Source organism: Pelophylax lessonae (genome assembly GCF_965119305.1).
Source record: "Pelophylax lessonae genome assembly, chromosome: 3".
Classification (NCBI taxonomy): domain Eukaryota; kingdom Metazoa; phylum Chordata; class Amphibia; order Anura; family Ranidae; genus Pelophylax; species Pelophylax lessonae.
Genome location: NC_138770.1, coordinates 162,705,927 through 162,778,015, shown reverse-complemented (window position 1 = coordinate 162,778,015; position 72,089 = coordinate 162,705,927). Strand labels below are relative to the sequence as shown.

At 44.6% G+C, this 72,089-nt stretch overlaps 1 protein-coding gene across 1 annotated transcript; it reads right to left on the bottom strand.

Moving 5' to 3' along the window:
- Window positions 1-32,103: 32,103 nt before the first annotated feature.
- Window positions 32,104-51,525, bottom strand: TMEM18 (transmembrane protein 18). The gene is made up of 5 exons (XM_082251396.1): window positions 51,391-51,525; window positions 48,639-48,759; window positions 41,864-41,918; window positions 37,510-37,603; window positions 32,104-32,460 (listed from the first exon to the last, which is right to left on the bottom strand). The coding sequence occupies exons 1-5, from the start codon at window positions 51,430-51,432 to the stop codon at window positions 32,365-32,367; spliced, it is 408 nt and encodes a 135-aa protein (XP_082107522.1). The 5' UTR covers window positions 51,433-51,525; the 3' UTR covers window positions 32,104-32,364.
- Between the last annotated feature and the right edge of the window lie 20,564 nt (window positions 51,526-72,089).

Below are 72,089 nucleotides of genomic sequence, written 5' to 3'. Positions count from 1 at the left end.
ACGTTTCAGGGCGGGTCGAGTCACCACCGGAACCGGAAACACGTGTTAAGCGAAGTGACTCTACAGCAGGTATTTTGCCGAAACTTCCGACTTGCCGACATCCTCACCTGACGTCTCTTCCGGTCGGAGATCTTCCGTCCGCACGTTGTCGCTAACTGCGCATGCGTGAACGTCAATGGTGAACTCCAAAGCCATGCATCAGAGCTGGAATTCTCTGCAAATAAAAGCCGTGCGCATTCCCCCTCCCTCCACAGTACTTGTACAATTGTGAGCCTCCCTATGTGCTTTGTGATTGGGCAGAGACACAGCCAGGAGTTACCAGAGCTGAGCCTGAAAGGGAATGCTGAGAGTTATAGTTCCTCAAAAAAGAGAAAAATTGTGAACAGCGCAGAGACACAGGATGGATGATGGGGGACACAACCTTTAAAAAAAAAAAAATATATATACATACACACACACATATTATATATATATATATATATATATATATATATATATATATATATATATACATACATACATACACACACACTGTTACTTGTATATATACACTGTACACATTACCTGTATATATACACTGTACACATTCCCTTTACATGTATATATACTGTACCCATTACCTATATATACACACACTCACACTGTACACATTACCTGAATATATATATATACTGTACAGGGTTCTTACTCCTATTCTCAGCCAATCGGAATCTTAGAGGCAGAGCTATCATCACTAATAATAGTTTGAACGGACGGTGCCATTTTGGTTGTGGGCATGAGAAATTCCTTAGGGCAGTATGTATGTATGTATGTATATATATATATATATATATATATATATATATATATACACACATACACACTGTACGTATATATATATATATATATATACACACACACACACACACACACACACACTGTACACATGTACACACTACCTGTATATACACACTGTACACATTACCTGTATATATATATATATATATATATATATATATATATACACACACACACTGTAAACATTACCTGTATATATATATATATATATATATATATATATATATATATATATATATATATCAGACATCCCAACCTGCAAAAACTAATTTCAGGGAGGTGGCAAAGTCATTTCAGGGAGGTGCCCCACACGCACGCCGCCGCCGCCGCACCCCCCCCCCCTTCCAATTTAACACAACCAGAAAATAATAAAATGAAATCAGTATACCTGGTCACTGGTGCTGGTACTGGTCACTGGTGCTGGTACTGTACTGGCCTGGTCACTGGTGCTGGTACTGTACTGGCCTAGTCACTGGTGCTGCCCAGGTAACTGGTGCTGGTACTGTACTGGCCTAGTCACTGGTGCTGCCCTGGTAACTGGTGCTAGTACTGGTCACTGGTGCTGGTACAGGCCTGGTCACTGGCCTAGTGACTGGTGCTGCACTGGTGGTGGCCTGGTCACTGGTGCTGGTACTGTACTGGCCTGGTCAGATATACTGTGACAGGCAGCCGCTCCTGGGCGAATCGCGCTTGCTCTCGGGAGTCTAGCGGGAGAGCGTGCGGCGGCTCGTCAGCGGGGAAGCCAATGCGTATGTCAGGCGGCTCCAATTGTGGCCTGACACCCGCGATCGTTCCCCGCTGGGAGAGAAGGACGGTCAGCTGTTCTAAACACAGCCGACCGTCCTTCTCTCTGGGATGATCAAAGAGCTCCTGTGATTCTGCTATATAGGATCACATGTCTCTATGGTCATCTAAGCCATGCCCCCCCCCCCCCACAGTTAGAATCACTCCCCTAGGGTCACATTTAACCCCTTGATCACTCACAGTATTAACCCCTTTCCTGCCAGTGTCATTATTAGAGTAACAGTGCATTTTTTTTTAGCACTGATTACTGTAGTAATGTCACTGGTACCCCCAAAAGTGTCAAAAATATCAGTCAGGGGTCCGATCTGTCTGCCGCAATGTCGCAGACCCCCCAAAAAAAAAAAAAAAAAAATCGCAGATCGTCGCCGTAACTAGTAAAAAAAAAAAAAATATATATAAAAATGACATAGATGTTTACTGTAGTTAGTAGAAGCGATAACTTTTGCGCAAACCAATCAAAATACGCTTATTGTGATTTTTTTTTACCAAAAATATGTAGCAGAAAACAAATTGGCCTAAAATGTAAAAAAAAAAATTTTGATTTTTAAAAAATTTTTGGCGAATGTTATATAGCAGAATGTGAAAAATATTGTTTTTTTCCCCCCCACAATTGTCGCTATTGCTATTGTTTATAGCGCAAAAACAAAAAATCGCACAGGTGATCAAATACCACCTAAAGAAAGCTCTATTTGTGGGTAAAAAAGGACGTAAATTTAGTTTGGGTACAGCGTCGCATGACCGCGCAATTGCCCGGTAAATTAACGCAGTGCCGAATCGCAAACTAGGGCCTGGTCAGGAAGGGGGTTAAATCTTCCGGGGTTGAAGTGGTTAATGGATGTAGGGGAAAGATGGCTGCAGATAAACAAGTACAATTGATGTAGAAGGATTTTTTTTTATCTCTCTGTTTCACCTGAGGCCAGTCACTTCTCTAGGTATACGTGAGGGTTTACAGCCACTTTAACCACTTCCCGCCCGCCCTATAACAGATTGACTGCGGGAATGTGGTTGTATTATCCTGACCGGACTTCATATGACGGGGGCGCGCAGAGCGGCGATCGGTGATGCAAGGTGTCAGCCTGACACCCTGCATCTCCGATCTTGGTAAAGAGACTACTGACGTAGCTCTTTACCATGTAACCAGCCGTGTCCAATCACGGCTGGTCATATAGTAAACAGGAACAGCCGTTGATCGGCTTTCCTTAGTTCGTGCCTGACAGGCACGAGTAAAGGAGCGCCGATCGGCGGCTCCCCTGACAGGGGGGGGGGGGGGTCGGAACTGGTAATCAGATCATTGATTACCAGTGCAGACCCTCGGGGGGGGGGGGGATGCCACTAGAACCACCAGGGATGCCCACTATGACCCCAGGGATGCCCACTATGACCCCAGGGACGCCCACTATGGCCACCAGGGATGGCAATCAGAGCCCCCCATTGCCCTCCCCATCAGTGCTGCCTGCCAGTGCCCTCCCTATCAGTGCGGCCCACAAGTGCACATCATTGCCATCTTTCAGTGTCGCCCCCCAGTGCCCATTATTGCCCACCAGTGCCGCCTATCAGTGCCCATTAGTGCCGCCCATCAGTGCCGCCCATCAGTGCCACTTAGTGCCCATCAGTGCCACCTATCAGTGCCACCTATCAGTGCCCATCAATGCCGCCTATCAGTGCCTACCAATGCTGCATATCTGTGCTACCTATCAGTGCCACATATCAGTGCCTCCTCATCAGTGCAGTCTCATCAGTGCTTATCAGTGCAGGAAAAAACATATTTATTTACAAAATTGTATAACAAACAAAAAAACTTTTTTTTTTTTTTTCAAACTTTTCGGTCTCTTTTTATTTGTTTAGCAAAAAGGAAAAAACCCAGAGGTGATCAAATACCACCAAAAGAAAGCTCTATTTGTGGGGGGAAAATGACATAAATTTGGTGTAGGTAAAGTGTTGCATGACCGCGCAATTGTCATTCAAAATGCAACAGCGCTAAAAGGGGAAAATTGGCCTGGGCAGGAAGGGAGGAAAGTGCCCTGTATTGAAGTGGTTAAAGGCTGTCAGCAGATCGGCCTCTACAAATTTGGCAGTGCCTGAAAATAGAGAGCAACTGAGCATGTGCAGAACAGGGAGAGAAAGTGTATTACTGGAATTTAAACAGTATAGACACTTATTTTACATGTTTTCCATAGCTATACCTGCAAAAGGGGCCTGCCTAAAGTTATCTAGCAAGACTTAATTTTCTGACTAAAGTTCAACTTTAACTTTTTATATTTTACAGACTCTTTTAATTGATTTATTAGGTTTCATATGATTGCAGGTTGGGTGCATAATACATTTTGCTGCGATTTTCAGCTACATTAAGTATTTAGTCTAGTTTACTGCCAGTGGTTACTAAATGTAGATGTTTGCATACATTTTCATCAACATTTGTACTGGTCCTTTAAAGATAAAAAAATACAATAAAATATGCTTTCCCTTTTATTTCTGAAAGAAACTATACAATCACACAAAGCAAAGCTCACATTCTTCAGTTAACCATTGCCATAAAGAGTGTTGCTGCCACCATGTGGACATGTGGAGTGTGTTGCAATAAACCGTTCTAAAAGTCTGATGTCCACTAGGATGTGATTGACTGGTTATTATTAAAAAGGGACCTTCAATGATATAAATACCACCCTATATTTGTTTTTGAAGGTGCAAACACAACTCAAACAAGCATGTGCATATAAAGTGTCCCAAGACTTCACTGACTGTAGGCTTGCTCCAGGTCAGGGATTCTCTAGCTTGTGAAACAAAATACAGGATGGCAGCCTTGGACCCCTGTTCACATTGACTGCAGCTATGAAATCATCATGTATGGATGTATATTCAAGTTGCACCCGAAATTGCCAAAAGTAGTGCATGTACTACTTTTTCAAATTGATGTGGCACCACAAAGTTGGCGTCGCACCAATTTGAACAGTGCAATTGACAATGTGAATGGGGGCTAAAGCCTGAACCTTAAAAGACATATCAGCAATAAGTGCTCCTATATTTCTAATAACAAATTTACAAAGGACATCTCTTGCTTTGTTGAAAAAAAAAAATCATATATACTGTATTTTCTACATAAAGCATTAAAAAATGTAATGATATTTAAAATTAATTTTTTTCCATTTTTATTTATTTCAATCTGTAGCAACCTATGATTTTCTGTAAATAAAATGTTTTTTTCTTCCCAAGCTGGTATGTGCCCACTCAGATACTTTGAGTACTTTGCCTTACAGTTCACAGATAAACAAGCCACAGTCTTGACTTTAGTCTTATTGAAATTATGTGATTATTAGCAGAACATTATGCATTTAAACACGTTTACTGCCAGTAAGGGAGGTCCCATCAAGAACTTTAAATTGGATTTAGATAAGCATTGAAATATTCAGCCTTAAATTACTCTAAGTCTGCAAATTTAGGTTTGTGAATGTTCCCATTTATCCAGGTCATAGAATATAGCAATGGTCACATGCAACCAGTTGCGGCTGGTGCTCAGAATTTTTGAGGGGTGTAAATAGAAAAATGTAATAGGCACTGCTTTGCGGCAAAAAACGCTGTAAATAATTGCGTGACTTTGAGGTCACAAAAGTGTGAAAGGGGCCTTCAGTAATTAAGGTATAGTGTGCCCCCTTTCAATGCACAGTGACCAGCGTGCCCCCTTTCAATGCACAGTGACCAGCGTGCCCCCTTTCAATGCACAGTGACCAGTGTACATGCCCCCTTTCAATGCACAGTGACCAGTGTACATGCCCCCTTCAATGCAGTGACCAGCGTACATGCCCCCTTCAATGCAGTGACCAGCGTACATGCCCCCAATGCAGAGACCAGCATACATGCCCCCTTCAATGCAGTGACCAGCATACCATTCCCCCCAATGCAGTGACCAGCGTACATGCCCCCAATGCAGTGACCAGCATACATGCCCCCAATACAGTGACCAGAATACATGCCCCCAATGCAGTGACCAGCATACATGCCCCCAATGTAGAGACCAGCATACAATCCTCCAATGTAGTGACCAGCATACATGCCCCCAATGTAGTGACCAGCATACATGCTCCCAATGCAGTGACCAGCATACATGCTCCCAATGCAGTGACCAGCATACATGCCCCCAATGTAGTGACCAGCATACATGCCCCCAATGCAGAGATCGGCGTGCGTGCCCCCAATGTAGTGACCAGCATACATGTTCCCAATGCAGAGATCAGCGTGCGTGCCCCCAATGTAGTGACCAGCATACATGCCCCCAATGCAGAGATCAGCGTGCGTGCCCCCAATGTAGTGACCAGCATACATGCCCCCAATGCAGAGATCAGCGTGCGTGCCCCCTCACTTACCTGGAGCAGCAGCGGCGGCGATCGGCTTCTCCTCAGTCCCCCGAGCGGCAGCTTCTCCTCGGTCCCGGCGGCGCGTCTCTTCCAGGCCTTCCGCTCCCGCCTCCTCCTCGGCCAATGGCATGGGGTTTGCCTTGCGGCCAATCAGGAAGCGCGTATCGGACGCGTTTCCTGATTGGCCAGGAGGAGGATCGGTGTGACAATAGCGAATTTTCGTTCGCTATTATCACACAATGGGTGGGCTCTGGCTCTGGCTCTAATCAGGTGATGCAAAAAAAAAAAAAAATCCCCATTGAACTCCATGCGTCCAGTGCCCCTGCATGCAGATTAGGGGGCCGGCCGTATGGAACCAGCCACCACTGCATGCAACTGAACTTGTACTTTGTTCCACAAGTACTTTATTTGAAGACAAAAAGGTGTGGATACATGGGCCCAGAGGCCTGAGAATGTATACAAGTGCAAGAACAATAGTCAATGGTAGTATCCATTTGTAAGAACAAAGTGCAGCAACATGAAGGCAAATCAAGTCCATTGGATATCAAAGATTTCAAGAAGAAAATGGAACCTTTATCTCTATGACCAGGGATCCGTAGGCCATCAAGGAAGTCAAAACCAAGTTATAACTAGGGATGCACCGAAATGAAATTCTTGGCCGAAGCCGAATAATAATGAAATGCTTGGCCGAATACCGAACGCGGTGTTTCGCATTTTTTCCATTTATTTTGCCAATTTTTAGGGGGCACGCTGATGGGCACATTTTATGTTAGGGGGCACTCTGATGGGCAAAACAAAACATTTAAATCAGCGTTGCTCTTAACATAAAATATGCCCATTAGCGTGCCCCTTAACATAAAATATGCTTATCAGCATGTCCCTTAGCATAAAATAAGGGGCACGCTGATGGCCACATTTTATGTCAAGGGAGCACTCTGTTGGGCACATTTTTTTTCTTTTTTTTTTTTAAGGGGCACTTTATAGGGCACTCTAATGAGCATGGCAACATATGGCAAAATATGCCAGTCTGCACACTAATGCTTGTGCAGCTACCGTATTCTCCCCCAAATGTGCTCCACATACCTGAACTGCAGGCAGGTTGGAGCTAAAATCCGCGAACAGGGGGGCGGGGTGTGCACATAGTGTCACGTCCTAGCTCGCTGGACCGAGTGTGAAGGAGCCGCAGTCAGGAGCAGGGGGCGGGACACGCGCGTGACGTCACACCCCCTACTCGCGGCTGGACAGGACACCGGCGGCGTGTGAGCAGGGAGCCGCAGTGAGGAAGGGGACTGAAGGACTCCTAGGTAGCGGGCTCGCGGTCCGGGCGGAAGCATCGCGCGGGCCGCCAATATACCGCGGGCCGCCATTTAGTGACCGCCGCTGTAGTGCCTCCGGCTAAGTTTACAGTGATGCTCGGGGATGGCGGGTCGCCGGTCGGGACATTGTTCGGCACAAATTTATTCGGCCTTTTTACTTATTCGGCCGAACACCGAAAGTGCTTTTTTTTGCTATTTTCGGCCGAATAATGTTCGGTTGCCGAACATTCGGTGCATCCCTAGTTATAACCATATAAAATGTGTGTTGAGCTGGAGTTTTGAAACAAGAGGGAGAGGACAGAAAAAAAGCCTAAAGGCTAGTGAAGGAATGATTTACAAAAGGGAAGAAGAATATTTATTTACGTATAGATGCGTCAAAGGCTACCAGTCCAGCTATTAGCCTTAGGTGGGACTTGTGTATTTCACTAGAGGGAGAAGGGGGGAAGAGTGCAGAAAAAAGGTGAAGATGAAAAGAAGAGAGGGAAGAACCTAGTCAGGGCGACACTCCTGTCACCCAACCATACCCCACCAACAGCTTCCCTCATGGATGTCAGGAAACCTTCATGTCAGATGTGGGAATGCAATAGTAGTGGGGACCATAGTCTACCCAAGTTAACCGGCATTGGTGCCTATGATACTGAACTTGTACTTTAAAAGCAGCAGAGCTCTACCCAAAAGGGGAAGTTCTGCTTTAAGTCCTCCTTCCCAGCTCCTGTTGGTGAAATGGAGCATTTGGGGGGAAGAGGTGGGGAGCGGGTATCCGATTTTGACAGATACCCACTCCCAATTTCACCACTTAGGCAATCGAAAGCGGAATTTCTCTCTCTCCCCCCCCCCCCCCTGCAGGCTTCTGGGACACGTCACAGGTCCCAGAAGACTGCTGAATCATTCACAGCGCCGCTCGCACATGTGCAGCGGGCCCCTGGCTGTTAACTTGCAAGCTGTAACAGCCGGGTGCCAATAGTAAAGATGCCGGTACTGGGGGGGGGAGAGAGCACAAGGTGAAAACGGCTGGGCCGTGCACAGCGCTGGATCATGGGACAGGTGAGTGGCTGTTTATTAAATGCTGCTGACTTTGAATTTTTACATAGGACCTCCTCTTTAAACTTTAAATATGTTTCATAGCTCCAAGTCACTTCTTCATTCCTAATGCTTGTCAATAGATATCCTCACAGCTAACACAACACCTTGATTCATTCACAATGGAAAGACAGATGTAATTGTCCAAGAACATCCTGTGTGCTACCTGTGTGGATTCAGGCCTCATGCACACTGGGCATAGAAAATACTACTTAGACCTTATTTACCTTCTAGAAATTGGATACTATTACACAGAACTTTCAGTCTAACTTAACAACTTATTTATTGCCAGGTGGAGGCGTTTTATGAAACACTTTTTCACTGGCGGAGCTTTCTTCTCACATTCAACCCTTTTGTTTTACTGACTGGTACCTTGAAGGCAGAACTTTCCAACTCCTTTGGAAAACCTAAAGCTGAGTTCCAGCCTCAAAATCAACTTTACTCCATCCGCTTGCTTAAATGTAGCTGAAAAAGAATTGGATAATTTCAAATTTTTTTTTTTTTATTTACTTACCTTGTTTTTAAAAGAATATATACTTAGCTTCCTTCCTCTTCCTCCCTCTGCGGCCGTGGCCGCGGTCCACGCCGCCACTTCCTGCTTGCATTGACTCCTAGGAGCCAAACTTCATCGATCCCAGGAGTCAATACGCCTGCACTGGCCCTGCTCGTCACTTCTGGTGCAGGCACGTTATTCCCTGCTGAACAGCTTCTGGGCATGCCCACAAGCTGTGCAGGGATGACGCGCCTGCACCGGAAGTGATGAGCAGGGCCGGTGCAGGGCATTCTGGGACTCCGACGTCACTGAAGAGGACACCAAAGAGGACGCTCCGGCTTCAGCTGCCCACACCTGAGATGGCAGTGCTGGACAAGACATTTTTATGATATTTCTTCTAAAAAGGTAAGTGTGACCTGGGACAGTTCAGAGGCTATCGTTGCTTAAATGCACTAGCCCTGACTGTCCCGGGGGTATTTTTAGCTAAAAAAATTTTTTGAGGGTGGAACTCTCCAATTAGTTTGCCTTCTCTAGTGGCCGATAATTTAGACAAGTAGCTAGGATTAATTTTGGGTATTTTGTTTCTCATTTTTGTCCGTAGCATTTCTATGTTCTTTCTACATTGTGCTTCCACTCCTAAGGGATAGGAGATAGCAATGTGACCGTTTCCTACACAATGTCTAACCTTTTGCATTATTATGGCTAGTCTTTTTGTTTTATTCTACATTTGTGATATTTTCTTTCTGCTTAGTGAAGGCTGGCATGCCTCTCTCGAGGCCTTCATGTGCTGTTTTATATTCCTTGCATATGTGTGAACCCAGGCTCAAGGTCAGACATCGCATGTTATTCACACCGCATTGCTGTGCAGATCACATACCATGTATGTGCAATGCAAATTCAGTCATAACATTGTATGGCTGAACTCTCACAGGATTTGCACACAAAAGGTGCAGGAACCTTTTTTCCCCCCCACACTGGAATCAGTGTACACACCCATGCGATCCAATTCCTGTCCGAATTCAGTTTGCACTGCGATCTGCGAACCGATCCTGGGGTGTCATTACCTTTGTATTGACACCCGCAGAGGTTAGCAGAGGGCAGTGTGAACTGCCTGTGGGGGAGATATGATGCGGGAACCCGCACAGGAATCACACTAGTTTCCACATCCCATATGTGTGAACCGAGGCTGGAAATTTAATAAACATTTACACACAGGAAAAAAATGCTGCTTTTTTTCCTTCAGCCTGTAGAATCAACTCTATGTTAGCTTTTATAAAAGCAAAGAGAAACAGGTGACTGAGTAAAGACTGTGGTTTTAATTGGCAAACAATAGTAAAAACTTACATCAAGGTAAGTGACAGTAGGCAAGGTAAGTCCTTCCGGTGTCCGTGTGGGGGCTTGGATTCACCGCTGAGGGTCTGTAGTCATCTCACTTCTTCCTGTTCCTGTCCGGCAGGAAATGGAGAGGTGTCCAAAACACTGAAACCATTAAAATCTTTAACCTATCCAAACACACACTCTCCCAGGCAGAAACATCCCTCCTAACTAGGGGCCTTAATTTTGCCCCTTGTAATAAACCAGATCCGTTTCTTCTCTTCAAGGACCTAAACAAGTGAGGAACTGGACTCTGAAAAGATTCTTCCAAATAAACCATACAAAACAGGGCTCGAGACCCAACCCCACACTGGATAACCTCTCCTGTCCAACACCTGTGTCACAAGAATTTGACTTTGAGACAGACATCATTGACACATTAGAACAGCTGTACAATGACTCCCCCCTCACTGACCTAGATTTGTTCACACAACATCTAGCAACCTCCCCCCAGTCCAACATTCCACACTATAACAGTCTTCTACCCATACCAACATAAAGGTCCACACCTCACTACTTTTTACAATATGGTTTATTCTGAGTTCCTTAAATTTTGCAAACAATCCTCCCATACACCCACCCAGTTAGGCGCCCTCACACCCCAGGAACAAAGAGTGCTCTCATCCCTGACCAATAACAACAATATTATTATCAAAAATGCTGATAAAGGAGGAGGTATTGTCCTTCTTGATCGAGATTTCTATATCCAAGCGGCTGAAAGACTCTTGGCTGATTCCAACACTTACAACCAACTCAATAAAGATCCTCTTCCAGAGTATAAATTGGACCTCAAAGTCATCATTGACCACGCCATCGAAACCAAAATTATAGGACTCTAATGAATCCTCCTTCCTCAACAGGATGTTCTACGGCACCCCGTATTTTTATCATATTCCCAAGATTCCAAAAAAACGTCACCCACCCCCCAGGCCGTCTAATTATCGAATCCATGGAGTATCACCTCTGGCCTCTCCCTTTACATAGACCATTATCTCCAACCCCTAGCCCAAAGCTTACCGTCCTACATTAGAGACGGAACCCACCTTTTGGAACTATTGTCTCCCTATATATGGGAACCTAGTTATACTTGGGTGTTTCTGGATGTCAACTCGCTGTATACATCCATCCCACACCATTTCGGTCTAACAGCCCTAGATCACTTTCTCCATCATGATCCTTGCATGAGTCCAAAACAAGCCTACTTCATCTTGGAATGTACAAAATTTTGCCACACCCACAACTATTTTAAATTTAACGACCAATTTTACCTACAAATCAATGGGACAGCCATTGGAGCGAATTTCGCACCATCTTACGCGAACTTAGCCATGGGTTTATGGGAATTCCAAAAAATATGGCACAACAACCCATATTCCAGACACCTTATCTTCTATGGCAGGTTCATAGACGATATCCTCATAATCTGGGACAGACCCTCTGATACCATCAACTTCACACAACATTGTAATCACAACCCCTACAGATTAACATTCACCCATGTCATCAATCCTGAACGACTTGCTTTTTTGGACCTTGAACTTTATCATATAGGACAGAGGTAATGAATTAAAATTAAAAAATTTTCTTTGGGCCGAGGTCCGAATCTGAAGTCTGTGTTATGACTCAGAAAGATGGGCAAAACAAAAACGTGTCCATCAGCGTTGCTCTTAACATAAAATATGCCCATTTGAGTGCCCCTCAACATAAAATGTGTCCATCAGCGAGACCCTTAACATAAAATAAGGGGCATGCTTGATGTGCACATTTTATGTTAGGAGGCACTCTGATGGGCACATTTTATGTTAGGGGGCACTCTGATGGGCACATTTTATGTTAGGGGGCACTCTGATGGGCACATTTTATGTTAGGGGGCACGCTGATGGGCAAAACAAAACATGTCAATCAGCGTTGCTCTTAACATAAAATATGCCCATCAGAGTGACCCCTAACATAAAATGTGTAAAATCTGCCCATCAGAGTGCCCCCTAACATAAAATGTGCCCATCAGCATGACCCTTAGCATAAAATTTGCCCATCAGCATGCCCCCTAACATAAAATGTGCCCATCAGAGTTCCCCCTAACATAAAATGTGCCCATCAGAGTGCCCCCCAACATAAAATGTGTCCATCAGCGTGACCCTTAGCATAAAATTTGCCCATCAGTGTGTCCCTTAACATAAAATATGCCCATCAACGTGACCCTTAACATGAAATAAGGGGAACGCTGATGGGCACATTTTATGTTAGGGGGCACTCTGATGGGCACATTTTATGTTAGGGGCATTCTGATGGGCAAAACAAAACGTGTCCATCAGCGTTGCTCTTAACATTAAATATGCCCATTAGAGTGACCCTTAGCATATAATTTACCCATCAGCATAACCCTTAGCATTAATTATGCCCATCAGAGTGACCCTTAGCATAAAATTTGCCCATCAGCGTGACCCTTAACATAAAATAAGGGGCACTCTGATGGGCACATTTTATGTTAGGGGGCATGCTGATGGGCAAATTTTATGCTAAGGGTCATGCTGATGGGCACATTTTTTTCAAGGCAGAAAGTGCACTAAAACATTGCGGCTTGAACCGTAGTTGGTGGCGGAGACATCACGTAAGTCATCCGGCATGCAGAGAATGATTAAATACAGCAGCGTGTGGACCATTTTTAGCCCAAGGCATCTCAGTCATCACCAGGCCTTTTTTAGTCAAATGCATCCCCCACTGTCAGTCCCTTCGGGATCCATGCCTCATTCATCTTAATAAACATGAGGTAATCAAGACTTTTTTGACCTAGGCGACTTCTCTTCTCAGTGACAATACCTCCTGCTGCGCTGAAGGTCCTTTCTGACAGCACACTTGAAGCGGGGCAGGCCAGAAGTTCAATGGCAAATTGGGATAGCTCAGGCCACAGGTCAAGCCTGCACACCCAGTAGTCAAGGGGTTCATCGCTCCTCAGAGTGTCGATATCTGCAGTTAAGACAAGGTAGTCTGCTAGTCAAAAATAAGGGAATAAGGGGAAGGGGTAGGGAAGGACCAAAAAGAATTCCCTGTAATTCCTCAATATATCGAGGGTATGGTGGGATGTGACTTCAATTTCAAACAATACCAAAATTACCAAACGGTGTGTAGCCGGTGAGCCAAGCAACTATATTGCATTGGGAAAAAAATGGAGAAAAAGGAGTTGCATATATGGCTCAAACGCTGGTAATTGGTTAAAAGAAATTTACTTTATTGAAGAAGATCAAGATAAAATTATACACAATACAAAATAACTTTCAAAAAAGAAAAAGTGACATAAATTAAAACACATACATGTATGTAAGAGGTCCGCCTTGATAGCACCAAGGTACCTCACTCAAACTCCACCCACCTACCGGAATTCCCTAGGTATTATTAAATATTTATAAATATAAACATTTAATGGCCGCCTTGTGCTTAGTTAATAAGTTAAATCACATATGATTAGCCTTGAATCTCAGTATATAGTGATATTCTGGTATTGTTGAGACCATGAATTAGCACAAGACGGGAAGGGGGAAGCAATTGGAGACAATGGGAGGTGAATAAAAATATTCAGAAAAATGTACTTCCATCTATGAGGTGATTGGCTGTGTTCCTCAATCGTGTCACCAGCTGGCTGTAGCAGATATCATGGTGTATTCCAGATTGAACGATCAAAGAAAAGTATGGAAAATATATCAGCAGATTATATCAAGGAATTATTTTCATCATGTAGTAAGCTGATTCGTAGCATGTTTGTAGTAACATATAATTCTCATATTGTATATGCACTTTAACAGTGGACTCGGTGTTCTTTCAAAATAGATGAGGACAGTTCATTGGGAGGAATTATTCCACCAACCTATATCAGTGCGGACCCTCCGTAAATGGATTGTTCATGAAAAGTTCACCAGAGTTAAAGTGCAGCAATTAACAGATGATACGTAGGACAAACTGACAGCATGAAAGCAGCAGCACATGAAGCACATATAGTTAGCCGATAGCTATTCAAACTTTGTGTTGCCTTACTGCTCTCGCATTTTGAAAATAATTTGTAGAGAGGTATTATTCCACTGACATTTTTTGAAATCTGTGGACCCTCAGTATAGTTTTTTGCCACGGAGATCAGGCTGCACAAATGTTTGATGGATGTATCAGAAGCAGTCTAGTATAGCAGACAAATTTTGCAAGCAGTTGACAGGACTAGTTGGTTGGATATATATATATATATATATCCTGAACTCACGTGTCTGGATTGGACGGGTATGTGCTGAATCCCTCCAGATGTCTCTGTCTCCTATGCGTAGTAGTCCGAAAATCCTTGATATATGTGCTTAGTTATTAGGTAGACGTCTTTGGCCAGGTGGACGAGAGATAGCCGATCTACTTCCCATAGTTGGATAAAGCATATAGCGTATGTTTGCTATGTGGTTAAGAGGTAAATTTTATCTCCCTCGCTCGTGGATTGTAACGGCGTTCCTTCGGGGTATGGTGGGTGGAGCTGTCCTCGTGAGGTCTTTGGTGCGTCTGACGTCAACGCGTTTCGCGTGACGCAGCACGCTTCTTCAGGACGTTAAAGTGCATATACAATATGAGAATTATATGTTACTACAAACATGCTACGAATCAGCTTACTACATGATGAAAATAATTCCTTGATATAATCTGCTGATATATTTTCCATACTTTTCTTTGATCGTTCAATCTGGAATACACCATGATATCTGCTACAGCCAGCTGGTGACACGATTGAGGAACACAGCCAATCACCTCATAGATGGAAGTAAATTTTTCTGAATATTTTTATTCACCTCCCATTGTCTCCAATTGCTTCCCCCTTCCCATCCTGTCTTGTGCTAATTCATGGTCTCAACAATACCAGAATATCACTATATACTGAGATTCAAGGCTAATCATATGTGATTTAACTTATTAACTAAGCACAAGGCGGCCATTAAATGTTAAGATGGGCACCATCAATATTTAATAATACCTAGGGAATTCCGGTAGGTGGGTGGAGTTTGAGTGAGGTACCTTGGTGCTATCAAGGCGGACCTCTTACATACATGTATGTGTTTTAATTTATGTCACTTTTTCTTTTTTGAAAGTTATTTTGTATTGTGTATAATTTTATCTTGATCTTCTTCAATAAAGTAAATTTCTTTTAACCAATTACCAGCGTTTGAGCCATATATGCAACTCCTTTTTCTCCATTTTTTTCCCAAGGTAGTCTGCTACCTGTCAGTCGAGTCGTTCTCTGAGGGTGGACCCCGAAGGGCTGTGGCGATGCGTAGGACTAAAAAAGCTCCGCATGTCCTCCATCAACAAGACGTCTGTAAAGCGTCCTGTCCTTGCCGGCGTGGTTGTGGTAGGAGGAGGATTACTTTCACCTCTTCCCCTGTTGGATTCCCGTTGTGCTGTGACATCACCCTTATATGCTGTGTAAAGCATACTTTTCAACTTATTTTGTAGCTGCTGCATCCTTTGCGACTGCCGGTAATTGGGTAACATATCAGAGACTTTCTGCTTATACCGGGGGTCTAGTAGCATGGCCACCCAGTACAGGTCGTTCTCCTTCAGCATTTTTATACGAGGGTCCCTCAACAGGCATGACAGCATGAAAGACCCCATTTGCAGAAGGTTGAATGCCGAGCTACTCATGTCCAATTCCTCGTCCTCACTGATGTCATTGAAGGTGTGTTCTTCCCCCCAGCCACGTACAACACCACGGGTACCAGATAGGTGACAACGAGCACCCTGGGATGCCTGCTGTGGTTGGTGTTCCTCCTCCTCAATGCCACATTCCTCCTCTGACTCCTCTTCCTCAGACTCCTCTTCCAGTGTTGCCGCAGGTCCAGCAAGCGATGGTAAGGCTGTTTCTGGTGGTGGTGATGGTGACCACAACTCTTCCTCTTCACGCTCATCTACGGCCTGATCCAGCACTCTTCGCAGGTGTCATGGTCTTACCTTCTTGCTGTTCTCCTTCGTTTGACATGTGCTGGCGGCCATCTTGGTTTCTGGGTTTCTTGTAGCCTCCCACCCTGCAGCTCCTCCTTCCCACTGGGAGGAGCTGGATGCCTAGCTCATATATATAGGAGGTCTGTGGCTTCAGTTCCCTGCTTGGTCCTCCTGTGTTCACATGCTACTAAGACTGCTGCTACTTCTGGTTCCTGTTCCTGGCTTCGTCTGACTACCCTGCTGGTTCCTGATCCTGGCTTCGTCTGACTACCCTGCTGGTTCCTGATCCTGGCTTCGTCTGACTACCCTGCTGGTTCCTGACCCCTGGCTTTGCAAAGACTCTGCATCGGTTTCGCCATCCGTTTGGACTTTTGCTTTATAGCTTGTTTTTCAATAAAGCTTTCTTATTTTCACTTATCTGTTGTTGTACGTCTGGTTCATGGTTCCGTGACGTTAGGACCAAGCCATGAATTCTGACGGTACAGGGCCATCCTCGCTACCCACGCTGGTTGCCAGACTTGATCAGCAGGATCACCTGTTGGGTCGGTTCGCCGTGGCGTTGCAAACCCTGCTTGAACGCACGGTACCACAGGCCACGAATTCTGACGGTACAGGGCCATCCTCACTACCCACGCTGGTTGCCAGACTTGATCAGCAGGATCACCTGTTGGGTCGGTTCGCCGTGGCGTTGCAAACCCTGCTTGAACGCACGGTTCATTTCGCTCCCATTGCCGATGGGTCGGTTGTCGCTCCTGGGTCCGCTCCTACTGCCGCTCCGGTTGTTGCGCCAGAGTCTACCCCGACACCTGTTGTTGCGCCTGCGGTGTTTCGGGGTATGTCCGGTTCTGCCCCCCTTCCACAGCGCTTTGGGGGAGAGCCAACTCAGTGCCGAGGTTTCCTTAACCAGGTGGGCATTTATTTCGAGTTGCTGCCACATGCCTTTCCTACTGAGAGATCAAAGGTGGGCTTCTTAATCTCGCTGCTCTCGGACAAGGCCTTGGCCTGGGCCAGCCCTTTATGGGAGAACAACAATCCGGTGGTTGCCGAGTTTTCCGGTTTTGTTGCTTCTCTTCGGAAGGTATTCGATGTGCCGGTGTTCCGTGAGAATTACCTACCCGTGAGAAAAACCTACCCCTCGTCACTTCCGGTTCACGGCACTTTATGGAATGCAGCTGTTACATTAAAACAACCGTGCTGCAATACGAATCATCTCCGCTCCTGTGCCTCTCACTTCCCTGCTCTCGGCAAGTAAATATAAAAGCGGCGGCGGCTGTATGAAAAGATAAATCACGGAGACGCCAGCCGCTTTTATATTTACTTGCCGAGAGCAGGGAAGTGACAGCCACAGGAGCGGAGATGATTCGTATTGCAACCCCGCTGTTTTATTTAACCGCCGCGTGGGTAGGTTTTTTCCACGGTACACCGTGCTATTTCCATACTAGTGCGCATGCGCACTAGTCTGCTCCTCTGTCGTCCCTTTAGGTATCCGGCCCTGTGAGCATGCGCACTGCTGCGCTGCTCAGCTGTTCCTGGCCGGAAGTGACGAGGGGTAGGTAATTCTCACGGGGTAGGTAATTCTCACGCTACACCGGCTCGTGCTGCCTCTGCTGCGAAGCTCCTTATGTCCATCAGACAGGGTTCACGATCCGTAGCTGAATACGCCATTGAGTTTCGTACCCTGGCAGCAGAGGTGGGCTGGAATAATGAGGCTCTGGTCGCTGCTTTCTCTCATGGTCTCTCGGATGCCTTGAAGGACGAGGTTGCAGCTAAGGACCTACCAGTGGAGCTTGAGTCTCTTATTTCTTTCCTGATTTTGATTGACACCAGACTCAGGGAGAGACCTTCCTTTAAGGAGAGTCTGCGGAGGTCTCCTAACAGATTGGCGCCTACCTTTGTTGTCCCACCCGTGCCTCCCTCTCCTCCCACGCCTCCTGGGGATGACTTGTCTGGGGGTGAACCCATGCAGCTGGGGTTTGCTCGCCTGTCCGAGGGGGAGAGGGTACTCCGGAGACGCGAGGGCCGATGCATGTACTGTGGTCTCGGTGGGCATTTTCGGTTGGCATGTCCGAACCGTCCAGGGAAACGCTCGCACCTGAGATCCTGTCGGGGGCAGATCTTGGGTGGAGTCTCCTCGTCCCCGGTTTCCCGTGTTGACAAACCACTGATCACTGTTGTCCTTTCCTGGGTCGGGGGCTCGGTGACGACCCAGGCGTTGGTGGACTCTGGTGCTGGTGGTTTGTTCATTGATAGTGTGTTCGCTGCCGCCAATTCCATTCCTCTGCAGGCTCGAGGTTCTCCTCTGGCTCTTGAGGCGATAGACGGCAGACCCCTTCTGCCGCCACACGTGACTCATGAGACCCTTCCGGTGGGGTTAGCCATTGGTGCCGTCCACAGAGAGTCGGTCTGCTTCCAGGTTATTTCGTCTCCACACTACTCGGTGGTCTTGGGGTACCCCTGGCTCCAGAAGCATAATCCGATTTTCGATTGGAGATCGGCCGAGATCCTCTCGTGGTCACCGCAGTGTGGGGCTAGTTGCATCCATGGGCCTGTCAAGTTGCTGTGTACTTCCTCGGACTCTCTGTTGCCCCCTGAATACGAGGAGTACCGGGATGTATTCGATAAGGTGCGCGCGGTTGCCCTACCTCCGCACCGCCCATACGATTGTGCCATCGAGTTACAATCTGGTGCCGTTCCTCCTCGTGGCAAAGTCTATCCACTGTCGGTAGCGGAGAATGAGGCCATGGAGGAGTACGTGAGGGAGGCGCTTTCACGTGGACACATTCGCAAATCCTCGTCCCCGGCAGGGGCTGGATTTTTCTTTGTGAAAAAGAAGGGCGGTGAGTTGAGGCCTTGCATCGATTACAGGGGTCTCAATCGCATCACGATCAAGAACGCTTACCCGATACCCTTGATTTCCGAGCTGTTCGATCGCCTTAAAGGGGCCACGGTCTTTACCAAACTCGACCTGAGGGCGGCATATAACCTCGTAAGGATCAAGGCGGGCGATGAGTGGAAGACCGCGTTTAACACCAGGACCGGTCATTATGAATCCTTGGTTATGCCCTTTGGGCTGTGCAATGCGCCCGCAGTCTTTCAGGAATTCATCAACGATGTTTTCCGTGACCTGTTGCAGCAGTGTGTGGTGGTCTACCTGGATGACATCTTGGTATATTCTGAGTCCATGGAGACCCACATTCTGGATGTCAAACGAGTGTTGCAACGGTTACGAGAGAACAAGCTGTTCGGTAAGCTTGAGAAATGCGAATTTCACCGATCCCAGGTAACCTTCTTAGGTTACATCATTTCCGCTGAGGGGTTCTCCATGGATCCTGAGAAGGTTTCGGCTGTCTTACAGTGGCCCCAGCCCAGTGGTCTTCGCTCCCTGCAGCGCTTTTTGGGCTTCGCCAATTATTATCGGAAGTTCATCAGGGACTTTTTCCATGCTAGCCAAGCCTCTCACGGATCTGACCAGGAAGGGCAGTAATTCCCAGGTCTGGCCGCCCGAGGCCATCCGAGCTTTTGAGGCTCTAAAGTCCGCCTTTGTGTCGGCTCCGATTCTGTCGCATCCCAACCCTGGGTTGCCCTTTGTCCTCGAGGTGGACGCGTCTGAGACGGGAGTAGGCGCCCTTCTGTCTCAGCGTAGAACACCAGAGGGTCCTCTGCTTCCTTGTGGGTTTTACTCCCGGAAACTGTCTTCCGCGGAGTGCAACTACCAGATTGGTGACAGGGAGTTATTGGCCATCGTGCAGGCTCTTAAAGAATGGAGGCACTTGCTCGAGGGTTCGGTGGTTCCGGTCCTCATCCTGACGGACCACAAGAATCTGACCTACCTCTCTGAGGCCAAGAGATTGACACCACGTCAGGCCAGATGGGCTCTGTTCTTGTCACGTTTTAATTACGTGGTCTCCTACCTACCCGGTTCCAAGAACATCAGGGCTGATGCCTTATCACGGCAGTACTCCGACCTGTCCAGGGAGGAGTCGATTCCGACTTCGGTCATACCTCCGAATCAGATCCTGGCTGCCATTCGCACCAGCCTGACCTCTCCCCTGGGTGAGCAGATTTTGGCGGCTCAATCTGGTGCTCCCTCTGGGAGACCCAACGGCAGATGTTTTGTGCCTGAGGAGTTGCGCACTCGGTTGTTGCGAACCTACCATAACTCCAAGACCGCGGGGCATCCTGGAAAGAATCAGCTGTCCTGGGCTGTTTCACGTCTGTTCTGGTGGCCTTCCCTACGTTCCGACATCGCCGCATATGTAGCGGCATGCTCCGTTTGTGCCCAGAGTAAGTCCCCCTCGGCACCTTCCGTTGGGCCTTCTGCAACCCTTAGCCACCGGGGAGCGCCCATGGTCACACCTGGGGATGGATTTCATTGTGGACCTCCCTGCATCCCGAGGCCATACGGTCATTCTCATGATTGTGGATCGGTTTTCCAAAATGTGTCACTGTGTTCCTCTCAAGAAGTTACCCTCTGCACAGGAGTTGGCCACGATTTTTGCCAGGGAGGTCTTCCGGTTGCACGGTTTGCCCAAGGAGATTGTGTCGGATCGGGGGAGTCAGTTTGTGTCCAGGTTCTGGCGCGCCTTTTGCTCCCAGTTGGGGATTCATCTCTCCTTCTCCTCGGCCTACCACCCTCAGTCCAATGGGGCCGCAGAACGATCCAATCAGGCCTTGGAGCAATTCCTCCGCAGATGTCCATGCTCCTGCCTTGCTCCGAGCCTTCCACGCACGCTTCCCTCAGAAACCGTTCTTTACTCCGCGGAGGAGGGGCCCTTGAGGGGGAGGTACTGTCATGGTCTTACCTTCTTGCTGTTCTCCTTCATTTGACATGTGCTGGCGGCCATCTTGGTTTCTGGGTTTCTTGTAGCCTCCCACCCTGCAGCTCCTCCTTCCCACTGGGAGGAGCTGGATGCCTAGCTCATATATATAGGAGGTCTGTGGCTTCAGTTCCCTGCTTGGTCCTCCTGTGTTCACATGCTACTAAGACTGCTGCTACTTCTGGTTCCTGTTCCTGGCTTCGTCTGACTACCCTGCTGGTTCCTGATCCTGGCTTCGTCTGACTACCCTGCTGGTTCCTGATCCTGGCTTCGTCTGACTACCCTGCTGGTTCCTGACCCCTGGCTTCGCAAAGACTCTGCATCGGTTTCGCCATCCGTTTGGACTTTTGCTTTATAGCTTGTTTTTCAATAAATCTTTCTTATTTTCACTTATCTGTTGTTGTACGTCTGGTTCATGGTTCCGTGACAGCAGGGCACGCTCCAGGAAGAAAACATATGGGATGATGTCGCTGATGGTGCCTTCGGTGCGACTGACTAGGTTTGTCACCTCCTCAAAAGGACGCATGAGCCTACAGGCATTGCGCATGAGCGTCCAGTAACGTGACAAAAAAATACCCAGCTTCGCAGAGGCTGTCCTAGCACCCCGGTCATACAAATACTCGTTGACCGCTTTTTCTTGTTGGAGCAGGCGGTCGAACATTAGCAGTGTTGAATTCCAACGTGTCGGGCTGTCGCAAATCAAGCGCCTCACTGGCATGTTGTTTCGCCGCTGAATATCTGCAAAGTGCGCCATGGCCGTGTAGGAACGCCTGAAATGGCCACACACCTTCCTGGCCTGCTTGAGGACATCCTGTAAGCCTGGGTACTTCTGCACAAAGCGTTGCACAATCAGATTCAACACATGTGCCATGCACGGCACATGTGTCAACTTGCCCAAATTCAATGCCGCCAACAAATTGCTTCCGTTGTCACACACCACTTTGCCGATCTCCAGTTGGTGCGGGGTCAGCCACTGATCCACCTGCGTTCAGGGCGGACAGTAGTGCTGGTCCAGTGTGACTCTCTGCTTTCAGGCAAGTCAACCCCAAGACAGCGTGACACTGTCGTATCCGGCATGTGGAATAGCCCCTGGGGAGCTGGGGGGGTGCAGTTGGTGTGGAGCAAGACGCAACAGCAGAAGAGGACTCAGCCGAGGAGGTTAGCAAAGAGGATGGAGTAGGAGGAGTAGAGGAAGTGGCAGCAGGCCTGCCTGCAAGTCGTGGCGGTGTCACCAACTCCTCTGCAGCAGAGCCACGCATTCCATGCTTGGCAGCCGCCAGCAGGTTTACCCAATGCGCAGTGTAAGTGATATACCTGCCCTGACCGTGCTTTGCAGACCAGCTATCAGTGGTCAGATGGACCCTTGCCCCAACACTGTGTGCCAGACGTGACATGATTTCCTTTTCCACAATAGAGTACAGGTTGGGGATTGCCTTTTGTGAAAAATAATTTCGGCCGGGTACCTTCCACTGCGGTGTCCCAATAGCGACAAATTTTTTGAAGGCCTCAGACTCCACCAGCTTTTATGGTAAAAGCTGGCGGGCTAAGAGTTCCGACAAGCCAGCTGTCAGACGCCGGGCAAGGGGGTGACTCTGTGAGATTGGCTTCTTACGCTCAAACATTTCCTTGACAGACACCTGACTGTGGGCAGATGAGCAGGAACTGCTGAAGGTGAGAGGCGGAGGGGCGGGTTGTTGATAGGGGGCATGGAGGACAGCAGTGGTTGACGTAGCTGAAGATGCTGGACCAGGAGGAGGATGGTGGCTTTCAGTTTGTGTGCTGCTTTTACTCATGTGTTGATCCCATAGGCGTTTGTGATGTGAGATCATGTGCCTTCGCAAAGCAGTTGTACCTAGGTGGGTGTTGGACTTCCCACGACTCAGTTTCTTTTGGCAAAGGTTACAAATGGCATTGCTGATATCAGAGGCAGACACACAAAAAAAATGCCACACTGCTGAGCTTTGCAAGGACGGCATTCTGGTGGTGGCAACAGCTTGCGTTGATTGGCGTGCTGTCTGGCTGACCCCGGGTGCCGAATCTACATGCTGTCTGACTGCGCCACTAGCTCCTTGCGATGACCTCCTCCCCCTGCTTCCAACTCGTCTCCTCCTCCTCTCTGTCTCCCCATCTGAACTTTCCCCCTCTTCTTCTGCTCTTCGAGCAGGCACCCAGGTGACATCCACAGACACATCGTCATCATCAGCCGCTTCACTTGACAACTCAGCAAAGGCAGCAGCAGCAGGTACAACATCATCATCATCATCACAATGTACGTCCATGTGTATAATGCTGCCTGACTGAGACATATCCCCGTTATCTACATCCTCTGGCACTAATAGTTGCGCATCACTTATTTCTTCCAACTGATGTGAAAATAACTCCTCTGACGCATCAAGTGAAGCGGCTGTGGTGCTAGTGTTGGTGGTGGTGCCGGCGGGCTGGCGAGTGGTAAATTGAGAGGTGCCCGAAGCTGAGCTGGAGGAGGATGGTGCATTAAGGTTCCGAGCGGAAGCTGTAGACGATTGGGTGTCCTGTGTAAGCCAGTCAACTATGTCCTCAGAATTTTTTGAGTTCAGGGTCTGTGGTGGCCTCTGAACACTGGGAATTATTCTAGGGCCTAAGGAAATCACAGCACCACGACCACGACGGCCCTTGCGGGGTGGCCTGCCTCTGCCTGTCATTTTTTTTTTTAATGTGTTGTACTATGAGTGCAAGGTGCTGTGCCACCCTATAGGAGTGTTGGGCAGTGGGTACAGTACACTCTGTGGGCCTGACAGTCACTGGCAGCCAGGCAACTGCAATTATAAAAAAATATATATATATATTTTTTTACTTTGCAAGCTGCTGTGCCACCTTATATATCAGTGGTGGGTGGGCAGTGGCACAGTACACTCTCTGTGGACCTGACAGTCACTGGCACCCAGGCAACTGCAATTCTAAAAAAAATATATATTTTTTTACTTTGCAAGCTGCTGTGCCACCTTATATATCAGTGGTGGGTGGGCAGTGGCACAGTACACGCTCTGTGGACCTGACAGTCACTGGCACCCAGGCAACTGCAATTATAAAAAAATATATATATTTTTTTACTTTGCAAGCTGCTGTGCCACCTTATATATCAGTGGTGGGTGGGCAGTGGCACAGTACACTCTCTGTGGACCTGACAGTCACTGGCACCCAGGCAACTGCAATTATAAAAAAAATATATATTTTTTTACTTTGCAAGCTGCTGTGCCACTGTATATATCAGTGGTGGGTGGGCACGCAGTGGCACTGCAGTGGGCACAGTACACTCTGTGGACCTGACAGTCACTGGCAGCCCAGGCAACTGCAATAATAAAAAATATATTTTTTTTCAATTTGCAACAAGATGCTGTGCCACCGTATATATATCAGTGGTGGGCAGTGCACTGCAGTAGGTACAGTGCACTCTGTGGACCTGACACAGCACTCACTGCAATTAGGACAGAGGAAAAAAAAAAAATATTTTTTAAAATGCAAGGTACTGTGCCACCCGAAATGAGTGTGGTGTGCACACAGTACAGTCTGTGGTGGGTCTGTGGCCTCTCACACACAGCGGGCAGGCAACTGCAGTGTACAATATATATATATATATATATATATATATATATATATATATATATATATATATATATATATATATATATATATATATATATATATATATATAAAGAAAAAACTCAATTACCAGCCCTTAAAAGGGCTTTTGGGGACACTAGATAGAGATATATATATATATAAAAAAAAATTACACAAATACCAGCCCTTAGAAGGGCTTTTTGGGGTGCTGTCAGGATGCTGTCCTTACAGCAGTAGTGGACCAAGAACACTGACTAGCAAGACCAGGAACACTGACTAACAACTGTCCCTAGCTTAGCAGCAGCAGCAGCTCTCCCTGCTCTCACTAACACACACTGCTTCAGAATGATCTAAGATGGATGCTGCCCTTGCTTATTTATAGGAGGTGGGAGGGTGTGGGAGGGAGGTATGCTGATTGGCTGGAAATGTGCCTGCTGACTGTGAAGTTCAGGGTCAAAGTTTGCCTCAATGATGTATTATAGGGGGCGGACCGAACATCGCATATGTTCGCCCGCAGCGGCGAACGCGAACATGCTAAGTTCGCCGGGAACTGTCCGCCGGCGAACAGTTCGGTACACCTCTAATGCCCATCAGTCTGCATTTTATAAAAATAAACAACCCCCTAAAAAAATGTGCCCCACATACCTTTGGGAGCAGAAAATGTCAGAGCCAGGAGCCGTGAACATCAGGGGGGCGGGGCGTGCATGTGATGTCACGCCCCAGCTCGCAGCTAGGCTGAGTGTGAGGCAGGAGCCGCAGTTAGGAGCAGGGGGGTGGGGCGCGCACATGACGTCACGCCCCAACTCACGGCCGACTGGCAGGAAGGCGAAGAATGAAGCAGGGGGTGGGGCGCACACACGGAAGCATCGTGCGGGCCGCTCCTGGACCGCGGGCCGCCATTTAATGACGGCTGATATAGGAGATCAAATTCATGCTAAGAACTACACCAAACCTACTGCAGGCAACTCCTTACTGCATTTTAAGAGCTGCCACTACAACAAATAGACAAATAACATTCCCAAAGGACAATTTTGTCGTTTAAGGCGCAATTGTACCAGACACAATGACTATGTAGCTCCCCTCAAAGCCCTGTAGTCCTCCCCTCAAAGCCAAATTATTGGATAAAGGCTACCCTGCTCCCCTGGTAGATCAAGCATATCACATGTACCTCACAGACCCTCCTCCTGTCAAATCCCAGGACACATTCGACCAATCCATCCGTTTCACCACTAAATTCCATTATAAAACACAAAAAAATGGAACAGATCCTCCGAAAACATTGGCCTATACTTTTGGAGGACCCCCATCTCAAATCAGTCCTTCCGAGCACACCCAGAGTCACATATAGAAAGGCCCCTAACCTTAAAAATAAAATTGCACCCAGCAAGCTTAAAACCATTAGGGACGTCATCCCCAGGACGTGCCTTATACCCTTAAAAAGGTATGTATCGGTGTAACAAGTCATTGTGCAAAACCTGTGCATATGTTAAAACATGGTTAAACAATTCCACACTCGCAACAAAACATATAACCTTGATGATTTCTATAATTGTTCGTCCAATTTTGTAGTCTATTGCCTCAGTTGTCCTTGTAACCTCCTCTACGTAGGACTTTACTCAGAGGCGCCTGTTTCTCTCTTTGCTTTTGTTTCATGTCTGGAGATCGCTTCCGCTCCCTAATAGGCTGGCCCTGAGCATATAGACTGTTCCCTGATTTTATCCAAGACTTTTATAATAGCCCTAAGGGCTACTATATGACCTACCTTTTAATGTAGTGCTATCAGCTTTGCGCCACTTGTTATATTTTTTTTCCCACGCTAGCTTTTATGCCCATGCTCATTTGGGCACTTACAAGCTGAAAAAAAAAAAAAAAAACACATTGCAAGGGCTTTTTTGAGAGGACGTTTTGCGCAGAAAAAACACTTGACACGACTAAAAACGTAGCTACATTGTTTTCTAGCGTTTTGGGGAAAAACGCTTATAAAACATAAAACGTGCCTAAATGTGTGTACAATATGCTCCATATGAGCGTTTTTTTTTTTATGCAGCTTTTTTCTGCCAGCAGCTCTGGCATTTTTTCTGCTGCCTTGTGTGCATGGACCCTTAAGTGCTGGGATATTTTCCCGACACTCCTCGAACGGAAGAAGTCACTTGGATATGCTATGAAACATCTTCAACATTATGGAACACTAGTCCAGATGACTAACTACTACTAGATATGCAAGTTTATAAAATGATAGATTTCATATTTGTCACCCTATTTGGCTAGGTAATGGGAATGTGTAGGAAGTTGGAAGGGCAGGCAAGCATCACCCCCATCAAGAAGTGCTGAAGGCTTGCCTGTCAGAACAACCTATCATTTGGCCATGATTGAAAACATTAGGAGGCTGCTGCAGGTACCTATAGATAACTCTACACCCCACCCCCATCCCCAAATGTCTGATCTCATGCTAACAACATACACTGACAGGTCTGGAGTATGCATAACAGCATTGACAGTACCTAGGAAGGTAAATAAGGTAGGCAAAGAAACATCTTTTATAAGTATGCCCACACAATTTAAATATTTAAAGCAGAAGTAAACCGATTGATTTAACCAGTTTTAAAAAACAGTTGCATTCCCAGCACATGCCAGGAATGTAACTGTCAAATTGATTGTGTCCTCAACCAAACTGTCAAACCATCCAATTACGGATGTCCTAACTGTTTACATTTGCAGCATCATGGCAGTTGATTAAACAGAGGCCAAGATGGCAACTTCCTTGGCTGAAAACGATCGGAGGGTTTACTTCCACTTTGAGCCCCGGTTCACACTACAGTGATGTCAGACATCACATGTGATTCGGAGCGCATTACTCTGAAAATTATATGTGATGTCTGTGTGATGCAAATTCAGCCATACAAATTGTATGGTTGAACTCGCATCCGATTCGCACTGAACATACACAGGACCCTTTTTTGGGTCCGCAGCAGAATCGGATCGCATGGTGGTTCACACCAATGTGAGCCGATTCATGTCTGAACTGTCAGCACTGTGATATGCAAACTGATCTAGGGATGTCGTTAACCTTGTATTGACACCGCCAGCAATTTGCATATGGCAATGTGAACTTCCTGCGATTTGAATGTGAGATGGGAACCCGCAGTGGATTCGCAGGGTTCCCGCATCGCATATGTGTGAACTGAGCCTAACACTGAATATTCCGATTCTGCCATGAGCAGAACTATGACTAATTTGGAATGAATTACTTTGCCTACAAATGAGATAATGGATAACTTCAGTTAAAACTTTTCCTTCAGCAATCCACTTTGAAAATGTAATTTACTTGCAATTATCATTTATGGAATGACCACATCTTGCTACTGAGGACAAATATGTTTTCAGCCACCCATTTTATATCTCGAATATGAAACTTCATATTTTTAAAAATTGCCTTGTTCAGGCCTCTGCACTAAGCTTATGGTCGAATGCCAAGTAGCCCAAATATTCAATCTCCAGAAATGTCTTTTGCACTAGATGCTTAATTTTAATTTTAATCATAAACATGCATGTTTAAAGAGATAAAAGAAGTGCAACATATTAAACCCTGAGACTAAGCATGTGATTACAAAGTGTCAGACTGATCCTTCCAGAGGAGCCTCTGCTTGCTGCTGTAAAAATAGAACAGAAAAAGTAAAAAACCTTCTGAATAGGATTATAGAAAGTGTTTTCTTAAATTGCGTATAATATTTGAAATTTTCAGTAACATTTCAGGTTCACAGGCAAAAAACCCAAAACAATATAGGCCCATAGTAGGGCTGGGCGATAAATCGATTTAATCGATTTATCGATTTTTTAGTTGGAAACGATTTTTTTTTTTTTAAACTCGAGTTTTTTTTACAATATTTTTTTCCTTGTGCAGCCACCTTACTCCCCAGTAACGGACCTGCGGGGCGGGCGGTGCGTCTGTACAGGCCGGGGCTGCGGCGCGCTGTAATAGATAAAGTCTCCCCGGCCTGGATGTGACGTCAGCTGCCGGGAGAGGAAGCGGGCGGTGCGTCTGTACAGGCCAGGGGCTGTGATAGGATAGGTGCCTATCCTATCACAGCCCCTGGCCTGTACAGACGCACCGCCCGCGTCCTCTCCCGGCAGCTGACATCACATCCAGGCCGGGGAGAATTTACCTATCACATGATGGGAGTCTCAAGTGCGCATGCGCACAAGACATTATCTTGGTTTGGTAAACTTATAACACATAGCGGGCAGTTGAATGAGAGGAGGCGGGGCTGAGGTTGGACGGAAGACACCGCCGCGTCATCTGCAGAGCTGAATAGAGGAGGCGGGACGGAGGTGCGGCCGTGTAATAAATGCAGGACTTTAGCGACTCCTTGTTTTATTATCTTTAGCAATTATCGTATTATTTATCCTTAGGATTTCATAACATTTAGTATTTATATAATACAAAATAAGAAATACTAAATGTAATGAAATCCTAAGGATAAATAATACGATAAGTACTAAAGATAATAAAAACAGAAGGAGTCGCTTAAGCCCTGCATTTATTACACGGCCGCACCTCCATCCCGCCTCCTCCGCCAGCTCTGCATATGTGCCTCCGTCCCTAATGTCTCGATGACGCGGCGGTGTCCTCCGTCGCACCTCAGCCCCGCCTCCTCTCAATCAGCTGTCCGCTCTCTGTTATAATTTTTCCAAACCTCAAAAAATGTCTTCTGCGCATGCGCACGGACGACTCCTATCAGCTGTTTTGTGATGCTCTGTCACCGGAAGTGACGAGGTCCGATTTTTTTTTCACGGGTCCGACAAAATTTTACAACACCGACCTGTACAGACACACCGCCCGCCCCGCAGCTGACGTCACATCCAGGCAGGGGAGACTGTACCCATCACAGCGCGCCGCAGCCCCGGCCTGTACAGACGCACCGCCCGCCCCGCAGCTGACGTCACATCCAGGCCGGGGAGACTGTACCTATCACAGCGCGCCGCAGCCCCGGCCTGTACAGTCGCACCGCCCGCCCCGCAGCTGACGTCACATCCAGGCCGGGGAGACTGTACCTATCACAGCGCGCCGCAGCCTCCGGCCTGTACAGACGCACCGCCCGCCCCGCAGCTGACGTCACATCCAGGCGCGGCGGTGGTCCGTTACTGGGGAGTTCGGTGGCTGCACAAGGCAGAAAAAAGTATTGTAGAAAAAAACTCGAGTTTGAAAAAAAAAAAGTTTAAAAGTCAAACTAAAAAAGGTGGCCGGTTACTGTGGACTCGTTCTCTGGACTGTACCTATCACAGCACAGCCCCTGTACAGACGCACCGCCCGCACATACACACATACAGCGCTTCTTCTCCTCAGTCCTCCCTCCAGACTCTGCAGAAACTCAAATTTTTCTTTAAAAATCGAAGATTTTTTTTTTTAGGCAAAATCGCCCAGCCCTTGCCCATAGTAGTTAGCATTTCTGCCTTGCAGCTCTGGGGTCATTGGTTCAAATTTCTTCCAGGAAACTATCTGCACAAAGTTTGCATGTTCTCCCAGTGCTTGTTTGGGTTTCCTTCCACAGTCCAAAAGACAGGCGGGTAAGTCAATTGGCTCTAGTGTATACGACAGTAACTATAGGTTAAAAGCTCTCACAATGAGTGGCTGATATGGGCGGGCATAACGTGCCTCATCCCTTTAAAAGATACAAGTACAAAAAAAACAAAAATTGCCAAGGGAGTTTGTGAGACACATTTAAGATAATAAAATTTAAAAATAAATAAAAATAAATATTGCATTTTATTCAAAATAGACATCTTAAAACCTCACAATGGGTATAAAAGTCATTCTTAGATAAAACAAGCAAAAAGCAATAATGTACTTATAGAACGTTACATGAATTTTCAGCCTTGCAGAAAAGTTCTTAGCAAACAGGCTCATGCACAAATCTCTTGACGCGTTTTGTAAGTTAACACTCGCTTCATTAGCAGATGTGAAAACTCATAGATGTCTACAAAAGGAAAGACCAGGTCATTATAAAGATAAAAACCCCACACACAATATACTTACAGATCCACTAAAGTAACAAAAGCAAAACAAAAAAAACTTGGCGTTGGTCCTAGTACATAAAATGAGTGTGGCAATGATATGCTAACTGATCCACACCATCCTGGCCAGGGGTTGTGAGGAAGAATAAGAAGAAGATCACAAAACTTACATGGAAAGGGGCAGCAAAGCCGCCAGGGCGGGGGCAAAAGAAATATACAACCCATGATGGAAGACACAAAGTAAAAAAGAAAAAAAAAAATAGTAAATTAGAAGAAAGGTTATAGGTTGAAAGCTCATCGAGGACAGGGACTGATGTTAATGTACTCTTTGTAAATGTTCTGCGGAAATAGTCAGTAGTATATAAAATGACTGCAATAAATAAAATTGAGGATATTTGATATTATGTTTTGCTCACTGGTGTTCTCTTTAAAGCAGGGATCCTCAAACTACATGGGGCATTGTAAAACTCTGACATTCACAGACATGACTAGGCATGAGGAGAATTGTCGTTCCTGAACAACTGGAGGGCCACAGTTTGAAGACCCCTGCTTTAAAGAATAGAATGCTTACACCTTTATGCGACAATTATATCCCATACCATCCACTGCTATCTTCTCCCTGAGCTACGTACTTTCGGGAGCTAGATTTTCAGCCTCTTGATTAGCCTGTTGGGAAGGACATAATTTCATGTGCACGAGAGTCAATCATTCCATTACAGTCAGAGTGTGCCAGGAATGCATGCTGAGTGTACATGCAATAGAAGACTGCAAGAATTCAGGTACGGGTGTCATGGCATGAATGCCTCTTCTGCTAAAAGATTGCTGCCTGCTCACTGTTTTTTACAGTTCCACTTAAATAAATACTAATTGAAGGGCAGTTTATAAAGGTGCAGATCTGCTATTGGTATTTAGTCTTCTACAAATATATATATATTAACAAATGCCAACAAGCTTTTCCTTTTCTTAAAAAAAAAAAAAAAAAAACACCTTTTTATTTGTAAAATATAATGAAGACAAATCATGAGAGGAATGTGGAAAAAAAATTATATTATATATATATATATATATATATATATATATATATATATATATATATATATATAATAAACAATCATTCACATGGGCACATAGGCCCAGATGGTTGCTTTTATGCACCCGGGGAATGACGGCTGCATCAGAACACCTTGGGCAGCACTCTAAGTTATTGCATGGAACCAGGGAATCATGGGCGTTTTCTGCAGCCAGCCTGTAAAAATCAATGACAAGCTGAGAGATAGAGCACCAGTATGGCTCTCCTCACACATGCTAGAGTTTACATCCATACAGGGGTAGACACACAGCTCTGGAAGTAGATGTCACAAAAATTAATGAAGTATAGTAACCTACTGCAACCAAGCAGAGATTAGCCTTTTTTAGACTGACTTCTCCAAGTCTGATTTCTGATTGGTTACTATAAATTCCAGCTTAACTTATGGGAGAAAGGACCAACCAATGCTGATGCAAACACTATCCACTTTGTCAGAAAAATCTGTCCAATCAGCTTAATTTTTAGCAGATAGACGGTATGTCTATGGTCGTTGATATTCTTGAAAACTGCTCACACATAGGTAGTCCAGGATTTACAAATTGTCTTGGCCTTGGTCCTCTGTACCTATTTCCAGGACTACAAAGTGGTATCTTACATGCTTTAACGTTCAGTTCCAAAGCAGAAAGTTTCACCAAGTTCAATTTTCCTTCTTTTTCTCCTTGGCACTTTTCCTCTTCTTCTGCAACGTTTTAAGTTCTGTCATCACAGACAATGTTTTATAAACCCAATGGACCTGTTAGAAATGAGAAGAGAAAAATACCAACCTAATAATGTATGGGTGCAAATATTTATGCTTCAGACGATGTATTAGTCAGTTTACTACATCAGGGTATATAAACAAGACAAATAGTAACACAGGAAAACCCGTGTAACATACTGAGCTCACGCCCAGAAGAGTGTCTCCTGTTGATTAATAAGATGCAATATGCCCAGTGAGAAACTCAACTGGAAGACTAAGAATAAAAGCCTATTTGGGGTTGTGAGTTTGAAAAAAAAGTCCTGAAATTAGGCTAAAAAAAAGGTGCAATGTGCATGTAGCGAAAGGTTAAAAGCATACACACAATAGAAAATAATAAACACAAATTATGTTTATTAAAATATCTATAAGCTACCGGGTAGCCCAAGTAAAAAAAAAAAAAAAAAAAAAATTCAGTAATTCAATTCAAAAAGTGAAAACACACACACACACACACACACACACACACACTAATATATATATATATATATATATATATATATATATATATATTCATTCATTACATACGGAGTAATATATTTCAAGCATTTCTTTATTTCAATGTTGATGATTATGGCTTACAGCTAGTGATAGCACAAAATTCAGGATCTCAGAAAATTAGAATATATTACATAAGACCAATAAAAAAATCCAAGTTAGACTTAACAGTAACTTGTTTAACAGTAACTTATTTTCCAGGAGTCTTTCAGTACAGCACCTAAAAGAGTGGCTCCTCCCACTTGCCAACAGGAAACACCACTTCCACCAAACTTTAAATAGGAGGAGGATTCTTCCCACAGCTTATCAGTTGTAGTAAAGTACCCCCAGCACAGGCTGGAACACAATCAGAATATGGTTAATAACAGCAAAAAAAATAAATAAAAAAGGGCAGGGGGCTGCTGTCCTGAAAGACTCCTGGAAAACAAGTTACCAGTAAGTCTAACTTGGATTTTCCCTTAACGTCTTTCAGGACAGCACCTGAGAGGATAAACGAGACTTACCAACTAAGGAGGTAAAACAGCCTCAAAACCCAAATTCATAATCGCCTACTGACAGAAGGTTCAGTCAGTAATGACAGACAAACGTTAAATAACTTGACCATGTAGCCGCCTTACAAATTTGATCTGCGATAGCACCAGCTTTTCTGCCCATGTAGTGGCAAGAGCTCTAGTAGAATGTGCTCGGATTCTCAGCAGGGGGGGGGGGGGGGGGGTAGAGGACAATTCCATCTGGAAGTAAGCCTCCAAAACAGCTGATTTAAGCCACCTAGCAGTTGACCCTTTAGATGCTTGGTGGCCCTTTTTGATGCCCGAAAAAAGAACAAAACAATGAGTCCGAAGACCTAAAGTTCCTTGTTACCTCTAGGTAACGTAATAAAATTCTTCTTACATCTAGATTGTGAAACAGTCTCTACCTATCCCCTGAAGGGTTAGAACAAAAAGGTGGCAGGATAATATCCAGAGACCGGTTTTGAACTGATGCTACCTTTGGCAAAAACCCTGGATCTATTTTAAAGCGGAGTTCCGGGCACAGATGTCATTTTTCAATAAGCATACCCCCGGGACAGTCAGGGCTAGCACATTCCACAATGGCTAGCCTCTGATCTGTCCCGGTTCGCACTTACCTTTAAGAAGAAATACTTACTTATAAAATTTCTTCCACAGTGTTTCCATCTCTCTTGTGGGCAGCTGAAGCCGGCGCGGTCCTCTTCTGCGTCTTCTTCCGCGTCTTCTTCTCCCAGAATGCGCCGCACCGGCCCCTCTCGTCACTTCAGGTGCGGCGCCGCATTCCTAAACAGCTTCTGGGCATGCCTTCAGTAATGACCTTTTGTGACTTACCCTCCTTGTGAAGGGTGTCTTCTAGACAACTCAAGACAGCAGTCCTCCCCATGATTGTGTAACCTACCAAATCAGACTGAGAGACTATTTAAAGGCTCAGGAATAGTGTTTCGAGTTTATTAGCTGATTAGAGTGTGATACCATGAGTCTACAACATAGAACATTTTCACAAAATTCAAATTTTCGAAAATACAGAATTTTGGGTTTTCACTAGCTGTAAGCCAAATAATAAAAATTAAAAGCAAGAAATGCTTGAAATATATCACTAGGTGTGTAATGAATTTATATAATATAGGAGTTTCACTTTTTATTAAATTGGATTACTGAAATAAATTAACTTTTTGATGATAGTCTAATTTTTTGAGATGCACCTGTAAATGAACAGTGGACACGATCTCTCCATGTATGAGAGCAGCATGGAAGGAATGTGTGACTGAGCAACTACATCCATCAAAAGTAGACAATGTAACAAACCAACACATATCCATACAACAAAGTAAAACAAAATGGATACATGGTAAACAACAGCAAGATTGTGTAATGTGAACCTACCTTGCATGGGGATATTACTACTAGTGATAATATACAGAAAATATGATGTTAAATGTTGTATGGACTGCAAACCACGGACATATATTTTTTTTATATACCAGTTGAAAAATAAAAAATAACACATAATACATAGATACACATGAAAAAGTGTGCATACACATTTGCACGCACACATATAAAACCATGTATATCATCAGTAGTGAAAAAATGACAGTATTGTTGGGATAAAGGAACTAGCCAATTGGAAAAAGAGATTGAGTCACAATTGGGTCTATAACCCACAGACCTGGTCGACCGGGTAGCGACTCGAAAATGCTGGGTTTTTGTCATGATGGAACAAACAATACCTGGGGCTACTGAATTTTGGCAAACCTTTCTCAACACCTTTACGGTTCTCGCCAAAGCGGTCCCAAAGTGATTTTATAGTTCGCCCCACAAGAGCAGTTGATACAAGACTCTACAAAAGTAGTGGAGCAGGTGTAGAAGCCATTTTACTGGATGACAACGACTTTCATCAGTGATAATACAATTATGGGTTAGTTACATTGTCTACTTTTGCTAGATGCATTTAGAGCCGGTTCACACTACCGCGACCAGAAAGTGGCCCCATGAAGGAGCGACTTTTTAGCGCAACTTTAGCGCGACTTGTGCACTACTTTGAAGAGACTTAAATGATAGGCGACTTTGTCTGTGGGGGAATGCCTGGGTAATCTTTTTCTTCTTCCTGGAAAGTCTGATCACAGTAGCTTGAAAATAGATAAGAATCCGACTTAGAGGCAACTCCCATTGAAGTCAATGTGCACAAGTCGGATAGAGGTCGCCTTGAAGTAATACAGGAACCTTTTCTGAAGTCGGAGCGACTTCAGTAGTGCATATTAAGATGGCTCTTATTCATTTACATTGAATTTGTAATGACAAGCGACTTGAGGTCGCACAAGTCACGTCCCAAGTCGGAGTAGTGTGAACCGGGTCTTACTCAGTTACACATTCCTTCCATGCTGCTCTCATGCATGGAGAGATCTTGTCCACTGTTCATTTATATGTGGCTATTTATTTTATTTCATTCAATCATCTCTACACATTTACAATACACAATGTAAACTGGTCCCTAATTATCTAGGTTCACACAATTAATCTTTGATGTGAATACAATCCATATATAAACAATAATCGTATTAATTACTCCTTTGGTATTGTCAGGTCTGTTTAAATATAAATGTCACTAACTCAATTAATTATTTTTTTTTATATGACAATCATAACAATTACATATAAAAATATACATTATGTCGATTCTCATTGTGAATGTGGATGACACAGCGGTTACAGCAAAAGGCTCTTGGCACTAGACTCCAGTCCTTGCAGCGGCTCCATCCATTCCTCCTGGTAGTGTCATCCAACATCACCCCACTTGTTCCCCGGCTACTGGCCAAGGCGGGGATCTGGGCATACTCACGCACAGTGAATTTCACTGGTATAAGCAACCATTTTTACTGAATGAAACTGATTCATTCAGTGTGTTTTGCTGTGATTAGCCACAGCTAATCACATGCTACAGTTGGGCTGTGATTGGCCCTTTCTGTACTATGTGATCACTGTGACCAATCACAGCTAGCAACACAATTGTATCAAATAGATGGCATGAATGGAAGCCATCCATTGTTTACAATGGTATGCCGTTCTCCTCATAGTTATTTGTACATTGCATTATCAATCTTTCTTTCACCATATTGTTTTCTATGCATTGTTGTACTGCTGCCATCTGCTGGCCAGAATTTACATGCCGCACGCCTCTGTTTTTGTTAGGAAAGTTTTTTGTATTATGGGCGTGTTTTCAGGCTGTGTGTCTTTATCACATCCAGCAGCCATTTTCAGTTCTTTATGGCTGTGTGACTGGAAACTCCACATTTTTGGACTTGTGAAGGCATCAGTTTTTGACCAGCAGTTAGCCTCAGGATAGACGACAACAGGACAGTATTGATACCACTACTACAGAACAGTATTGCATCACCCGTCTATTGCTGTATCTGGATTGAATAAACCCATGTTTGATTTCATCCTCATGCCCAAGTCTGGATCCATCTTCCCTGAGCATCTGCCGGTCCGGTCTGCCCCACTGCTTGGATACGAAGGTAGGAAGTCACACAGCTATTATCAGTTATACCTTCATTAGCCTTCATGTGGGGACAGAACAAATGGTCATGCGATTGTGATCTACTGGGATTGGTCACAGCGATCATGATACCGGCAGCGGGTCACTCCACTGATCAGTCATCAGCTGTGTCTGGTGGACACAGCCGGTGATAGATCGCGCTTGAGCGTTCCGGGAGGACATCATGACGTCCACCTGGAATGACGAATGTGCTGCCCAGCCATCATTTGACAATTGACTGGGCAGGAAGTGATTGATTTATTACAGCTGGGAGCGGAGCTTTCCAGTTCAGATTTTGTGCAACGCTACCATTTCAGCTAAAATGTTGACTACAATGGGCGGAATCTCACAAGGACTATTTTCAAACTGTCAGCAGCATTTGGATCCCAGTCTTCTTCACACTGGTTTCCTCAGCACTCTAGGTAAAGTGAAATGTTCCACGGTATAAAATCATTAGACTATGAAATCAATAGAAATGATTTAAGAACTGAAGGCTCTACTCACCACAATTATTATAGTATTGAACAGTAATGGAGCTGAAAAAGCTAATGAAATGAACATCCCAGAAGAATCGAAGTATTGTTGCTTTGAATACTTTCTGGATGATAGAAAACAAAAATAAAACCATGAATATAAAGAAAACAATACTTTGAAGACTAGGAATATAAACAGCAAAAATTCCCTCGTACTACACACATAAAGAAGCAACACACAACATTTTTAATAAAACAAACACTTAATCTTCTATATTTGCAGTTTACCAGAAAGTTGTGTTCTCTGGAATACAAAACTGCATATACTTGTTATTAAATCTTTACAGCAGAACCTTAAGGGCTCATTACACTATGGTGTTGAAGAAATGCATGGTTTACTGCAATGCAAAAAAACTTTACATGCTTTGGTTAGAATGCAGTGGCAATCATTCTGAATGGCAACTCAATGCTTCTTTATGACAGATGTGCGTTTGCGGTGCGATGCCACAATGCATGCAAAACATTCCATCAGCAAGATGCATTTGGGTGCCATTTAAAATGAGAGGCACTGGCATTGCACCAACTCATGTGTTGGCGTGCGTTGCAGTAAAGCATGCAACATAGCATGCATTACTGCAATGCAAGGATACTGGTGTAAATGGGTCCTGAAGTACATCTGAAGCCAACACTTTGTTTTTTAGTTTTTGATTTAGGCCTCGTACACACGATGAGAATATCAGAAGAATGACTGTTTGTTTGGTTTTTTTTGCATGCTAGTCTCATTTCAAAAATGAAGAAGTTATGAAAATTCTTTTATGACAGAATACAACTTCGGAAGTGATGTATTGTAATGTATTCTTTAGCTTCTGAGCATGCAAGGTCTTGGTCACTAGATTTCTTCGGATGAATACTGTACTGATTAAACTAAAATCGTTCGTTCTGGTATCATAGTAGAAACAGTTTTGCGTTTGTCGCTTCGGATAATTTAGCATGAACGGTCATGATCAGCTCAAAAGCTGTGTACTAACGATCAGATTATCAGGCCAATTACCCCAAAAACTGTATTTTTCGTCCAAATTTCTCATTGTGTGTACTAGGCATTACACTTGTTGGAACGGAGGTAACTCAATTAAGCCAAACAGGATATGTCCCAACAATGCAGATGACGGTACTTTAATGGTTATATTTAATATTCATCTAATTAATAGCTGATATAAAATAAACAGGTACTTTTTTACTATTTGAAGTTAGAATGGGCCTTTTAACCACTTGCCTACTGGGCACTTTTATCCCCTTCCTGCCAAGGTCAATTTTTAGCTTTCAGTGCTCACACTTTGAATGACAAATTGCACGGTCATGCAACACTGTACCCATATGAAATTATATTTTTTTCAAAATAACAGAGCTTTCTTTTGGTGGTATTTTATCACCACTGGGTTTTTTAATTTTTGCTAAATAAATAAAAAAAGGACTTCAAATTTTGAAAAAACTAAAAAAAGTGTTTTAAAGTTTGTTATAAAATTTTGCAAACAGATCATTTTTCTCCTTCAATTATGTGCGCTGATGAGGCTGCACTGATGGGCGCTAATGAGGCAGCACTGGTGGGTACGGATAAACGGCACTGATGGACACTAATAGGTGACACTAATGAGGAGGCACTGATTGGCAGCACTGGTGGGCACTGTTGAGACTAAACTGATAATCAGAGGCCTGATTATCATTCGAGGTTTCTTTTACACAAGCTAGGTATCTGCTCTCCTCTCCTCATGCTGTCAACGTGTGGAAAGGAATGCTGATAACTGGCTTGTGTTTACAACGTGATCAGATGTGAGTGGACACAGCTGATCACAGATCAGGGTAAAGAGCAAATTAGAGGACACAGCGATCACAAAGCGCGCTAAGTGGGCATGATCATGGGAGGACGTCATATGACGCCCTCCCAGAACTAGCTGGCTGCGCTGTAGCCATCATTTGGCTATAGCGCGGTCGGCAAGTGGTTAAAGCCCTACTCCAGGTTGATTGAAGATTATATAGTTTGGACCAAGCTGATCCAAACAAACTATTTCCTTCACTTATACATGCACACACTGGAAGCTCAGCCATTTACAGGATGCCATGTATTTTTATAGATGAATACAAGGCTTCCTCTGATTGGCTGAGGTTGAGAGGCGGATGGATGACATCATAATCTCCATCCCAGCTACCCCACCCTAGTAAATAAAAGCTCAAGCTTGAAGATAGGCACCAACCTGTCACTGTCAGACCCTAGAACAGGGATCCTCAAACTACGACCCTCAAGCTGTTGCGGAACTACACCTCCCATGAGGCATTGTAAAACTCTGATATTCACAGACATGACTAGGCATGATGGGAATTGTAGTTCCTAAACAACGGGAGGGTCACAGTTTGAAGACCCCTGCCCTAGAACATATGTCTATTCCTACACATCCAGTTTATTCTTAAAGCAGAGCTCAAAGCAGTGAAAACCATAAGCAAACATTTATTCTATTGCAGCTCACCAATACTTAATGTGATGGCTACATTTGCTTTTTGTTTAGGCTTTCTTTCTTCCGTTTTTATCTGGTGATCCAGCCGCTAAGTCTGTTTTTCAAAAGAACAAGCTCTTTTGAAGTTCTAGGGATGAGACGGACCATTTAACACTGGCACAGGTACAATGATCAGCTTTTATTTTTTAAAAACCTTTATCCAAAAAGGAAAAAAAAACATATTTGCTGTAACTGCTTATAAAATTTAGCTGGAGTTTGGCTTTAAACTGTTAGTGTATTTAAATCTGCTAATACATGCAACACTCCCCTCCCCCAAGATTGACAATGCTGTTTTCCAAATGTGCCCCCTGTGCTCCTTTATCCAGAAAGGGGGCACTCTAATACAGGAGGTGTGTTACTGACTAGATCACCAGGTGAAAACAGATGGAAAAAAAGCCAAAAAAAAGAGCACTAATGCAGCCACCGCATCTAATGATTAGCAAGCTGCAATATATTATATATTACATTTTTGGTTTTGGATTGAACACCGCTTCAAGTCTCTAATTAAAAAGTTGCAAGCAGGCAGGCTCCTGTATTCAATGTCTCTTCTGCAATTAAATAAACCTACCTACCTGCTCGCAGTCTTATCTTGAGTGTATACTGAGCTGCGCATGCGTAGCTCAGTTTACATTCCAGTATAGATCCTGTGTGCCAAGGTGTCTGAACTCCTGTGCAAATGCAGGAGTGACGTTATAATGCGCCAACCAATGAAGGTAAGTATTGCAGACTTTAGGTCCGCTTTAACCACTTGCCGACCGCCGCACGACTATCTACGTCGGCGGTCAGCCCCTCACAGGCAAACTAACGTAGGGCTACGTTGCTTGCTTGTGAGGGTCTAGGGAGCGAGCGCGCGCTCCCGCGTGGTCACGGACCCCCCCCCGCGCGTGTGACCAGCGGACCCGATGTCCGCCGGTCACTCGGCGATCGGCGGGGGAGAGGGAGAATGTCAGGCAGCTTGTTTACACAAGCTGCCTGTCATTCTCCTCGCTGCAAAGACACTGATCACATGGATCTACTATGTAGATCCGTTGATCAGTGTCCTTACAGCTGAAGCCACAGCCAATCACAGTAGAAAGCACGCCCCTAGGGACACACACAGCCCCTCCCTCCCAAATAAAGTTAACCCCTTCACTACCAGTGTATTTTTACAGTAACAGTGCATATATATAGCACTGATTACTGTAGAAATGTCACTGGTAACCCCAAAAGTGTCAAAAATGTCAGTCAAGGGTCCGATTTGTCCGCCGCAATGTCGCAGTACTGCAAAAAAAAAAAAACGCAGATCGCCGCCATTATGCGTTAAAAAAAAAAGAACAAAAATGACAAAAATCTTTCCCTTTGTTAGTAAACGCAATAACTTTTGCGCAAACCAATCAAAATACGCTTTTTGCAATTTTTTTTACCAAACATAGGTAGCATAAAACAAATTGGCCGAAAATGTTAAAAAATTTTGATTTTTACATTTTTTTTTTGTTGGGGGAATTTCATATAAAAAAATGTGAAAAATATTGTTATTTTTGCAAAATTGACGCTCTTTTTTTGTTTATAGCGCGTGATCAAAAAAAAAAAAAAAAAAAAAAAAAAAAAAAGTCGCACAGGTGATCAAATACCACCAAAAGAAAGCTCTGTTTGTGGGAAAAAAAAGGACGCCAAATTCGTTTAGGCACAGCGTCGCAGGACCGCGCAATTGTCCGTTAAAGTCACGCAGTGCCGAATCGCAAAATACCCCCTGGTCGGAATGGGGGTAAAATCTTCCGGGGCTTAAGTGGTTAAGACAAGAAGGATGTTTTTTTACTGAAATGTATAAAAGAAAAAAAAAAAACGGGTAGTTTTACTTACGTCCAGTTCAAAGCAGCATATTCATTGATATATTCAGCACTGCTCACCAAGGCAACTGCAAAAATAACATGAGAGACACCATCAATACATTATCCAGCAACTATATATTGATCAATGCAAATTTCAAACAAACCTAAAGCCAAACTCTGGGCACAATTATTTCATTAGATTATCATATACAAGTCATTTTTTACCTTTCTTGTGCAGAAATATAGATTTGGCTGGCCAAGCCTTTTGTGAATGGCCATGTGGAGAGGAATGTGGGGACACAAGACCATTGCACTGTCTAATGGAACTTTAGCACTGATATCTGCAGCAAGCCAGAAGAGGAGCGGGGAGCTTTACTATATAGGAGGGCTGATTGCTAGAGGAAAGCCAAATGTCACTCACTGCAATGCTAAAGTCATGGGTTACTTACATATTATACTCCAGAGAAATTATCTGCCTGGGGCTGATTTTTAAGACTCTCTGGGGGTAATTAATAAGGCGTTTTTGACACATTCCTGGTAATGTGGATGTCGTTGGAAGCCTTGCACCAAATTCATGAAACTGTAACTCATTCTCAGTACTGAAGTATACAGAAGGAGGGTTTTTTTTTTTTTTTTTTTTTTTTTTTAACTTTCACACACACATGGATATCATTGTTTACATGTATTATATTGTAGCTTATGGATTCTTTAGACCCCTTTCACACTGGCAGGCCAGATTTTAAGTATTACCTTGGGGAGATGCAGACTAGAATACTGCAATCACTGAGCAGCAAATGAGATCACCTGTGATGTAATTTAGTTATCTTGCAAACCTGGCCTGTTAGTGGGCCCCGAGGATCGGAGTTGAGGACCACTGCTCTAGTGGATCCGCCTGATCAGGTCCACTCTGCTGATGCAAAACAGACACAGACACAGCCTGCTGTTCTCTGTGGGGCGATCGCCTGTTGATTTCTGAATAGAAAAAAATGAAAGTGAGTGCTGGTACAAGTGTAGCAGCAATAAGTAAACAATTAGTGCTTATAAATAGTGCTCATATAGTGCTATGATTAAATCACAGTGGAGTGCACAAATGTGGTATAACATAAGACACAAAAAAATGCAGTGCTCAGGTGTTCCTGAATAGGGAACAAATAATGTGAAAATATGTGACTAAGTAATAAAATAATCAATAGTATAAATAGTGCAATGCAGTGATTCCAAGTGTTAACAAAAGTCTGTGTGATATTTCCAAACGGAAATGTGCCAATGGAGCAAAAACCCACCTCGTGAGCAGTGTTCAGAATATATGCCAGGGTTCATACACATTTTTACCAATAAAATTCCATGACTTTACGTAAATATTCATGACCTAAAGTTTCATTGAATGTCTATGTATACATGTTAAAGAAGAAAAAATTCATGTCACACCCAGCATATTTTTACTAAAACAAATGACAATCTTTGTAGTGTACAGTACCTCTGCAGTTAGAGTTTCATTTCTGGATACAGCGCGACTCAAATGGTCTCTTGTTTTACAGTGGATGAGATGGAAGCACCGCTGCCACAGCTAGTGTCACTTCAGGCGCACGGGTGAAAAAGCTGAGAACTCTGATGTAGAGGGGACTCTAGAGGTGACCAGAGACCACTTTCCACAGAGTGAATGCACTAAGGAGGGGGGGGGGGGTCCTGATATTAGGAGAAACATTTATAACAGTGCCCCCTTACATCAGTGACCCCCCCCCCCCCTCAGACTGGCCGGGCAGCACTGTCACTGACCTCCTCTTAGGTGCACCATGCTCTGGTTTTATCCTGTAGTCTCCTCTCCCCAGTCCACACATGTCTTGACTTCTCCTGTGATCCCCATCCCGACAGCACTCCCACTTTTGACTCCTCTCCAGACCCCCTCAGAGACTGCAGACATGATAAAAGACAAGAGATGGTCAGAGATTACAGACATGATAGAAGAGATAGAGGCTGTGGACATGGTACAGGAGGTGGTCAGTGGCTGTGGACATGGTACAGGAGATTTTCAAAGGCTGTGGACATGATACAGGAGGTGGTCAGAGGATGCGGACATGGTACAGGAGATTTTCAAAGGCTGTGGACATGGCACAGGAGGTGGTTAGAGGCTGCGGACATGGTACAGGAGATTTTCAAAGGCTGTGGACATGGTAGAAGAGATGGTCAGAGACTGCGGACATTGTAGAAGAGATGGTCAGATACTGCGGACATTGTAGAAGAGATGGTCAGATACTGCGGACATGACACAAGAGATGGTCAGATACTGCGGACATGACACAAGAGATGGTCAGATACTGCGGACATGACACAAGAGAAGGTCAGAGACTGCGGACATGACACAAGAGAAGGTCAGAGACTGCGGACATGATAGAAGAGCACTAGGGGGGGGCCGGAGAGCACAGGGGAAGCAGAGAGCACTGGAGGAGCTGAAGGGCATGGGGGGGGGAGAATAGAGAGAATTAAGGGGGGGGGGGTTTGGAAAGCATTGCAGGGGGGTTGGAAGGCACAGGGGGGTGGAGAGCACTGGGGGGGGTGGAGGCAGGCAGGGAAAACCAGGGGGATGGAGAGCACTGTCTGGGGGGAACTGGAAATCACTGAGGGGGGAGCCAGGGAGCACAGGGGGGTGGAGAGCACTGGGGGAGCCAGACGAAGATCACGGGGGGAGGTAAAGAGCGCTGGGAAGGCTGAAGAGCACTGGGGGGGGGGTTAATAGCACTGAGGGGGGCCAGCAAAGGAAGTTGTATAGGAGGGGGTGGGGCAGCTGCATATAGATGAATTGAACTTTCCGTATTCCTAGTGCAGCTTCTGAGAGAAGGAGTAACAAGCATTCAGCAACATGAGGCATGAGGAATATGGAAAGTTCAATTCATCTCTATGCAGCTGTCCCATCCCATCCCCCTCCTATCCAGCACACGAGACTCCTCAGGCACTCTCACTGACCTTCTTTCTGCTGCTGCAGCTGCCTTCTTCACACGGAGATGCGGGCGGCCCGACGGACACCGGCCTGAAACCTCCCCCCCCAGTGCGGAGATGCGGGCGGCCTGGCAGGCACCGGCATGACACCCCCCCCCCAGTGCACGCCCCCCCGCTGCTACGCCCCTGAGAGCGGGACAGTAAGTGCACCATTTCTCAGTTTCATGTTTCAGCGGATCAATCCGCCGCAGAGTTCCCAGCTTGTCACGGTCTATTCATATTGAAGAGACCAGTGACCAGGCTTTAGCTGTACAGTGCGCTGCGGCAGATTAATCCGCCTAAACCCAAAACAGAGAAAATAGTCCACTTACTGTCCCCCGCTCCCACGGAATACAGGGGGCCCGGAGACATATTTTCTAAATTAAATAGTTGCACAACAAAATTCCATGACTTTTCAAAAACTTAGTGGGTTTACTCATTTTCCAGGACTTCTCCAGGCCTGGAAAGTGTCATGTCAAAATCCCATGACTTTTCCAGGATTTTCATGACCGTACAAACCCTGAATTATGCTCACCAGAAATGAGCAGATCACACAGACCTATACCGCTCTATCAGCCTCCAAATCAGTACGAAGGACACTTCACTCCTCCTGAGATGGTCCACTGGATCACTCATTTACATATAGTATAAATGGGAAACACAAGAAGCCATCAGTAGTGTAATCCTGATACTTGGAGCAAAAGAAGGTAAAATGGGTGCCTACATATATAGTGCCCACCTGGCACAGGAAGAAACGCCAAAATTGCTAGGTAGGAACCGCCAGCTGTGCAGAATATTGCTCCCTCTGTTGATTTATTAGATAGGGACCGCCAGCAGTGCAGAGTATTGCTCCCTCTGATAGTGTAGTAGCGTGGCAGCGGTCGGCAAGTGTTTCACCGCTGATGAGGAAGTGTAGGAATCTGCACTACTGGAGGTCCCTATCTAGTAGATCAACAGAGGGAGCAATACTCTACACAGCTGGCGGTTCCTACCTAGCAATTTTGGCGTTTCTTCCTGTGCCAGGTGGGCACTATATATGCAAGCACCTATTTTACCTTCTTTTGCTCCAACTATCAGGATTACACTATTGGTGGCTTCTTGCGTTTCCCATTTATACTATATGTAAAGGAGTGATCCAGTGGATCATCTTAGGAGGAGAGAGGAGGAGTGAAGTTCTTTCTACTGATTTGGAGGCGGTATAGGTCTGTGTGATCTGCTCATTTCTGGTGAGCATATATTCTGAACACTGCTCACGAGGTGGATTTTTGCTCCATTGGCACATTTCTGTTTGGAAATATCAAACGGACTTTTGTTAACACTTGGAATCACTGCATTGCACTATTTATACTATTGATTATTTTATTATTTAGTCACATATTTTCACATTATTTGTTCCCTATTTGTGAACACCTGAGCACTGCATTTTTTGTGTCTTATGTTATACCACATTTGTGCACTCCACTGTGATTTAATCATAGCACTATTTATAAGCAGTGATTGTTTACTTGTTACTGCTACACTTGTACCAGCGCTCACTTTCATTTTTGTCTATTCAGTTACGTAAATGGTCACACACATTTGAAGGGGCAGCAGGTCAATCTTTAGTGTACACCATACCTAAAAAACAGGCGCCTTCACACTATCACGCCTGTCCATTTCTATCTGACTGTCGCTCTGATCCAATCCTCCTGACAGAAGAGGAACAGATCCCCATCCGTCTGTTTTTAGCGAATCTGATGTCGGCCTGAAAAACTGACAGGCAGACCATATCAGTCAGTCCATGTGAAAGGAGCCTTAAAGTGATACTAAAGCTTACATTTTTTAAATTAAAATAACAAACAGGTTATACTTACATGCTCTGTTTAATGGTTTTGCACAAAGCAGCCCTGATCCTCCTCTTCTGGGGTCCCCTGCTGACACTCCTGGATCCTCCTTTTTAGCAAGTTCCCCAATAGCATGCCACTTTCTATGGGGGACACGCATCCGGCTCACTCCGAACTGCCCTGTCTGCAACTATAGATCTACACAGGGCGAGAGCCGCTGCTCTTGTGCACAGTGTTGGATCGAGATCAGGCTCAGTTAAGTTTAAGGGGGCTGACACAGAAGGTTAAGAATGCATTAAAGTAGAAGTTCAAGCAAAAACTAACTAACTAAATCTACTGGCAGCCACATTCTATAACTAACCTATCTAACCTTGAAAAGCAAAAAATAAAAAAAATATTGCTATACATATCTTTATTTCAGGCGCTCCAGTCTGGTCCCAAGCTTAGCTGTCGGTGGCGGCCTCTAAGTGAAGGCAGTTTCAGGAGAGAGTCGATAAGGGAAGCCCTATAATAACTCTATGGGTGACACCACTTCCCAGGCCATTCACAGTCGTTGTCGGCTGTCTCCTGCACACAACATCCACCACTGGAGACTGGACCGGACTTTACATCAAAAGACTTTAAGCCTTTACAACTACTTTATTGTGCTTTCTTAGGCTTTTTTCCTTTAATCAGCGGGAGGAAAAAAAAACAAAAAAACACATGCCTCAACGGCCAGATAAAGGCAAACAAAGAGCCGCAGTTTGGAGACCACCGCTGTAAAGGATTGGAAGGTTTAGTTACGCTTAAAGCACATGAAGACATTTTTATAAAGACTGTCCAATCCCTTTAACTCTTCCCTGCTCGTCTGGGCAGCCCCTAAAATAGTATGATACGCCCAGGGGCAGGAAGGATTGGCGACTATGTGACCACTGTCACAGTGACATGATCAGAAGCTGGTCTCACCAGCTACCAATCTTTAGCTTTGACCAAGAGCTGTCTGCGACAGCTCAGTCTTTGTGCAGTAAGCGTGTTCTCAGCACATAATGACCGCAAAGCTTTGTATATGTGCAGCATGTGGGCGTTAAAGTGATAGTAAACTCTGTAACAAGAATCCCCAGAAAGCATAAAACCACTCTCTATTGCATTTCTACACATAAATATATACTGGAGCATTATCGAAGCTTTCTCTACTCTGTTTTGGCTGAAGCCGGCGCCATCTTTGCCGCTACCTTCCAATTTCTTCTGCATCTGCACTTCTGCTCTTTCCAATATCTCACTATCAGAATAAGCAAAACAAGTAAACCAAGCCTTGTTTTGGTGACTTAGCCCCGCATAATTTCAATAAAATTGCCATGAAATAATGCAAATAGAGATAAGGGCAAGTGAATGCATAGATAAAGGCCTCTTTTACACAGGCTTTCCCATCCGGTCCGCCTGTCAGTTTTTCAGGTGGACCTGATCGGATGGTCCATGCAACTCTATGGAGCAGCGGATGTCAGCTGTGACATCTCCGCTAACACCCGTTGCTATCTGATCCGATCCTGTCCGTGAAATCCGGACAGATAGAAACCCTTTTTTCCATCAGTCTAGAGGAGTGGATCGGATGAAAACAGACAGTTGGTCCGTTTTCATTCGATCTCCCATAGAGGAGAGCGGGGCGCTGACAGCTCCATCTCTGCACAGTGAGCGGAGACGGAGCTTTCATCCGCCTGCTCAGCGGGAATCGGCAGATCAATCCCCGCTGAGCAAAATGGAGTCCATCGGGCGCACCACCCATGTGAAAGGGGCCAAAGAAGGCGACAGTGACATCCTTAAAAGAAACAGTGGGCAATATTTCGTAAACTGCAAAAGTTAAAATACTTTTAAAGCCAACAACTTTGAAGTCATTTTATACTTCTTCATATGGTGCAAAGTCGTCCAGGTGAGTTTACTACAACTTTAAAGCCCACCCTTTTGCTGCTGCACAGACGTGTCAGGTGTTTGTAAAGAGGTTAAAGATGCAAAAAATGCCATTTTGCTATTCCTTACCCATTATCAGAAAGTGGACAATCTGGAATTTGTAGAATTTGTAGGAGATTATGGTTATTACAAAGCAGAGCACATGGAACACCAATAGTCCAATCACAAATGGTTCTGTCCAATCGACTGGCTGAAAACAAACACACAAGAAAAGTTGAATTAAAATGAGAATAATAATTTTTTATATGTTGCTAGATCAAAACTATCAGCCCACATCTCCTCCTCCTTTATTCCCAGATGCAACCAGGAATACCAGGCAGAGCAATCCTCATTACAGCGTGCTTGTCCAAGAGTGTGGGGATCACTCTGGGTTCATCTTTTAGGTCAATATTGTTTATTATAAGAAGAATAATTTAAAGTATGTGTCACCCAAAAAATATTTTCCTCTAGTTTTAGATAGAGTGGGGGAATGATTAGAACTCCTGTCAGATTATTACTGTTATCTGTTCAAAAAAAATGTACCCTCACATCCAGGGGCGATCATCTGTAGGTAATCTCTGTGCCTATTACATGCGAATGGCCATGAATGGCTGCGGGCGCTGTCAGCCTCCTGTTGCTTTAACCACTTGCCGACCGCCAGCAGTACATATACAAAAACACTGCACAGAGCAGATAAGTTTCACAAGTTGTCTTTTTTTTTTTTTTTTGTTTATAAATAATAAGCTTTAGTGCCCGTTCACATACGAGCGACGCTACTTCGCACCGCGACCTCCGAGGTCGCGGTGCGCGCAGCGCGCCGCAACCTCGGAGCGGCCGCCATGGACTTCATAACATTGAAGTCTATGGCGGTCGCCTCCTGGTCGCCCCAAAGAAGCTCCGGACCCTTTTTCTAAGTCGGAGCGACTTGTGTCGCTCCTATTAGAACGGGTCCGCAGCTTCCCTATGGGAGGCGACCTACAGCGACCTGTGAGGCGACCAGGTCGCCTCACAGGTCGCCTCAGTGTGAACCGGGACTAAGTATCACTATGTAAACCCTCAGTCCCCGTTCACAGGGAAGCTGTGGACCCATTCTTTGGGGCGACCCGGCACGACCGTCATAGACTTCAATGGTATGAAGTCCGTGGCGGCCGCTCCGAGGTCGCCCCCCCAAGTCGGATCGCCCCTGTGTGAACGGGGCCTCACATATACTCACATATACTCAGGAAAAGGAACTAGCCTCAGATGATACACAGAGATTAAAGCGGAGTTCCACCCATTTTTAATAGGTTGGAATACATAGCTGTATGTAATCCCCTTTAAAACGGCTTTTACCAATGGAAACTTTTTTTTTTTTTTGCTAGTAAGTACCTTAATTTCGGCATTATTGCTCCTCTCCTCACTTGCTGGTCCGATCGGCGATGACGTCATTCGGCGATCCGCAGTGTCTGCTGGGATGTATTCAATTCCAGAAATCTCGGAGTAGCTGTATCTGTACTGAGCCGTGCCTGCCCCGCCTCCGCCCCCTCTCATTGAGTTGCATTGTATGAATGTATTAAGGCCGTTCTCTGCCCCGCCTCCTCTTACAAATCAATGAGAGGAGGCGGGGCAGAGGCGGGGGAGAGAACAGCCTTAATACAGTCATACAATGCAACTCAATGAGAGGAGGCGGGGCGGAGGCGGGGCAGAGAACAGCCTTAATACATTCATACAATGCAACTCAATTAGAGGAGGCGAGGCGGAGGCGGGGCAGAGAACGGCCTTAATACATTCATACAATGCAACTCAATTAGAGGAGGCGAGGCGGAGGCGGGGCGGAGGCGGGGCAGGCACGGCTCAGTACAGATACAGCTACTGCGAGATTTCTGGAATAGAATACATCCCAGCAGACACTGCGGATCGCCGAATGACGTCATCGCCGATCGGACCAGGAAGTGAGGAGAGGAGGAATAAAGCCGAAATTAAGGTATTTACTAGCAAAAAAAAAAAAAAGTTTCCATTGGTAAAAGCCATTTTAAAGGGGATTACATAGATCTAAAGTTCCAAAAATGGGTGGAACTCCACTTTAAACAAATCTCCCTACATAAGTTGTACCTGTTTCTCTGCATACAGCCTTCTCTTCTCTACAACCATACAAAGTTCTGAATTTATAGCTTGTCTATGAGCTCAGAAAAAAACAAAAAGGGGGTCAGAGAGCTGAGGTTATGCACTGCAGAGCTCAGTAATGAGAGTTCTGAAAGCTGATTGGAGGAAAAGTCATAGATCGCCAGGTTGAAGCAGAGCTTCCATGTTGGATGGAACTCCGCCTAAGGGGGTGGGGGAGGGGATGTAAATGTCATAGATCGCCAGGTTGAAGCAAATAAGCGGAGCTTCCACGTTGGGTGGAAGTCCGCCTAAGGGCTCATTCACGCCGTGTCCTGTATTTTACCGCAATGGATAAAAGTCGGCCATTACAAGGGTCTAATGTTTTCACGAGACTTGCTCATGCTGCAACACACATCAATGCAATGTAACCCACATAAAAAACATGCGCTACTGCACATGTATTGTCAGTGCATGTTCATGGGCAGTACGGTGTATAAGAAACGCATGGGGGTGTGAATGAGCCCTTATGTGACACACTGTGACTCCAGGGGGCACTATGGTGTGCACAGGGCACATACACTGCCATTGCCCTGTGCTGATCATTGCAGGAATGCAGCCACATCATATCATCAGCACCCACCCCGGATGAAAGGCTCTCTGTACACAGATCCCTGTCACCATAGTGACATAGGAAGTGATCAGGCATCACAGCACCCTTACTATGGTACAATCATCACCCCTGCCCCCCATGTACACTCACTGCACGCCGGAACAGCGCCCACACTCCGGACTCTCCCTCCATGTCACCTGGCTCAGGAAATGCCACTCTCACAGAGGAGGATACAAGGCAAGCTCCTCCCACAGCCCCGCCTTCCACCTGTCGCTCTGTTTTGGACTGCAGAGGGCGGTGGAGATCCCGAGCAGACCCCGCCTCTACACCGCCCCCTGTCTGTCAACCCGTCCTGAAAGTAGGCTGCGGTAGGCGGAGGACCCAGTGGAGTCTCCTCCCACTGCCCCGCCCTCTGGCTCTCCGATCCTGCCTAGAGCCTTCTATTGGATCAAAAAATGCAACGGAAGTGACATTGGCGAACACAATTGCTTATTGCGCATGCTCTATGCGTTCCACCATGGCCGACCGCTATGAATTTTAATAGGTTTCCTGATCTGACAGAACGGGAAGGCGGTTGTTACTTACACCCAGACAAGTCTTCAATGTCACAATTATTTTAGCAGGTAACTCGCCTTATATACTGAAATAGACTTTTTTCACCGCGACCGAGTGAAATCGTTTATTTCACAGTATAATCACTATATTGCTGAGCAGTGCCGGGTGTACCAAGATGACGGTCGCCACCTTCTGCCTGTAGGTTTCTGCCTATTTTTACTATAATACAATAATAATGCAAATGTTATACTCTCGCCATGCTAGTGTAACCACAGGGTAGCGCAGCGTGGTGATTGGTGGCGCGCTGTGTTCCTGGGACATGGCGCATCCCCGATCTCAGTAAAAAGTCAATGAGGTGGGTCTTTACTTATGTGATCAGCTGTGTCCAATCACAGCTGATCACATGTAAGCTAGGAAATGCCAGTTATCCGCTTTCCACTCCTCGCACTGACAAAAGTGTGAGGAGAGGAAAGCTGATCAGCAGCATTTCCCCCCAGGGGAGACCTGTACAGATAACCAGAACACTGATTATCAGTGCAGCCCCAGCAGTGCTTCCTATCAGTACCCATCCGTGATGACAATCAGTGCTGCCTTTCAGTGCCTGCTCATTATTGCCGCTTATCAGTGCCCATTAGCGTCACCTATCAGTGCTGCATTATTAGTGCCTCCTCATAAGTGCCACCTCATCTGTGCTCTACAGTGCTTATCAGTGCAGCCTCATTAGCGCACATCAGTGAAGAAGAAAAAATACTTATTTACAACATTTTCCAATGTTTTTTTTTTTTTGTTCTTTTTTCTTTTTTTAACCACTTAAGCCCCGGAAGATTTTACCCCCTTCCTGACCAGGGGGTATTTTGCGATTCGGCACTGCGTGACTTTAACGGACAATTGCGCGGTCGTGCGACTCTATCTAAACAAATTTGGCCACAAACAGAGCTTTCTTTTGGTGGTATTTGATCACCTGTGCGATTTTTTGATCACGCGCTATAAACAAAAAAAGAGCGTAAATTTTGCAAAAATAGCAATATTTTTCACATTTTTTTATATGAAATTCCCCCCCAAAAAAATGTAAAAATCAAAATTTTTTAACATTTTCAGCCAATTTGTTTTATGCTACCTATGTTTGGTAAAAAAAAACGCAAAAAGCGTATTTTGATTGGTTTGCGCAAAAGTTATCGCGTTTACTAACAAAGGGAAAGATTTTAGTCATTTTTGTTGTTTTTTTTTTTTAACGCGTAATGGCGGCGATCTGCGATTTTTTTTTTTTTGCGGTACTGCGATGTTGCGGCGGACAGATCGGACCCTTGACTGACATTTTTGACACTTTAGGGGTTACCAGTGACATTTCTACAGTAATCAGTGCTATACATATGCACTGTTACTGTAAAAATACACTGGCAGTGAAGGGGTTAACTTTTTTTGAAAGGGAGGGGCTATGTGTGTCCCTAGGGGCGTGCTTTCTACTGTGATTGGCTGTGGCTTCAGATGTATGAAGAGTGATCAACGGTTCTACATAGTACACAGGGGAGAATGACAGGCAGCTTGTTTACACAAGCCGCCTGACTTTCTCCCTCTCCCCCGCCGATCGTAGAGTGACCGGCGGACATCGGGTCCGCCGGTCACACGCGCGGGGGGTCCGTGACCACGCGGGAGTGCGCCTCCAGGGGCGCGCGCGCTCGCTCCCTAGACCCTCACAAGCTAGTGACGTAGCCCTACGTCACTTTGCCTGTGAGGGGCTGACTGCCGACGTAGATCGGCGTTAGGCAGTCGGCAAGTGGTTAAGCAAAAAATAAAAAACCCAGTGGTGATTAAATACCACCAAAAGAAAGCTCTATCTGTCTCAAAAAAATGGTAAACATTTCATTTGGGTACAGTGTAGCACGACTGTGCATTTATCATTCAAAGTGTAACAGCGCTGAAAGCTGAAAATTGGCCTGGGCAGGAAGGGGGTGAAAGTGCCCAGTATTGATATTATTTTAATTAATTACATCAATTACCTGATGTTAAAATGTGAAGTTAGTGGGGAATATCACTTTAAGAATATTGAATGGTAAGTAAAAGTCACTGTAGTAGAAGGGGAGAAAAAATTGTCAGATGTATATCGTATATCTGTTTAAACAGAGAAGTTGAACTTGAGTGGCTAATTCCTTCCTTGGATGTCTTGAACTGAAGTAAATGCAGAGCTCTGCCTAGCAGGGAGTGATAGGGTTAACTCAACCCGCAAGCAGTATTTTTAGAAACGGTTAAGAATGGTAGACTGCAGCAATAGATTGTAGAGGCCTGTACTGTAAGCGGAGTTCCACTGGTTTTTGTGTTTATTAAAAGTCAGCAGCTACAAAAAGTGGAGCTGCTAACTCTTAATGAACACACACTCACCTGTCCAATGGTCCAGCGATGCGGTTGGTAGGAGCCTCGGTTCTCTTTCTCTTCTCCCTACGGCGCCGGCATCTCTAGTGTGGGCACTCACAGTTGGGTGCGCACTGTGCATGTGCGAGTCACGCTGCGAGCCCTGAGTGGACGTGCAATCTTCTGGGACCTGTGACGTGTCCCAGAAGATTGCAGGGAGGGAGGGGGAGAGCAAGAGTGGGAGCGGGTACCTGTCAAAACTGGGTACCCAATCCCCCCCCAAAAAAAAAAAAAAATGATAAGCCAAATGTGGCATGTCAGTGGGTCAGGAGGCCTTAAAGCAGAAGTTCCACTTTTGAGTGGAATTTTGCTTTAACCACTTCCTTACTATGCTATAGCCGAAAGATGTCTACAGCACAGCTCTATTATTTCAGGAGGGCGTCCATGGACATCCTGTAACCACACCTCTCACGTGCCTCTCGTGACACAGCCGATTACAGATCATGGTAAAAGGCCAATCACAGCGGCCCTTTACCACGTGATCAGCTGTGTCCAATCACAGCTTATCATAGCGTAAACAGACTTGTCCATTATCAGCAGTACTTTTCTCACGTACTGCCACAGTGTGAGGAGAAGAGAGACGGTATCCGACAATCCTGACAGGGGACATGTACATAGATATATTTTTATTATTGTATATAAAATTACACTTACAGCAACGTAGTAAACATCAGCGTTAAAATGAGCTGGCCGGCTGCAACAAGTTTGCCTGTCCTTCCGGGATTAGTGAAGCGCGGTAACGTCAGCACGTCGCTAAATTGACGCGTTATGTCGCAATGACGTCGTTCTGGGGCAAAAAATGTCTCAAAAAATAGTAAACAATTAATTTGGGTACAGCATCGCGCGACCGCACAATTATCATTCAAAGTGTGACAGCTCTGAAAGCTGAAAATTGACCTGGGCAGGAAGGGGGTATAAGTGCCCAGTAAGCAAGTGGTTAAAGTGGCAGTAAAGTCTGTGATCACAATTACTGCCAGTCCCTTTGTTATAAAAAGGTATACTACACAGTGTACAGTAAGTTCCCTACTTACAAACGAGTTCCATTCCAGAAGCTCATTCGTGAGTTCAACTTGTTTGTAAGTCCAACAAAGATCAGTGCTTGCAGACAAATGCTGCTAGAGCTAATCAGTGTGTTCTGGCGGCGAGGGGGGGGGGGGAGTCCCCCTGTTAGAACACAATAACACAGCTGGGGAGATCACTGCACCAACAATGCTTGTGTTGGTACGGCAATCTGTCAGTCTTTTTCCGTTCAGCCCGAAGGGTTGAATAAAAAAAAAAAACTGTGCAAACACATGTTCACATCTTTGAAATTTCGCAACTTGAAGGTTCGTATGTAGGGCACTTACTGTATGTGTTTTTTTTTTTTTTTAATTTTGCAGCTATATACCTTTTTTTTACATCACCGATCTAAGGACTACAGTGGGAGGGGCTGAGATTCCTCTCTGACCTCAGCCGGGCGGTCACGTGATCGCACATCGGCAATGTAAAATAAAGTATTTAGCTGCAGAATTAAAAAAAAAAAAAAAAAAAACACATACACTGTGTAGTGTGTGTATCTTGTTACACCAGAGGGGCTGCTAGTAATTGTCATCACTAACTTTACTGCTGCACTGAATAGTGGCAAGAGGGGAGGGGCAGGTTTGGAGATCGGCTCACACACTAGGAAGTGACAGGCAGAGAGGGGGTGAAAGAGGGGGAGAGGGAGAAGCTCTAAACACAGTGGGATGACAGCACATAAACTAATCACGGAATCATGGATCAGCAGCCATAATTACCATGGCCAGCACACCTAGGGGGACAAAGGAACAGGCAGAATCAACCAGGTATTTTACAGCATAGAAATGGACAAATGACCCTGCACAAGCACTAAACATGCTTTAAAGGAACAGAACAACCTCTTTATACTTAAAATAACTAGAACAGCCAACACACTTACAATAAGGGTAATGTTAAATTGGTTAGGAACCCTCTAACCCAGTGCTTATGCAAAGAAGAGCGAAGCAATGAGCGTCCTGCTGGGGGCGCCCTTTGTTCTTTGAAGAAGTGGCTACGATGATGATGACAGCAGCAAACAGAACACACCAGTCTGCCTCCTTAGGATACCTGGCTTTTCGATGACACTCTTGACTTTCTGGCCTAACCCGGTCCGACTTCACACCCGGTCCGACTTCACACCCGGTCCGACTTCACACAGTTCTCCCACACACATCCTTCCAGCAGCAAAGTCTCTTACTCCCCTCTGTGTTCCCAGACCTCTGCTTTTACATTCTCCTGCCACCTGGTGTTTGCTTCTGGATTGTGTAGTTTGGATGCAGCTTAACTGTTAAGAAAAGTTCTGCTTACAGCATACAACTTCCAGCAACCTCTGGAATCCTGTATTAAAGAGGAGCTCTAGCCTCCTTAAGAAAATATAAAGTCAGCAGCTACAAATACTGTAGCTGCTGACTTTTAATATAAGGACACTTATCTATCCCAGAATCCACCGATGTTCCCATCTGAGTGGATTCTTCAATCGGCTTTGGGTGCACCTGGTTTCCTACTGTGCATGCCTGAGTCGCGCTGCACTTTCTAAACAGTCCCGCATTCTTCTGGGACCTATGATGTGTCCCAGAAGGCTGCAGGGAAGGAGGGGGGGCGAACTTGCTGCTCAGATTGCCGTGACACATCTAACCAGAAGTGGGAGTGAGTACCTGTCAAAACCAGGTAACCGCTCTCCCCTCCCCCAAAAAAGTGTGTGAAGTTCCGCTTTAAGGATGTGATGAACAGTAAGGCTGGCCATACACTATACAATTTTCTTGTTCAACTTTCCTTTAGATTTACCAAAACCATGTAATATAGGGTCAAACCTAAACACTTTCAATTTGTATGCAGTCAGGCAGGCCCTTGCACTACATAGTTTAAGGTAAATCTAAAGGAAATTGAATAAGAAAATTGTATAGTGTATGGCCAGCCTAATGCTAAACACTACCATCTTGTGGATAAATACTTATAAATCTGCATTCACAGTAACCATGCACAGTGTTACAAGGGCATACAATACTTTGGTGCCATCCAGCTCATTCAAAATTAACAGGTTCATATTGCACTGCACTGAATTGCAGAGGAACAAGCGGCACTTTTCTGTGCGATAGCTGCAGGTGGTTTACTTTTTTTTTCTCTGCCTCTAAACGCCTCTCTATGTTTGGCAAAAAAAAAACCACACTTGGGCTTTCTGAAGAGGAGCATTTGGGCTAAAAAAAATGCACAAACTCACACAGTCCCCTTCAGAGGAGCGAGACACTGAGCTCAGAGCCCCTGTATCGGGGGAGAGTAAGAGCATGTGAGGGGGTTTGAATTAGAGAAAGAACTCTATATTGTAATGGTGGAAAGCAACAGTAAGAGTTGGGAGTCTCTTAGCCACAAAGCAGGACAGGAAGGTGCCAACTCTGGGATTTCAGGCTTCAGGAGGTATGTAAACAGCCTACACCTATAGCAAGGGCATTATTCACCTTTGATCAAAGCTGCACAGTTTGTTTTGATCTAGATGCCCCTTACTAGTATAGACAGTTTTTGGTGAAGGTGAACTATGCCTTTAAAGTTCACAGGTAGACTACTTGAATGTAATTGTTTAAAGTGGTTGTAAACCTCAAACATGAAATATGAACAAAGCATATCCCTTTATAGTGTGTGCTTGTCTCAATTAAGAGCACTAAGTGTCATTTCTGTCTGCTGCCTCGTTCCTCTGCTATCAGCATGAATTACTTCTTACAAGTTTTCCTGAGACTAAGAGAAAAAAGGTGACAGGGGAGGGACCTCCAGCTGATTGACAGTCTCATCTCTGTTCCTGTGTGCTGTGTGGAGGGGGGCGTGTCCATTTCCTCCAGTTAGCTCTCAGAACTCTCCTCACTGAGCTCTGCATAGTTTAACTTCAACTGTCCAACCCCTTTTTTTCCGAACTCTCAGAAAAGCTGCATAAATTCAATTCTTGGAACAGATGTAGAGAAGAGAAGACCGTGGATAAACACATACAACTTATGTAGGAGGATTTGTTTAATCTCAGTGTATCACATAGGGATAAGCTTGGACAAGGTTGGGTTTTGCTGTGAACCTATCCCATTTGTGAACACGACAAACTATTGCGGCCGTTCGCCAACATAGCAACCAACTACCAGTAATGCACTTCCTGGCCATAGAACTAGGGTCAGGCAGCTTAGAATGGTCAATATTGGGGGCTTTCATGTATGCCAGCCCATCATTGTAAAAGGCAGGTTCCCAGCAGCCATACTGACAATGTGCTTAGCTGTGACGGAAAGTTTGTGGAGTGCTTCTGATAAAATGGCATGGGAACACATTAGTATAGGGCTTGTAGTCACTTAAACCCTTCACTAAATGTCCTTTAGGTAGTGCAACGATGTGTACCTTGGGGAATTTGGGGGGTGGACATGCTAACAAATCATATAGCAATTTAGCAGTCTCTAATCATCTCCTGTTGCATGTCTGCAGTCTCTGATAGCTTTGCGCAGCATTACATTTTGAATATTATGTGCAGCTCTTTGGGGATGTCAGATGCAGCAAGTATCGAAATACAATTTTCTTCTTCTGTTGAAGTATAAGTAATCCTAGTGGCTAAAGAGCTGCTGAGTTACTTTACAGGAGGTGGAAGGGGGCCCCACCCACCTTTATCGGGCTCTCCCATATGATCAGGGAGCCTGTTACCCAGATAGCAAACGATTGTGCTGCAAGCTTGAAAATTAGTTGCTAATCTATTGCTAGACCTGCCAGACTTCACAAGTTTGCATTGCATGACTCCAGATCAAATTTCTTTGCAAACATTCTGCAAGTCTGCTGCAAGTTCTGATTCAGTTATGTTGTGCAATAGTCATCCAACCACAGAGGTCACTGTGGCTGAATTTTCATGCTGTAGACTTGCAGAGCTCTTGCTGTAGACTCACCACTGCAACTTTGCTCTTGCTAGAGACTTGCCACGCAAATTTGCTACAAATTGGAAAAGTGTCAACTAGAACTTGTGCTTCAAGTGCTCTACAAGTGTACAACTTGCCAGTGAAAATGTGCAAGTTAACAGACTTATAATTCAACATTGCCATAATTTGTAGCAAGTTATCCATGCTATCTGGGTAAGGATGCGACTGGCGACATCTGGTTCCTGGGACACAGTGAGCGAATAAGTTCCTCCCTCTGTGTGACGTCAGAAACCGGAAGTGATGAGAATTTCGTCACTTTGGGTTTCGGTCTCATGTAAACAAGCCATTACTGGCTTGTAAAACAATCAGATCAAGCTGTTCTTGGTTTGATCTGATGCTTTGGAGGCCAGAGGAGGGATATCGGGTGTCACAGACCCCAGATCTCTCTATAACGAGGACCTGTCACAGCTCATGCTATCACAAGGGATGTTTTTCATCCTTTGTGATAGCAATAAAGTTGACTACAAAAATTTATTGGTACAGTGTTAAAAAAAATTAAATAAAATAAAAAATAAAAGTGCTCCACCCTGCTTATGCGCAAATACACACTTATATGTAAACGGCAATTTCACCACACATGTGAGGTAAGTCAGAGCGAGAGAAATAATTTTAGCACCAGACCACCTGTGTAACTCTAAAGTGGTAAACTGTAAAGGCTTTTAAAGCATTGCCTATGGAGATTTTAAGGTACCGTAATTTGGAGCCATTCCTCTGGAGGTCCCAATTTTAATGCATGATGTGTTTGGTATCTATTTACTCATTTTGCCAAATAATTGGGTATTATATTGTGTTTTTGCGCATGAAAATTAATTAAAATGTATTTTATCCAAGTAGTTTTCTAGCAAAAATAAATATGTTTTTTACATGTAGGAGAGGAATGTCAGAATTGGCCCAACTGGAGGTGGTTATTCTGAACCTTATCTTAAACTTGCCACTTATAATTCAAACTAAATCTTTCTTCTGCATATCTGAGGAAAAGTATAATTAAAAACTGTCAGTAGATGCTGTATTGTATGCTGTTCATACTATCAAATACTTACTGTAATTTTCCTTTCCAGATGGACTCCATGGCAGCAGGAGTTCCCACCCGATGGTCTAGATCTGGCTAGTTATGGAATGCGTTCTCTGGCCATCACCTGAAATGTATGGGAGTAGGGTCCTATAGCATAGGAGAGGAGGCGGGGTTCACCCACACGTAGGCTGCCATGGAGTCCATCAGGAAAGGAAAATTATGGCAAGTATTTGAAAATTTCCATTATTTTAACTAAAAACATTATATATTTTTTGTGCAAATACATGGAGTGGGCTATCTAGGGGGAGTCTCTGCCAATAACAGCCTGAGTCTAATGTTTGTTTGTGTTTAAAATTACAGGGAGATGAAGCCTTCATCATTCAACATGTAGCATCTTGCTGTTTAGTGGGCATGGAGAGAAGGAGGAGGAAGGGATACTATCACATGTGTGACTCGATAGTGCACAGATAAGAAAAAGAAGGAACTGAGCAGCTTAGAAGGGATCTGATAAGTGAAACAGAGTTCAGGGATCAGTGCTAAGTGAGGCTGAGTTCAGAGGTCAGTGCTAAGTGAGGCAGAGTTCAGGGGTCAGTGCTAAGTGAGGCAGTGTTCAGGGGTCAGTGCTAGGTGAGGCAGAGTTCAGAGGCCAGTGCTTAGTGAGGCAGAGTTCAGGGGTCAGTGCTAAGTGAGGCAGAGTTCAGGGATAAGTACTAAGTAAGGCAGAGTTCAGCGGTCAGTATTAAGTGAGGTAGAGTTTAGGGATTAAGTACTAAGTGAGGCAGAGTTCAGAGGTCAGTGCTAAGTGAGGCAGATTTCAGAGGTCAGTGCTAAGTGGGGCAGAGTTCAGAGGTCAGTGCTAAGTGGGGCAGAGTTCAGGGGTCAGTGCTAAGTGAGGCAGAGTTTAGAGGTCAGTGCTAAGTGATGCAGAGTTCAGAGCTCAGTACTAAGTGAGGCAGAGTTCAGAAGTTAATGCTAAGTGAGGCAGAGTTCAGATTTCAGTACTAAGTGAGGCAAAGTTCAGAGGTTAATGCTAAGTGAGGCAGAGTTCAGAGGTCAGTACTAAGTGAGGCAGAGTTTAGGGGACAGTACTAAGTAGGGCAGAGTTCAGAGGTCAGTGCTAAGTGAGGCAGAGTTCAGAGGTCTTTTTGGGATTTGCTGAGGACCAGTGTTCTTAGTGCCACATCCCTTGAACAGACAAAAATGGAGGAGGGTTCCCCTATTTGGGACTTTTTAGGCACAAAAATGTTAACTTATAGTATTCAAAAAATAGTTTATTAAATATATAACATGTAGTGATAAATAGTGATAAAACACACAAGCAATGAGCAGATATAGGGTATACAACCATGCATGTACTAGAACCTAAAACCCGACATGTTTCGAAGATACAATTTTCTTCTTCTTCAGGGGTAGTTCTTGACAATGCTCTATCAATAGAAAGACATGATCATAAGAGCCATGCAAATGAATTTATATATAGATTCATGTGTTGATAAAACAATCATACATATGCATAATTTAGTTAGAGCACTTACAGGGTTAACCTTATCTGGACTTTTGTTGCTTGCGATAAAATAAAAATAACTGGTTGATCGTGATCTGACTGGCAGTGTTGCTTTCCTTATAGGAACAGGAAGGTATATCCCTTGATATATAAAGATGGAATAGAGGATAAGGCCAAACAGGTGTCCCCAGAAGTAGGCAACCAAAGTCCAAGAAAGGAAACCAGGACTGATGCTGAAGCTCAAGGGCACTAATAATTTATAAGAGAGGGAGGAAAAAGATAGTGGAATATATATAAGGTTGAGGACTTTTGTAATTATTAATACAAAAGAAGCATAAAGCTTTCAATCTTAGAATCCTTTAGTGGTTGGGTATCATAGATTCCCAGCGCATTCATGAATAATCAATTTGCAAAGTGATCTTACCTTCCTATGGCCGAATAAAGATCGAGCAGCTTTCCCACAGTCTCCAACCAGCAAAAATCTGCTGTGAAGTACTGTGGGTTGGTTTAAATAGCAGCCTAATTGAGGGACAGACATCAGCTGGCGTCCAGGAAGGGCTTCCTGGATCGCTGAGGCCGGGTCCGTCCTCAACGCACCCACGCACAACGGAGCGGCGTGACGTAATGTGGGCGGGGCCGGCGCCTGCGTTCCATCGGCACGGGACCAGAAACCGAAGGTACAAGACGACCGGATTCTATTGGTAGATACTGTTCCGTGGATCGGAAACAGTATAGGCTGGAACAAAAAACAATCAGATACACCGCTAAATAGCGGTGTGTCTCCCCGTGCCGGGATGGCTACAAAAAGGGACCATGGAGGCAACTTATCCAAAGGGAAAACTAAGGGAAATAAATTCGCCAATGGTAATAGCGATATGCATGATGGAAACAAAACATGCACATCACTGACATGTAGCAAATATATAATTTTATAGTTGATTAACCACTTACCGCATATCAACGTACCGATACGTCGGTACACTTTGCGGGTTTATACCGGGATGATGCCTCTAGTTAGAGGCATCATCCCGGTACCGTGGTTTGAAGCCGACGGTCGGCTTTCCGTCGGTAACGACCGATGCGGCTCGGGAGCCGCTCGATCGTTACCCGGGGGGCGGGAGGGGACGTCCCCCCCCCTCCCGCTGCCTTCCGTGGCTTTGCCCGGGGCTCCCGTCCCACCGGGAGCCCCGAGCACCCAGCCGGCACGTCCGCCGGCTGGATGGAGTCCCGATGAATGCCGGAAACGGCATCGATCGGGGCTCCGATGACGTAACCCGGAGGCGGCGTCCATGACGTCACTTCCGGGTTACTGTGCTACAAAAGGCGGCAAATTTAAAAAACGGCTGTATGCAAAAATGCCGTTTTCGGCGTTTTGCATACAGGGAAGTGTAGTGGAGGGGTCTAGGGTCTTTTAGACCCTCGATCCCTCCATAAAGTGTACCTGTCACACATATTGCTGTCACAAGGGATGTTTACATTGCTTGTGACAGCAATAAAAGTGATCAGATTTTTTTTTTTTTTAAAAAACCTGTAATAAAGTTTAAAAAAAAATAAAAAATAAATAGGAAAAAAAAAAAAAAAAAATTTCGCCGCCCCCGTCACCGTTAGCTCGCGCACAAAAAAAACGTATACGCAAGTCGAGCCGCGAATGAAATCGCTGTTCAAACCCCACATGTGAGGTATCGCCGCGATCGCCAGAGCTTGCGCAATAATTTAAAAAAAAAGAGCTACACTCTACCTCTAAACTGGTAACCGTTAAATAAATTTAAAGCGTCGCAGATTGAGATCTCTATTGACCGTAGTTTGTCGCCGTCCCACGGGGGGGCGCAATTTTAAACCGTAACATGTTGGGTATCTCTTTACTCGGCGTGACATCATCTTTCACAATATACAAAAAAAAAATGGGCTAACTTTACTGTTTAGTATTTTTTAAATGCAGTGAAATGTGATTTTTCAATTTTTTTCCAAAAAAATGGCGTTTTAAAGACCGCTGCGCAAATACCGCTTGACAAAAAGTTTTGCAATGACCGACATTTTATTCTCCAGAGTCTTTGCTAAAAAAATATACATAATGTTTGGGGGTTCTAAGTAGTTTTCTAGGAAAAAATACTGCTTTTAACTTGTAAACAAAAAGTGTCCGAAATAGGGCTGGGGCTTAAGTGGTTAAGTTGACAATTATATTGTCAGGGGTCACATATGTAAATGTATGAACACTGCCAGAGATCATGGAACCAGGAGTGCATGAACATTCACTTTTAAGTGTTACCAAACCCAGGACACTGCATTCGCTATATCTGGTCTCCCATAGCACACAGAACATGGAAATGCAATAATTTTAGATATTATAAACTGCTAAATACCTTTTCTCATTAGCAGTTAGAGCAGTCTTTCTATCAGTGTCTGGTTAAAGCTTGTAGGAGGAGTTTTCATTCTGCTCTGACTGTCCTATCAGGCTGCAGGACCCTCGACCCTCTGTCTGGACAGTGTTGATTGGCCCTGTGCCGATCACATGCACCCTCTCAAGAAAAAACAAAAACTCTTTAGCAATACACACCAAACTAAGCATGTAAAGCTTGTTCCCTAGCCTCTGTTTTATCAGTAGATAGATTGGTGACAGTGGAAGAAGGGGAGGAACAGAAAAGACAGGATAAAACATCTTTTTACACAATGCAGAGGATTAACCCCTTAGGTACCACAGTGAGTATAACAAGCATGCTTTACTACATATACACACTGATTTTACTGTTGAGGGTTTAGTAACACTTTAACTTAGTAACTCTGAAAGCTCAAATACACTTTACTGCTTTTTAAAACCTTCCTTTAACCAGTTTTAGACCGGAAGGTTTTTTGCCCCCCTTAATGACCAGGCCATTTTTTGCGATTTGGCACTGCATGACTTTAATGGTAAATTGTGCGGTCGTGCAACGCTGTACCCAAATAAAATTGATGTCCTTTTTTTCCCCACAAATAGAGCCTTCTTTTGGTGGTATTTGATCACCTGTGCTTTGTTTTTGTTTTTTTGCGCTATAAACCAAAAAATGAGCAACAATTCTGAAAAAAAAAAACAAATAACAAAACAATATTTTTCACTTTCTGCTATATAACATTCCCATAAAAAAAATAAAAATAAATAAAAATCATTTTTTCATCCTTCTAGGCCAATTTGTATTCTGCTACATATTTTTGGTAAAAAAAAAATCACAATAAGCGTATTTTGATTGGTTTGTGCAAAAATTATCGCATCTACATACTAGGGGAAAGATTTGTGTCATTTTTAAACAATATCTTTTATGCCTAAAACTGAAATGAATCTGCTTGGTTGCATGAGTTATTGTGAAGCAAATGCACGCAGAAGTTTTTTGTTTTTTTTCTCTGCTAAATTTTGTACCTTGTCCAAAGAAAAGCGATGTACTGTAGGTGTCTAGGTGATGTTTTATTGCAAAGTAGCCAATAAACAAAACACATACAAAAGTGTGTAATTATAAAGTTACCACTGGATGGCAGCACATCACTTTGTATTTCTACTGATACATTGGTACACTAAGAAAGTGTTACTGCAAAGTGTTTTGTAATTCTATCAAATATAGCTCATTTGTGCTGAAGAGCAGAGTGAAACTAAACTGAAGTCACTTTTTAAATTCATATGTTCATGCTCGGTAATTAACTGTGGAAAAAAAAACAGCCTTAGTATGCTGTAAATTCTTAGCAAAACTTTTACCCTTAAAAGAACTTAACAGAGAAAACTATATATACAGCCACTGCTGACCTCCTTTTGAAAATGCTGGTTTCCTGCCTCTCTAGTTGGCTTCAAAACATATAACTTAAATGGCTGCATACTTGTCCCTGTCACTTAAAGTGCCCCTATCATTGAAGAATTAGGGGGGCTGCCATTACAATGCTTGTTGCTCATTTGCATCTGACATCAATACTTTTTGAGCCCCAGAACCAGTGGTGGGATTCAAAAATTTTAGTAACCAGTTCCGACTTTCCCAGCAGAATGACCAGCGTGCCCCCTTTCAATGCACAGTGACCAGCGTGCCCCCTTTCAATGCACAGGGACCAGCGTGCCCCCTTTCAATGCACAGTGACCAGTGTACATGCCCCCTTTAATGCACAGTGACCAGCGTGCCCCCCTTTCAATGCACAGTGACCAGCGTGCCCCCCTTTCAATGCAGAGAGACCAGCGTGCCCCCTTTCAATGCACAGTGACCAGCGTGCCCCCCTTTCAATGCACAGTGACCAGCGTGCCCCCCTTTCAATGCACAGTGACCAGCATGCCCCCTTTCAATGCATAGTGACCAGCGCTGCGTGCCCCCCTTTCAATGCACAGTGACCAGCGCTGCGTGCCCCCCTTTCAATGCACAGTGACCAGCGCTGCCCCCAATGATTGCAGAGTGCCAGCCACAGCATTGCCCCCAATGATTGCAGAGTGCCAGCCACAGCATTGCCCCCAATGATTGCAGAGTGCCAGCCACAGCATTGCCCCCAATGATTGCAGAGTGCCAGCCACAGCATTGCCCCCAATTGCAGAGTGCCAGCCACAGCATTGCCCCCAATTGCAGAGTGCCAGCCACAACATTGCCCCCAATTGCAGAGTGCCAGCCACAACATTGCCCCCAATTGCAGAGTGCCAGCCACAACATTGCCCCCAATTGCAGAGTGCCAGCCACAACATTGCCCCCAATGATTGCAGAGTGCCAGCCACAGCATTGCCCCTAATGATTGCAGAGTGCCAGCCACAACATTGCCCCCAATTGCAGAGTGCCAGCCACAACATTGCCCCCAATTGCAGAGTGCCAGCCACAACATTGCCCCCAATTGCATAGTGCCAGCCACAACATTGCCCCCAATGATTGCAGAGTGCCAGCCACAGCATTGCCCCCAATGATTGCAGAGTGCCAGCCACAGCATTGCCCCCAATTGCAGAGTGCCAGCCACAACATTGCCCCCAATTGCAGAGTGCCAGCCACAACATTGCCCCCAATTGCAGAGTGCCAGCCACAACATTGCCCCCAATTGCAGAGCGCCAGCCACAACATTGCCCCCAATTGCAGAGTGCCAGCCACAACATTGCCCCCAATTGCATAACGCCAGCCACAACATTGCCCCCAATTGCATAACGCCAGCCACAACATTGCCCCCAATTGCAGAGCACCAGCCACAACATTGCCCCCAATTGCATAACGCCAGCCACAACATTGCCCCCAATTGCATAACGCCAGCCACAACATTGCCCCCAATTGCAGAGCGCCAGCCACAACATTGCCCCCAATTGCAGAGTGCCAGCGATCCCCCCCCGCGAGACCCATGCACTTACCTCACGGAAGGTCTCGCAGTCGGCTCCCCGCGTCTCCGAGTCCTCCAGCGGAGCCTCCTTCTCGTCCAATGGCACGGTGTTTGCCTTTCGGCCAATCAGGAAGCGGGAGGACCCGCTCCCTGATTGGCCAGGAGGAGGATCATGTGACAATAGCGAATTCTCATTCGCTATTGTCACAGAATGGGCGGGCCGTGGCGCCACGTCTGCCCGAGCGCGGGACATTCAATTGTCCTGCGCGTCCTCAGACGCGCAGAGGGATTCAGCCGGTTCTGCGAACTTGCAGAAAGTTAGCAACCGGTTCTATGGAACCGGTGCGAACCGGCTGAATCCCACCACTGCCCAGAACATGTATGTTCATAACGCATGGCAGAAATGTGCCAACATTCCTAATCTTTATACAATTTCCAGATCAGGGACTGATGAAGCGTTAAAGCCTATATATATATATATATATATATATATATATATATATATATATATATATATATACAGGGAGTGCAGAATTATTAGGCAAATTAGTGTTTTTGAGGATTAATTTTATTATTGAACAACAACCATGTTCTCAATGAACCCAAAAAACTCATTAATATCAAAGCTGACTATTTTTGAAAGTAGTTTTTAGTTTGTTTTTAGTTTTAGCTATTTTAGGGGGATATCTGTGTGTGCAGGTGACTATTACTGTGCATAATTATTAGGCAACTTAACAAAAATCAAATATACAGTATACCCATTTCAATTATTTATTTTTACCAGTGAAACCAATATAACATCTCAACATTCACAAATATACATTTCTGCTATTCAAAAACAAAACAAAAACAAATCAGTGACCAATATTGCCACCTTTCTTTGCAAGAACACTCAAAAGCCTGCCATCCATGGATTCTGTCAGTGTTTTGATCTGTTCACCATCAACATTGCGGGCAACAGCAACCACAGCCTCCCAGACACTGTTCAGAGAGGTGTACTGTTTTCCCTCCTTGTAAATCTCACATTTGATGATGGACCACAGGTTCTCAATGGGGTTCAGATCAGGTGAACAAGGAGGCCATGTCATTAGCTTTTCTTCTTTTATACCCTTTCTTGCCAGCCACGCTGTGGAGTACTTGGACGCGTGTGATGGAGCATTGTCCTGCATGAAAATCATGTTTTTCTTGAAGGATGCAGACTTCTTCCTGTACCACTGCTTGAAGAAGGTGTCTTCCAGAAACTGGCAGTAGGACTGGGAGTTGAGCTTGACTCCATCCTCAACCCGAAAAGGCCCCACAAGCTCATCTTTGATGATACCAGCCCAAACCAGTACTCCACCTCCACCTTGCTGGCGTCTGAGTCGGACTGGAGCTCTCTGCCCTTTACCAATCCAGCTACGGGCCCATCCATCTGACCCATCAAGACTCACTCTCATTTCATCAGTCCATAAAACCTTTGAAAAATCAGTCTTGAGATATTTCTTGGCCCAGTCTTGACGTTTCAGCTTGTGTGTCTTGTTCAGTGGTGGTAGTCTTTCAGCCTTTCTTACCTTGGCCATGTCTCTGAGTATTGCACACCTTGTGCTTTTGGGCACTCCAGTGATGTTGCAGCTCTGAAATATGGCCAAACTGGTGGCAAGTGGCATCTTGGCAGCTGCACGCTTGACTTTTCTCAGTTCATGGGCTGTTATTTGGCGCCTTGGTTTTTCCACACGCTTCTTGCGACCCTGTTGACTATTTTGAATGAAATGCTTGATTGTTCGATGATCACGCTTCAGAAGCTTTGCAATTTTAAGAGTGCTGCATCCCTCTGCAAGATATCTCACTATTTTTGACTTTTCTGAGCCTGTCAAGTCCTTCTTTTGACCCATTTTGCCCAAGGAAAGGAAGTTGCCTAATAATTATGCACACCTGATATAGGGTGTTGATGTCATTAGACCACACCCCTTCTCATTACAGAGATGCACATCACCTAATATGCTTAATTGGTAGTAGGCTTTCGAGCCTATACAGCTTGGAGTAAGACAACATGCATAAAGAGGATGATGTGGTCAAAATACTCATTTGCCTAATAATTCTGCACTCCCTGTATATATATATCAGCGCAAACACTAGGGAACTAGCATTTTTAAAAAGAGGGGCTCGATAGTTAATTCATAATAAGTTTCATTTAAAGTTAAGAAATAGGAAGCATTGAAGCCAATGCATCAGCATAAATGCCAGGGAATGAGTGGTTTTAGGCTTCATGTACACTGCAGCTCCTAAACTTAAGTTTAGGGGCATTTGGCTTTTCTTTTTTTTTTTTTACCAATGCCCCTTAACTCAACTCCATAAAAGCCGGTGTATAAATGTACACATAGGCTTTTAGTATCGTTTGGGAACTGCTGCGTTTAGGGGAGATTCAACCTCTCTCAACCTCCCTTTCCTGAATGCAGAAGAATCGTGTTCAGGATTGGATCGTTTTGACCGCCAACTTTGTGACCACTGTTTTGTATTTTCCTGCGGCCGGCAGTCATATTAGGCTATGTGCACATGAAGCCTTAAGGCTAGTTCAGACCAGATGCAGCCCAGTGTATTTTTTTTTTCTGCATCAAAAATGCATGCACTGTGTTTTCCATATTCAATGGCCCTAGTTTACACCAGTGCAGTCAGTTCCAGACAGTTTCCAGTGCAGAAAAAAAAGTAGAACATGCTGCATTGTTTTTGTGTAGAACTATACTGGAACATAGCAAAATGCATCAAAAATGCACCAGAACAGAGTGTGGTGTTATAGGTAAGCATAAACATATCCAGAACACATTCAATGCTTTTTTTGTGGTGTGAGCTCGTCCTTACAGCGGCAATTATCTCATGATAGGTTTCCTTTGGGGTCAATTCACACTGACTTGCGCTAAAATGCATGTACATTTCCATTAATTGTAGCCGGGTCCGTTGACATACATTGGACGTTCGTGGACATACACTTTGCCTTTTAGCGAAAACTCAACATTATGGTGTGAATAGGACACATTGGAAATTATTGTTTTTCAGATGTACTTCCATTGATCTGCGTTTTACAGCTGCGCTAAAATGCACTGGTTAAAAGTTAAAAGACCATCATGGCATCCACTCAGCACAGATTTCCTTTGCATCACACAGAAAAACTACACTTTGTTGAACACTGAAATATGAATTAATCTTGTTGTGAAATGTGGACAGAGAAATAGCCTGAGAATGATATAAATGGGCACACCTAAAATTGTATTTTCTGAAAAACACTGCAAAATATCAGTTTTTATTAAAAGGGAAAAGAGATTTTCCAAAATGTCCCACTGCCCAGTCATTGGCATCAAATGTACCATGTTAGTGAACCATTGGTTTCAAGGGTGCCACCATGCCAAATATTCTGTAACATGACTGTAGACAGAAGATGACCAGGCCTTTTCTGGAACTTTTTGTTTACAAGTTTACCCACTTACCTCCCAAGCCAATTCTGACACTTCTCTCCTACATGTAAAAATCATAATTTTTTGGCTACAAAATTACTCAGGGCCTCCATACCTTAGATATATTTTTTTTTAGCAGAGACCCTAGGGAATAAAATGGCAGTTGTTGCAACTTTTTATGTCACACGATATTTGCGTAGCAATTTTTCAAATGCAATTTTTGTGGAAAAAAAACACTTTCAGGAATTTAAAAAAACAAAACAAAAAAAAAACAGTAAAATTAGCCCGATTTTTTGTATAATGTGAAAGATGATGCTACACCGAGTAGATAGTTACCTAACATGTCACGCTTTAAAATTGCGCACAATCGTGGAATGGTGCCAAACATGTGTACTTAAAAATCTCCATAACCAACGCTTTTAATTATTTTTTTTATAGGTTACCAGTTTGTAGTTACACAGGAGATCTAGTGCTAGAAATATTGCTTTAATTCTAACGCTTGTCGCGATAACTCACACGTGGAGTTTGAATTTCATTTACATATGCGGGCGCGACCTACATATGCGTTCGCTGTGTGCAAGCTTTACAGTTTTAATTTTTTTTTTATTGTTTATTTTATTTTATTATTTTTTTACACTTTCTCTTTAATTTTTTCTTTCTGGTCACTTTTATTCCCCTTACAAAGATTGTAAATACCCATTGTAAAAGGAATAGGGCATGACAGGTCCTCTTTATGGAGAGATGTGGTGTCTTTAAGACCCCACATCTCTCCTCTAGGCTGGAAAGCCTGAGATTAAAAAAAAAAAATCCATGTTACAGCTCACTGCTCTAAAAACAGCAGTGTTTATATCTGCCAGCGCCAGAAGTGATGTCATGACGTCGCTTCCGGCCTCCGAGACTCATAGAGTTGACCGGGGACCATCTGGTCCTTAGTCAGCTCTATGGTAAACTTCTGGCACTGAGGGGTTCATTGTCCGGCTCGCCGATTGCACGGGCGAGACCGGAGAAGTACCGGAGGGTGGCGGAAGGGGAGGGACGTCCCATCCTGCTGCCTATAAAAACAATCAAGTGGCAGAACAACCACTATGATTGTTTTTACTGTTCAGGGAATCGTCGACTGAACAGAATAATATCCTAATGATGCCTGCAGCTGCAGACATCATTCAGATTTCGCTACTTCAAGTCCCTAACATCATATGACGTGAACCTGGGTGAAGTGGTTAAATTAGTATTTTTGCTAGAAAATTAATTCGAACCCCCAACCATTATACAGTATCTCACAAAAGTGAGTACACCCCTCACATTTTTAATGTTTAGACAATAATGGCTCTGTGTTGAGTTATTTTGAGGGGACAGCAAATGTACATTGCTATACAAGCTGTCCACTCACTACTTTCCATTGTAGCAAAGTGTCATTTCTTCAGTGTTGTCACATGAAAAGATAGAATAAAATATTTACAAAAATGTGAGGGGTGTACTCACTTTCATGAGATACTGTATATATATATATATATATATATATATATATATATATATTTTTTTTTTTTTTAACAGACTCTAGAGAATAAAATGGCCATAATTGCAATATGTTATGTCACACTATATTTGCGTAGCGGTCTTTCAAATGCAATTTATTTGGAAAAAATACACTTTAATAAATAAAAAAAAAAGAAAGTAAATTTAGCCCAATATTTTTGTAT

Excerpts from the sequence above, each read along its gene's own strand:
- TMEM18 (XM_082251396.1), bottom strand. The coding sequence starts at position 51,432 with ATGGAGGGAGAGTCCGGAGTGTGGGCGCTGTTCCGGCGTGCA. Across the intron at positions 41,919-48,638 it reads TGTCCACTTTCTGATAATGG|TTGCCTTGGTGAGCAGTGCT; the intron begins GTAAGGAATAGC and ends TTATTTTTGCAG. Across the intron at positions 32,461-37,509 it reads TCAATACTATAATAATTGTG|GTCCATTGGGTTTATAAAAC; the intron begins GTGAGTAGAGCC and ends CATTTCTAACAG.